Source organism: Sesamum indicum, linkage group LG4 (genome assembly GCF_026168435.1).
Source record: "Sesamum indicum cultivar Baizhima isolate 11 linkage group LG4, ASM2616843v1, whole genome shotgun sequence".
Classification (NCBI taxonomy): domain Eukaryota; kingdom Viridiplantae; phylum Streptophyta; class Magnoliopsida; order Lamiales; family Pedaliaceae; genus Sesamum; species Sesamum indicum.
Window position 1 is genome coordinate 7,411,287 of NC_142660.1, and position 72,089 is coordinate 7,483,375.

Sequence of the window (72,089 nt, forward strand, 5' to 3'; positions counted from 1 at the left end):
CGAACTTTCTAGAAGTCCTTAGACTTGTGAACCCTCTACTGATTTTTGTGTATTTAGTGACCTACAAATATTTAATTGGATTCAATCCAACAGATCATTTTGACAAGCATTCTTTGTCCCACAAAGTGCTTCACGGCTTTCTACCTTTTCAAGAAGGATTTGTAAGTTAGTAAAATCAAATCATCTATTGATAGACTCTTTGAATATACCAACCTACTTATCCCAACTAGACAGATATGGCATAGCTTATGCATGCCATTTTGTGTAAGTTATTGTCCTTGACTATCCCTTTAATGATTTATTTTGAGCGTGCATAGATCAATTATGACATGAAGTACCACAATTTAATAACTCAGCAGACATAAAAGAATCTTTCATTGATCAAGTTTGTAGTATATGTGTCCAACAATTGACTAACAAAAATTTGGTCATAATGGGTTACATAATCGTATGCTATCTTAACATGAATACTAATGGCTAAGTTTACTTAGTCTTGTAGATTTTGTAGTAATGGCCTAGCCGTCACCTAGTTTTAAGACTATATGTCTTAGCGTTCTATTCCTTTTCAATTCTACAAACCATTTGCCGAAATACGCTCCGAGAGCAAGTGTCCGACACTTGTGAACATAAATAGTAATCATGTTTGATCAACAAATGCCACAGCATGGGTAGGGAGGAGTTCATGGTACTCCCTCTTCCAATCCCCTTTTGTAATTTATGCAAACGTCATGTGTAAATGTTGACTGCCGAACCATTTTCCAATTTTCCTTTACCCTCGCCCATCGAGGTGATAGGAGCGCTCAAAGCACTTGCAGTGGCTAACTTTGCTCCATCTTTCTTCCTCATTTGGCATCCGACACCGTTCCTTTTGCTCTTGAGGTCGAAGCCTCCAAACCTAATACCGATGGCGCAGATTCTTTAATAGTTGTCTCGTATTGATCCAATTATTTTTATCAACTCATGAATAGTCCACTTAACCCCATCCAGAGTTCATGATAAATAGGTTGAAGGAGGGATGAAGGGACTCAAGGATTATGTTAATGTACATCTCCTTTTTCAAAATCAATATTGAGGTCATTGAGCTTCTCCACAAGGGATAGCATCTTTACCCATGTTTATGTACAAACAACCCTCACTCATCTTGGCTTCGAAGAATGCTTTCGTCTCGATATGCCGGTTTGGTGCCTCATAATATGTTTTATATGTAGCATTGTTGAGCCAACAATGTCCAGCCTGTCATACTACTCATGGTGCTGAAAGCAGGTATGACGCTGTAGACCTTGAGATTTTCCTCATGCCTTAATCCCGAGCATCAAACGTTCTTTAAGTAAGGACTCCTTTCGCAAGTCCAATGGAAGTAGTTTATCCATGACATAAGCTAGGTTCGAAAATCAAGGACAATCCTCCAATTTTCGCAGTCAATTTTAGTGATTATGATCCATTAAATGAAATAAATCTCAAAAAATAAAATTAAAAAATGGATCTTAGACCTGTATTCAAAACACAAAGCAGGAAAATAAGTAGATTATAGTAATGTTGTGTTTGAGTTAAGACTTGGTCTTTTAGTCGTTAACCCCTCCCACTATTTCTATAAAATCCCACCAATCCCAAGTGGGATTTTGGAAAACCCTTTAATAGTGGGCTTTGGATCCACAAGAACAGTTTACCATGCCCCACTTTTACGATTCACATAGAAAAAGCTTTGTGGGAGGCAACCAATGCCATTGTCATTCCATGAGATTCTGAAGATGTTTTGCTTCACCTGTTCATATGATCCCGAGGACTCCAAGCGAATCATGCTACTCAGTGTTAAGCTCGACCCATCAACCAAATCGCACCTTAATTGTCTCCCCCACGACTCATGAGACAGGGAAACAACGAGCATGTTCCTTTGTTCATAACAATATTGCAGCTTGCCTTCTATTCCAAATGTGCCACGACTGGTGAGACCATATTTGGATAGCTGTAGCTTCCTAATGATATTGTTATGGATGGGAGGCCTGAACAAATCGAAATACCATTTAGATCCAAGTCCATTATGGGATTAATATTTACTTAGTGTTAGGCTCAACCCATCAATCAAATCACACCTCAACTGTCGCCCCCCACGACTCGTGAGACAGGAAAACAATGAGCGTGTTCCTTTGTTCACAATAATGATGCAGCTTACCTCTATTCCAAGTGTACTGCGACTAGTGAGACTACACTTAGGTCGTGGCAGTTTCCTCACCACATTATTGTGGATAGAAATCTTGGACAGATCAAACCATTTTGATCCAAGTCCATTTTGGGCCCTAATACTTTAACTTGGTCCAACCAAGTGAGAGTTAAATTTGAGTGTTAACCGAAACCTCATTACATTATTGTTTACATGCATAAATATCAAATATTTAAGAATATTTAAATAAAAGCATTAAACGCATTGCATGTAACATAATAAGCATACCCTTGTGGATGATCACGAGCCCAACCTATGCGACCCACTGAGCCTGCAATGAGTCTATGATCAGTCTAAGGTAGCCCTATGCTATTACAAAAGTAATTTACCTATCAACATATAGATGGGCCTTGTAACTTTTTCGTGGGCCTCTATCTCCGTTGGGCCTTCTCCTCCATGGACCTTCTTCTCTATGAGCTTGCTTTAAAAAATAAAAAATCTCACAAAAAATTCTATACTACACTCATTACAATAGAAAGAAAACCCCGACCAGAAGTCCAGGGGAGTACATAAGGTGGGAGATAGAAAGCTTTATTATTCTAATGTTAAAAACGAGAGGGAGAGAAAAGAAAGCATTACAAGGCCATACGAGCCCAATCATAAACATAACCATACAAGAGGTCGTGGGCTTTGTGATCATCCATCCATACATCACATGTAATATCATAATCCATGATATCCAATATCACAAAAATTAATTATACAAAAAAAGTACAAGCTCGAAATTTGCAATCAAAAGGATGAACGAAAAATTATGTGCATCAACTGCACAAAATAGATTTAATTAACTATGCAATTTTAAATTTGAGAAAAAAATTAATTTTATCCAAAAATTAAAATAGCATAATTAATCATGAAGAAAAATTCCAGAAAATCAAATTTTCAGAAAACGGCAAAAAAACGGCCCAACCGTTAGCAGTCGACCTTGCAACGCGCGCTGTCCTCACTGCCTGTGTGTGCGCGCTGGCCCTCTATAGGCATGCACAACCTGCCTACTGTGTGCGCGCGCTTGGCTGTGCACACAGTGTGCGCCGGTAACGACAATGCTACAATGATTTTTCTTCTTTTTTGTTTGTGTTTAACATAAAACAGCAAAAACAAGCATAAATACAAAAAATTCCAAATTTTCACATGCTTGAATCATCCAATTAATTGCAAAAATCAAATGAGTTATTTTCAACATATAATTACTATACGAAAAGCGATAAAACATGCTTCAAAAGCCGTAAAAATACGTTAACATGCTAATATCACATAACCATCAGCTCCAACATCGAATCGGGCTCTGATACCACTTAAAGGATCACGTGGTACAACCCGAAAGTGCACTAGCTGAAGCAGCAATAAAAAATTCATAATAACAAAAATTAAGGGCTGAAAATAATAAATGCAAGGGTTGTACTCTTGGATTTCCCGGGCCTTTGATGTATAATAAAATAAAACATAAATGGGGCTGAGGTCGAATCACAAAAACCGAAAAAAATCAAAGCGATGAAAAATGATACCTTCGTTTTCCTAACGTTCGGTTGAGATGTTCTTCACTTAAGGCTCCAACACAGGAACCCTCTAATTCATCCACACCACACTAGAGTCGGGATCTCGACGTCCTTTTTGCTAGAAGAGACCAAGAGAAAGAAAATACATCAAGTGTGCAAAGAGAGGGCGGCCGAATGCTAGGTTGAAGGAGGGGGATTTTTTTTGTTGTGTAATAATGATGATAATTATTTCCCAAATAATTATGTATCATATATATACCTTGTATTGATAACAATGTGTTTAGATACATTCTAGTATCTAAAAGGTATATTTATCTTTATTCCAAATAAAGAGATCCAATAATTGCTAAAATTGCACTTTCCAAAATTACAATTTGATAGTCATTTATTTCCTTCCATAGAGTTTTCAATGGGCTCAAAATTAATTCATGTCTGCTGATTTTTTTAATCAAATAAAAGTACAAGCCCGATGAATTTTTAATCAAATTCAATTTAGTAAAAATTTATTTAATTGAGCCTAATTTGTATTTAATTCAATTAAATACATAAGCCCAAATTGTCTTTATTAATTAATAACATCCAACTTATTAAATAATAAGGACAAGACCAATATAAATTAATACCATTAATTTATTCTTAGGTCTTTTCCATCCAATGGATCTCTCTTTTTGTAAGTAATCTAATTACTTGTAGGATTAATTCCTTGTTTCTTTCCGGTGATTTGTGTGTGACTCTTTAAGTTCACCTTTCAACTAGACTTGGGCTACTTTCTAGCACTATTATTAATTAAATTTAATTAATAATTCTTTATTAATCTTTAATCAACAGAATTCGTCACCATGGGTAGCCGTCTAGCAACGGTCCATGGCACTAAAGACTAGGTGAATTTTCGTGTGGACATTTTTTTTGGTAAAGGTAAATTGCATAAATAAATAAAAAGATAAATACAACGACACAGTTCAAGCAGCCGAGGCCCCGTCAAACCAAGGGATCCTCTAATGTCGGTAAAGGGCATGTATACTAACTATTGAGGGGAGGGTGTGACTAAGTATGACATGTCTAATCTCCTCAACTACAATCTTAGCAAGAATGACATATGCACGGATAGTATGCTAAAGATCCATTGATTTCGTTATTGCCACAAGTGATACACTAACGCTGCCAACAATGCGCAGTATGAGGAGTTGATAATGTGCTTCCCCCTCCATTTAAGCGATATCCACTTTACGATAATATTTCACGATCGAATAGGCCATCAGCCCCATACAGTCCTTCGAATATCTGCAAGCACTAATAGACACAATGGCACTGAAAGAATAAATATTCATGTGTCTTAGAGATCCCGTCTTGGCAAAGGACACATGCCCCACCAGTGTGGTGTAGCTATGGTTGTTTGTCAAGAGTAGATAACTTCCCCAAAATGGCAAGTCATAAGATAAATTGGTTGCTGAGAATCTTGAAAGGACCCAAGAATAGTGAAGTCCAATCTATCTTATGTCCTTGAGGACAAAAGAGGTGGTATGTTGCCACCGTTGTAAAAGAACCACCATTCAAGCGCCAAATAATACGATCCTCCCCACCATGCATCACAGGCAGAAGGTGAATGATCGCCACGAATTCATTAATGAGTGGCGGCCAACTCCATTCTCCATTCACAATGATCTAGTATAGGAGTGTAGTTGGGGGGGATGTCTGTAACAGTCGGGCTAGTAGGAAAGTAATGAATCAATGGCCAAGAAACCTTGGGATAGCCCTTGCCTGTGGTGCCCTTCCAAAGAAAGGTACGCAAGAAGGTGTGAAACGATATCAGTACGAATTTGATAAGTTGCAGCTACCGACAAATGTAAACCGAATCCGTTCCTATCCTCGAATTCGATTATGAACTTTTTTCCAAGAGTGGAATGCAGTCCCTGATCGTATACAAGAGGAAATAAAGAGGAGGCAAGGTAATGAAGAGGTAGCTCTCCCTCTTGGAATGATAGGAGGGAGATTAACCTATCCCAGATTCCGTGTGTCGCCTTGGAGATAATAATGTGGCTCTTATGTGGGTTGACACATAACCCGGAAGGCATTGTGAACCTGTCCAGGTGATATGGTATCGACCATGGGTGGTTCGATCTTTACAGCGTAGGCTAGAAATGAATAAAGTGGTCCGTGACCTAAGGAATGTAAATAGCCAACCACGGTATATGAACTTGACCTACTACTTAGAACATTCAACCAACCACGAGCACGAGTAAACCAATCCACACAACGACACACTTGGGTCGAGCACGAATTGGAGGCTTTGTGAATTTGAATCACCAATCTAATAGACTAGATTGACAAAGCAAAGGTTTCATCAAAGCTAAAACAAGTATATAACTCTCCAAAGTAAGAGAACACTCAAGATTTTATAAACTAGATCAATTCTTGAATAATTCGATTGTTTCCCGCATGGATGGCTTGTATGTGCCTTTTATAGGCCTAAAACACTTCCAAATTAACCTTTCATATCCCCAAGTGACTCCTTGGTGGACGTACATTCAATACTTGGTCAAAAATGACTAAAAACTAAGCATTCTTGGTCAAAAACGAGTAAAACCCATGCATGACCATGTGAATCCGAAAATTGGTGTATAAATGCACTTTGAATGTATTTGAAAGGTCTCCTTTGACCACATGGCTGCACTTAGACGAGTTGGGCTCCTATTGTGGGCTTCCTCGGGCTTGAATTAATGAAATTAAGCTTACATGTTGGGCCTTCGATTGTGAATTGATCCCGTTAGCAAAGACTAAGTTGTATTGGATTTGAATTACTTCTTGCATTCTCTTCAACCTTTCTCTTGTCATTGGCCACTTCCAATGGTTAAATCTCGGTCCATCGGATCTTGAATTTCTTTTGCTTGTTGGACGCCCTCAATGTTCCTATCATCCTCCCCTTCTTGAAAAGGAGTCGTCCTCGACTCTTCATTATATGCATCATAAAAAGGAGAAAGATCAGAATCATTAAAAGTAGCACTTACTCCATACTGACTAGGTAAATCAAGTTTGTAAGAATTGTCATTAGTCCTTTCAAGGACTCGGAATGGTCCATCCCCTCTTGTCATGAGCTCAGACTTCTTTTTGTCCAAAAACCTCTCTTTTCTAAGATGCAACCATACTAAATCTCCCGATTGAAAGATAACTCGTTTCCTTCCCTTGTTCGCTCGGTTCATGTATTGTTGAGTCATCCTCTCAGTATTAGTTTTGACCTTTCATGGATTTTCTTGACGAATTCAGCACGTTTCTTTCCATCCATATTTACTCTCTCCTGCAAAGGCAAAGGCATTAAATAAATAGGTACAAGAGGATTAAAACCATAAACAATTTGAAAGGGTGAAAACTTAGTAGTGGAGTGGACAGCCCTATTATAAGCAAACTCGACATGTGGTAGACACTTTTCCCAACTCCTTAAGTTCTTCTTCACAATTGTTCTCAACAATGTCGAAAGTGTCCTATTGATCACCTCAATTTGCCCATCGGTTTGGGGATGGCAAGCGGTAGAGAAAAGCAACTTAGTTCCAAGCTTACCTCACAAAATTTTCCAAAATTAGCTAAGAACTTGGCATCTCGATCGGACATTATAGTCCTCGGCATACCATGAAGCCTCACAATTTTCTGAAAGAAAAGATTAGCAATATTAAAGGCATCATCAACTTTATGGCATGCTATAAAGTGTGCCACTTTGGAAAACCTATCTACAACAACAAAAATAGAATCTCTCCCCCTCTGACACCTAGGTAATCCCAAAACAAAGTCTATTGAAATATCTTCCCAAGGTACACTAGGAATAGGGAGGGGCATGTACAATCCATAGGGATTAAGCTTTTGACTTTGCCTTATGACAAACTTTGCATTTTCCCACAAACTTCTCAACATCTCTACGCATCTTTGGCAATTTAAAGTGTTCGCTCAAGACTCCCAAAGTCTTAGAAATACCAAAGTGACCCATCAAACCCCCAGAATGTGCTTCCTTGAACAATAATGAACGAACAGAACAATTAGGAATACAAAGTTGGTTGGCTCGAAATAAAAGTCCATGCAAATAGAATTTGTCCCATCCAATGCTTGGGCTGCAATTTTCAAACACTTACCAAAATCAACATTATTAGCATACAAATCTTTAATGAACTCAAAACCAAGAATTTTAGCATCCATTATTGAAAGTAAAACATACCTTCTTGAAAGTGCATCAGCAACAATGTTCTCCTTACCTTTCTTGCGCTTGATCACACATGGAAATGACTGAATAAACTCTACCCACTTTGCATGTAGATGGCTAAGCTTGCTTTGACTTTTAATATACTTGAATGCTTTATGATCAGAATGTATTACAAACTCTTTTGGCCACAAGTAATGTTGCCAAGTTTCCAATACGATAAACCAATGCATAAAGCTCCTTGTCATATGTAGGGTAGTTAAGTGTCGGCCCACTTAGTTTCTCACTGAAATATGCAATCGGTCTACCTCCTTGCATAAGAACTCCTCCTATGCCAATCCCACTTGTATCACATTCAATTTCAAAAGTCTTACCAAAGTTGGGAATGGCTAGCAAAGAAAGGTGCATGAGTAAGCTTCTCTTTTATAGCTTGAAAGGCTTTCTCTTATGTGTTTCCCCACTTGAATGGAACATTCTTCTTCGTTAACTCGTTCAATGGGGCTGTCATGGTGCTAATGTCCTTCACAAATCGCCTATAAAAGCTTGCAAGGCCGTGAAAGCTCTCACTTCTCCAATAGTGGTGGGGGTTAGCCAATCTCGAATAGCTTTGACCTTTTCTTCATCAATTGTGATTCTTTCACTACTCACAACAAAACCATGAAAACGACTTTGTTAGTGCAAAAGTCACACTTTTTCAAGTTCCCAAAGAACTTTTCCTTTCTTAGAACCTTTAGGACTTGTTTTAAACGTGTTACATGCTCTTCCAAAGTCCTACTATAAACAAGGATGTCATCAAAGTACACTACCATAAATTTGCCTATATGCATGCAAAACATGATTCGTCAATCTCATAAATGTAGGTGCATTACTAAGTCCAAATGGCATAACTAACCACTCATAAAGCCCATGCTTTATTTTGAAAGCGGTGTTCCACTCATCTCCTTCTTTTATTCTAATTTGATGATAACCACTTTTTAAATCAATTTTAGAAAAGATAGTTGAACCATTTAACTCATCAAGCATATCTTCTATCCTAGGAATAGGGTGGCGATATCTTATCGTTATGTTGTTAATGGCTCGGCAATCAACACACATCCTCCATGTGCCATCCTTCTTAGGCATGAGCAACACCGGAACTACACAAGGACTAAGGCTCTCCCTCATATAACCTTTGGCCATCAATTCTTGGATTTGCCTTTGAATCTCGTTGGTCTCTTCGGGATTAGTACGGTATTCTGGGCGATTTGGCAAGGATGCTCCCGGAATAAAGTCAATTGATGTTCTATCCCTCGAATGGGTGGCAAACCTCATGGCATCTCATCCGAAAAGACATCTTCATAGTCCTGCAAAATAGATGTAACAACACTAGTCAAAGAAGAGGTTAGGTCGTTAGAATTCAACATAGTCTCTTTGTACACAAGTACTATGAGGTTTTGTTGAGAAAACAAAGCTTTCTTGATTTCACTCTTGTTAGCAACTAATAAACTCTCTTTCTCTTATTTTTTCCTCTCCTTTTTCTTTCCTCTCGTAACTTTGCTTTCTTTTTCTCTCTTTTGAATCTTTCATTCTTTTTTCACTCTCATTTTCACTTTCTTCGTTTCCTTTCTCTTTCTTTTTCTCACACTCTCTTTTCTTTTCTCTCAAGATCTGATCTTGCAAAATCTATTTTGGTATCATCAGATTGAGAGTTATTGATTCTCCTCGAAGCACAAAAGAGTAACGATTTTGGAATCCATTATGTGTTACATGCCTATCAAACTGCCATGGTCTTCCCAACTGTATGTGACATGCTTTTATTGGTACAACATCACATAAAACCTCATCCTTATATCTTCCAATTGAAAACAATACCTTTACTTGCTTGGTCACCTTCAGCTCTCCACACTCATTCAACCATTGAAGCTTGTATGGGCGGTGGTGCTTGATAGTAGGTAGACTTAATTTTTGAACCAATTCAATACTTGCCACATTCCAACAACTACCACCATCAATAATCATACTACATACCTTTTCATGAATTTGACAGTGTGTATGGAACAAGTTTTCTTTTTGGCAATTATCTTCCTCCAGCATCTGGCACTAAGGGTTCTTCTAGTAACAAGAAATTCTCCTTCTTCGGCATACTCTCCATCACAATCTTCTTTTGATGATTCATCTTTATCGGTGATTTCTTCCTCAGATTCCAACTCTTCTTGATTGTTGAAGATCATTGTACGTCGGTTAGGACGCTCACTTGCTATGTGTCCTCTCCCTTGGCACTTGAAAGACTTTATATAACGATTTCTTGAAGAATTAGGTTTCGGTTGTACCTTTTTGGCAGCAACTTGGACACCATGTTTAGGATCTGCCTGCTTGAATCTTGATGTAGAAGGGGTGTCTTTCTTGGGGTTATTCTTCCATGGACCGAATGCCAACGAGTTAGAAGTCCTCCTCAAAAGTCCTCTTCGCTTGAGTTGTTGTTCCACCTTGATGGCTTGGCGTACCATCTCTTCAAGTTCTATATAGTGGTGCATCTCCACAACATCGGCGATATCCCGATTGAGCCCATGCAAGAAACGAGCCATAGTTGCTTCATTGTCCTCTATAATGTGAGTTCGAATAATGGCAATCTCCATCTCCTTGTAGTACTCATCAACACTTTTAGAACCATGAGTAAGACATTGGAGATGGTTGTGAAGCTCACGACGATAATAGGATGGAACAAACCTTCTCCTCATGATTGCTCTCATCTCTTCTCATGTTGTGATGGGACGTTCACCATTCCTAACCCGTTCCTTTTGCATCTGATCCCACCAAACAAGAGCATAATCAGTAAACTCAAGGGTGGCGAATTTTACCTTTTTACTCTCTAAGTAGTTGTGGCATGAAAAGATTTGCTCGACACGCATCTCCCACTCCAAATACACTTCAGGATCACTCTTTCCTTTAAATGAATGAATGGTGACTTTAACTCCTCCTAGGCCACCGTATTCTTCTCTAGGTCGTCTCAGTCTATCTCTTGGCCGATTCACTCTTTGCCAAATGTCCTCATATTCTTCTCCATCGCTTGGATCCTCCAAATACTCATTATAAATAGGGGGTTGAGGACGTGGATTTAGAGCATGTCTTTGATTTGTAACTCTTTGACCGGCTACTTGATTCTCCACTTGATCCAATCTTTCATGAAGTCCTTCTAGTTTACGGTCAAGCAACTTCTCAAAGTGGCTCACTAAGGCTTGCATATGGAATGCATCGACCCCACCTTGCATCGTTTGTCCCGAGTTGTTGTCATCACTTGTTTGAGCAACTCCTTTAGCTCGATTTTCTGCCATTTAGTAAAATATTTTTTTTTATTTTTATAGGAACCTCAGCAAATTCTTGCCACACTCTTCTTTTCTCTCTTTATTTTCTCCTCGTGTTTCACTCCTCACTTAATAGGCTCACACTTTTGGCCCTCAATGATAGTCTCACTTCACTCAACACTCTCTAATCTAAGCTCCTGTGAAACTCAATGCTTTATCTAGTGACTCAAACACAAATCTCAATTCTTTTCTCAACCAAGTATGTGTATGTGGACGCTTCACACTCACCCGTAGCTAGAGAATGGTCTTAAGAAGTTCGATATAACTGGAGAAATGAAGACCAATTGGCTTGCAAAGATAATAGCAAAATAAAATGATGAACCGATTTTTTTTTCTTCTTTTTTTTGCTGCTCTTCCTTTTTTTTTGAGCTTTTCCTTTCGTTTTTTTCTTTTTGATTTGTTTTTATATAACAACAGGGGGGGGAGGTACGGAAGATTGTGGTGGTAGATAAAAGATTCAAGGTAAATCAAACGACGAAAGCCTACTGTATAAACATAGGCTCTGATACCACATGATATGGTATTGACCATGGGTGGTTCGATCTTTACGTCGTAGGCTAAAAATGGATAAAGTGGTCCATGACCTGAGGAATGTAAATAGCCAACCACGATATATAAACGTGACCTATTAATTAGAACATTCAACCAACCACGAGCACGAATAAACTAATCCACACAACGACACACTTGGGTCGAGCATGAATTGGAGGCTTTGTGAATTTGAATCACCAATCTAATAGAATAGATTGACAAAGCAAAGGTTTCTCCAAAGCTAAAACAAGTATATAACTCTCCAAATTAAGAGAACACTCAATATTTTATAAACTAGATCAATTCTTGAATAATTCGATTGTATCCCGCATGCATGGCTTGTATGTGCCTTTTATCAGCCTAAAACACTTCCAAATTAACCTTTCATATCCCCAAGTGACTCCTTGGTGGACGTACATCCAATACTTGGTCAAAAATGACTAAAAACTAAGCATTCTTGGTCAAAAACGAGTAAAACCCATGCATGACCATGTGAATCCAAAAATTGTTGTATAAATGCACTTTGAATGTATTTGAAAGGTCTCCTTTGACCACATGGCTACACTTGGACGAGTTGGACTCCTATTGTGGGCTTCCTTGGGCTTGAATTAATGAAATTAAGCTTACATGTTGGGCTTATGATTGTGACTTGATCCCAGTAGCAAAAACTAAGTTGGATTGGGCTTGAATTACTTCTTGCATTCTCTTTAACCTTTGTCTTGTCATTGGCCCACTTTCAATGGTTAAATTTCAGTCCATTGGATCTTAAATTTCTTTTGCTTGTTGGACACCCTCGATGTTCCTATCACCAGACCCTTTTTAAATAGCTCGATAGACGATTGATCGGCCCTACAAAAGAGAATAGGTAATCAGCAAAGCCAAGTTGGAATAGGCCCATCACCTCACACTTCCAATGAAACGAGAACCCGCCATCCTGATCGATATGTTGTTGTACAATCATCCGTAGCACCTCAATAACAAGGAAAAATAAATAAGGGGAATAGGGTCCCCTTAGCGCAACCCTCGCACCCCCTTGAAGTAGCCGTTTGATGTGCCATTCAGACGGACTGAATAAGTAGGCATGGCGACACACTCCTCTATCCAACTGATAAAGGTCCCCAAAAATCCAAACAGATGCAGCACAGCCAGTAAGAAGTCCCATTCTACTTTATCATATGTCTTTCATAAGTCTAGCTTCAGTGTACATCTCGGTGGAAGGTGCTGTTACTTATGGCCAAACAAAAGCTCCTGGGCTAGCATAATATTGTCGCTTATCAACCTGCCTGGCACAAACGCGTTCTATGAGGGACTGATTAAATCATCCAGGATGACACACAAACGATGTACTATAATCTTTGTAATCACCTTATAGCACATTGCAACAAGAGATAGGCCAAAATTCAGCAACCGTGCTGGGATTGCGTACCCTAGGAATAAGTGCGAGCAACGTTGCATTCACTTGTTTGATAAGTTCGTCGGTGCGAAAGAACTCCATAACTGCACTGGTGATCTCTTGCCCCACTATCGGCCAAACCGCTTTAAAGAATCCAGAAGTGTAGCCATCCAAGCCGAGCGCTTTATCTTCAGCAATATCAAAAAGCGCCATTTTGACCTCATGCGGTGTGACTGGCCGCATTAAGTCATGGCCTTCCACATCCGACAACAGGTGTTGAGCCCACGGATGTATATGCTGTAAGTCAAAACCTCAGTTCTGTCTAGCCCCTCCCAGAAGCCGCTGGTAGAACTCAACAAATTCATTCGTAATTGTTATCTGGTCTGTCAATAATGTAGCCCCTGGCCTGTAATTTAGAGGATACGTTTGGCAGATCTACGTGTTGCCACCTTTTGAAAGAAAATCCGAGAGCATTGATCACCACCCATCTTTGCACGTTGTTGTAGCATATGTTGTTCAAGCCGAGTAGCCAACAGCATAATCAACTTGCAACAGTGCTCCAATTGAAGTAGCAGTGAATTACGACGATCTAACTACAAGAGAGATTGGGCTATATGGAGAAAAGCTTTTGCCGTATGGACGTTAGCTACTAGATCCCCCTTGTTCCTTCGTTGCTTCCGGAAGATAGGTTTAAAGGCCTTCAATTTTCGGATTACCGCATGCATAGCACTTCCCACAATATTGTGCCGCCACACATTTTGCACAAAAGGGGTGAATTCCGAAGATAGAGCTAGATAATTATCAAACCGGAACATACTTACAGTAGATTGAGCAGGAGTACCACGTATAATCAATAGAGAATGGTCAGATGTACGTGGTGTAAGACATTCATAGTGCGTAGATGGCCACTGCTCCAACCACCGATCATTGACTATAGACTGATCTAGTTTCTTCCAGAGACTGAAGAGACAACGACTATCACTACTACAGTTGTGCCATGTGAATCTCTCCCCCTGAATAGGAAGACTTAGAAGACCTGTGTCGTGAAGGCACTCAAGGAAATCTGCGACGGGTAACCTTATGTCACCTAAGTTGCCACACACTTCACTCATATCGGGGACAATGTTAAAGTGGCCACCAACCAGCCAGGGAGACTCATTAATTCCTTGAGCTAGGCGACCGAGATCCCGCCACAACTCTCGACGCACGCCTAAGTGTTTTTCACCATAAACAATGGTAAATAGCACATGTATATTCAACATACGGATAAGAATACGACAGTGTTGAGGCCCAACATCTAGTACCTTTTAAAATCAGCCTAATCATCATCCCAAGCTATCTAGATACGAGTACTCGAACCTGTATAATCAACAAACCATTTCCAACAAGGAAGCAACTGGATTTGAATGCGAGTACTATTCAGAGCAGTCACCATAGATTCCAATAAACCCACAAAAGCCAAACAGTAATCGGTAACAAGGTCATTAACGGATGCCTGATGGTCTCAGCGGTTCAGGCCCCCCACATTCCACACTACTGCATTAATCATCATCAACCGGGGTGGGGCTACGTTGATTAGGACCCCTTGAGGAATGTTCTGCAATAGTATCATCAAACAGAAATCAAATGTATTATGAAGGACTACCTCAGTACCTCGGCTATCCTGCTCCGATGGCTCCCGCTCCATCTCCTTCGATTGCATTGATGATTCAAGCGGAGTAGCAGGAGGCGGCTCAGCCTACAGCTTTGGAACATAGACATGCACCGATTTCGTTGCAGGTGGCTTAGCTATAGGGCAAGAGGTCTTAGAATGGCCAAAAGTGGCGAAATGAGTACACTTTTGGTGGTAACTATTCATACTCCACATCGATCTTACACAGGATTTCGACCCCCTTCTCATCTGGTGCCATAATAATGAGATGTTTAGGCAACTTAGAGGAGATATCAAGCATGACACAAACACGAGCAAAGTCCAGTCTCGTTCATGCCATGGTGATGCTATCCGGATAGAGGGGTTTTCCAAAACCACTGGCGACCGTATCAAGCCCTCTATGGTCCACAATTCCACTGGTAAGTGTCGGACCATAATCCACAACAAAAATTGAGTATGGGTATGTTTACGAAGTGCCATGCCCGGTTCCCATCGTTGTAGAACTGTCGATTGTCCATGGAACAACCATGGCCCACCTTCGATAACCTCTTCCATAGCCGCCTCCATTTTGAATTGAAAGAAGTAAAATCCCGTGGTCGTAGCAGTAACATTCTTAATGCACGGCCAAGTTGTATAAACAAATTTATGAAGATGATAAAAATAAGGACGTTTACCAAGGAAATAACCCACGGCCGTGGCCTGCCAACAACGTAAACCTGCCTGGATATTTCAATACTTGGCCAAACAACAACTTCACTATTTTGCACATTCTGAGATATAAGATAAAGTTTCCAACATGAATTATGAAAACCGACAGCGGTTTCATCAGGTTTATCCATCACAAATGAAGTAGGTTGCAACTGGATCTTACCAATGTACAAACCCATCGTAGCCGCAGTGGTGGAAGCGTCGGGAATCAGTGTTTGGAACGGCAAGATCGTGGGAGTGGTCAAGGCCCGACTACGTGACTCCAATGGGGAACTAGTTGCAGTGAAAACCCTAGACTACATGGGCACAAGTAGCGTAGTGGCAGAGACCCTAACTGCGAATTGGGGAAAGACTGACGGCGCCCTCTCTTCAAGAGTCATCGTCGCTTGCTCCGATACTATGGTGAGGAAGGCGAACGGAAGGGTGGCCGAGGGTTCACCAAACTTCTCCTTCCAACGAGCATGGAGATCGTGGAGTGCTCGCATCGAAACCTCATCTCCTTTATCACTGACACGATTGGCCAGGAATAAGAATTCGAAAAAGTTAAGTTCAGATCGAATTCGTTCATCAAAACCCTCCTACCTTGAGGGTTCGTGCGCCGTTCGTCGTCGCCGATGGCAGGCTCCTTCCCGTCAACGCCATCATCATCGTCTACTAGACCCTTTGCCATGGGATCCGCCTCATCCTCTTCGTCGGCGGTAGGACTAGGGGAGGAGCCATGTGGTTGTGTGTGTGAAGTAGGTGTAGGAGTGTGTGTGAGAGAACATAGAGAATTAGAGTCCATATTTTTTCAATTGCCTCATAAGTAGAGTAGGTGGTATTTCTACTGTAATTTTCGTGTGAACATTTAAGCTCTCGAGTCCATATGGGTATGGTCTTTTCCTCTACCGTCTCCCCGCCTTAGTCTAGGACATCGAATCAGGTGTTGATTACCATCTTTGACTAGCGTCTATACTTCATACTTGAGATCGCGTCACGCCAAGTTTCTCAATATAAGAACCTCTTTTTCCCATTCGATCAACGACCATGGTCACAGATGCATAGAGCGTGAACGCATCTCCAAGAACATAGGAGATATCTCTATCACATACTGACAGGGGACGGATCCTCTTCTTGGAACTCACCGTTCTCGCTACATCGCACTAGATAAAACTTATGATGATCATGTCTGTGACACAATCACCTCTTGCACAGATCCAAGATACAGTCATCGTATGCACATGACTGCTGTGATTCCTCAAATCTGATGACTACTCTCGTACTAACAGAGCCAGCAATTCAAGTCATACCAACCAAGCTTCCAAAACTTCCATATAACGATCTCAGCGAGTCAGTTCAGTCAGTTGACCACCTTGTCAACTAACCTACTGAAATTGCATAGACGTCCAACCAACGTCTGTCGCCAATGAAATGCAACACTCATCTAATGAATATGATACTCAGTGCAAGTCTCAGTAGGACTCTCGATGTTCAGTCTCGAGGTTATTAAGTGCTCTGTGGGAATCTGTTGTAACGTCAAAGAAGTGCTTAACGTAATTGATAAATTCAACAGACACATGTACCAAAGACGAATACTTACTATATTCGTCTGGACAATATTACTTATATAAAGATTACTTAAATGATTTCCACAAATCGTGGATCCAATTGACTTTTGGTCACCTATTTCAATAATTTATGTGAAGTGTTATACCTTTCTTTTTACTACCATATCCTGATGTCTTTTATTTTTGTAGTTTATTGGTATGAAATAAGTTTAAACTATTCATTTATTAACTATTGTTTGTATAAAAAATATCAAAAAGTAATCTAATTAGATGTATCCATAGTATCAGTTTTAATTTGTATTGCCATGTTCTATATCTATACTAATTATATTTACTATCAATTATTAAATTTTATCAAAACATTCTATACATTCTTCATTAACTTCTAATTTAAAATATTATTACAACATGTTATTATTTGAAACTTTTAACTTCATAGTTTTAGTATGATTTTTTTATCTATCAATTTATATAAATTTAATTGGTATTATTTGTTTCTTATTTAACAATATCTTACCTATTATGTGCATACACGATTAACTAATATTGAAAAATCAAATACTATGAGATTCACTTGATAATTAAATTTTCATATGCAATTTTAAGTTAATAGAAATGATTGGTTTTATTTGGGAATATTTTTGGTTCATTTTAGAATGGGAACAAATACATTATTATTTTATACAATATTTCAATGCTATTCATTTTAATTCTATTGTGCCATAATAAATTATTTTTTTAAAATTATTTAAGAATATATTCTATCAAATTAAATGCACAGAAATATTATTTTCCTATTTATTTTTTTTAGTTGGATATATTTATCATTGTCAAAATAGTTTACCGGTATTGGACTCTTAAATAGAATCTTACTCTTTTATAATTAGTTTCAATTTATTATTGAAAAGATTACTTAAGCATGGATATGAATGTCTATTATTTATATATTATTCCGACGCTATTTTAATTTTAACTTTGCCCTAGTAAATTAATACTTTTAAACATAGAAATATTATTTGTCTATTTATAATTTTTTTAGTTGAATGTTTATCGTTGTCCAAGTAATTTAAATATATATTATGACTCTCAAATAGTGTTCTTTTGATAGAATTTTATTCTTTTATAACTACTTTTTATTTATTATTAAAATGATAACTTAGTTAAGGTGTATAGATGTCTTTTCATAATAAAAATAAACAAATGAAATATTCATACTTTTATATATAGTATAGATATAGATAGATCTGAAAATAACTTCCAACAAATTAATAACGTATATTATGTGCCTATTTATTTATTTTAGTGAAATATATTTATCGTTGCCCAATTATTTTAGATGTATTGGGATTTAGAAGTCTTAAATAGTTTTCTTCTGATAGAATTTATTCTTTTATAATTAATTTTTATTTATTATTAAAAAGATTACTTAAGGTGTAGATTTCTTTTCACAATGGAAAGAAAACATAAAATTTCATACTTTGATATACAGTATAAATATAGATATAGATATAGATTTATTAAATCAAAATGGTAACTCATACAATAATTAAATCCTGTATTTCATTGATTGTATATATGTGAAAAACGATTACGGTGAATTTGGGTAAATTACATAGACATCCTTTGAGATTAGATTTAGTTACAAAGACAACTATACTTTTATAAATTAAATGTCTTTTCTGAAAAACAAATACACTAACATTTTAAAATCAGCAAACATACAATTACACCATTCAATACCCATTAAATATGTCTTTAAAATACCCCCATTATGATAAATTGGTAAAGATCTTTAACGGCGTCAGTACTAAATATTTTTAGAATAACCAAGTTTGGTCTCAACTTGACAATCATATGCTTTATAAGGAGTATTTAAGTAATTAAATCTAAGTTCAGGAGAGTTCGTAATTATTATACAATGAGGTTTTGAATATGATTTGCTTTTGCTTTAAAATTTTAATGTGACATCTATTAATTAATTTCTAAGCAATTCTAATTATTTTCTTATAAAATTAGCATTTGCTTTACTGTAAGCCAGTTTACATAAAATGTGAAACACCTCAAAAAACAAGATTCAAATGTAACTTTGTAATATGCAATTTTCCAACAAGAGTAAAATGTATTTCATAATTTAAAATCAGTCATTATCTTTTTACACTCTCCCCATAACTGGAGGGACCTCCTTAATGCACCTCCAATCGTTAAAGAAAAGATTCATGCAATTTTTATGATCTACCACTCTTTCAGCGAATAAGGATACATTATGAATTACAAACCCAAAGCCCAACCCCGCCACAATTCATGTTATTTTTAAGTTACATAATGAATACTTTTATCTATTTTAGAAATAATTTTATGATGCTCTAGTATTCGAAATACTCGTGGAACAGGTCCCCTACTTTTAATTGTCAAAGTGAGCCCTTTATTCTGAATTCTTAATTGAGAATGAATCGAATCTCATCCTACAACCCGAGATGTTCAAAGGTGCAACTACACAAGCTGAGCAGAGAAGCTTGCGCAGGAGGGAGGCAAGTATTTTTGCGAACTTCGGTTGATTGTATGGATGATTTTGTTGCAGATAAGCCTTTCTGTCCACTTCCTATGCATGTCAACCAATCTACCTTTACCTAACTGCATCGGATCGGGATCTATTTCTCAAAATCTACTCAGAGAAACTCCTCGCAGATGATAGTCCCACCACCGAACCTTTTTTATACACTTGCGTAAACGATTCCTCGCTATCACAAATGACTGTTTTCTTGCTATCTAGCCAGTCTTTACAGCACTTGGGAAAAGATTGACCATCAAACTACAATATTAATGCATATTTCATGTAGTCAAACTTCTAACTGGATTGTAAAACTAGTAAAACCTATATTGCAAATATATTATTTACTTTAAGAGGTGTATTTATGACTCAACTATTGATATAAATTGTATATGTTCGTATTTTTAAATTTCATGCATTATCTATGAATTGAAGGACCGACAAATAAAGGTCATCGTTGTTTGTGTCGTTATTTGTTATACCCATTACAAAGAACCTTTACGAATAATTCTCAAGCGAAGCTCAGGTTGAACTATTTATAGATTACTATAAATTTATGTGTTTAACGTTGAGTAGTAAGACTGAACATATTACCCCGTACACCCTTTTTTACTATCTTAAACTAACGTTGACACCCTATTATAAACACGCTAAAGATAAAAGCAAGGGCATTTGATAAGCGGTGTGAGAGTAATTCTACATACATAGTGTTTCTGCAATCTACAGTGTCAATATAATTTACTCTAAAATTTAAAATGCGGGTATGAATTTTGTCAAAGTAAATATTTAAACAATAATAACAATATTTATTGAGACCATACAAAACAATATTCCAAACTCGAACTTGTATAGCAAACCCTCTTTCGTGCAAACAGTGGGTATGCCTAACTCTAGGCGTATGCCAAAGAGAAACTGATGAATAGCTTTCCGAATAAATAAGAGAGGAGAAACAATAGCAATATTTAAACAAAAGTCACGAAATTAAACAAATTGCAGAGAAGAAAGGAGAGAGAGAACATTAAATAAGAGAAGAAAATTTCAGATCATACCAAGCACGAGAATATATTAGAGAGCAAATAACTGCCTCCAAAACTACATACCTTACCACAATCTATTGATACACCGTACACAGAACATGCTCGTATCTGTCTCACAAGTTGTTACTAATTTCTAATCAAAATCCAGAAGACACAGCTACATCTGAGACGCATTTTGGGTACTAGGGACCAGGTTAAACGGTTCACATACACAAAAAAGTTCATTCTTGACTGGTCATGCCCCTTTAATTCCACACTTGTTCAAAATTTTGCTGAATAATTAGCATTGAATACTTAAAAATTGACGGTGCAATCTGATTCTTGGGTTGAGTATGGGTCTGGGTCGGAGTCAAGATCAATCAGGTTCAGTCAATCCCAGAATGTGGACCAGTACTACTTACTTTAGCTAGATAAATAAAAGCAAAGGTCAATCTGTCGTAACACTACACTTCCCCAAAGGGTTAGAAGTTAGCGGCATAGTCTAGGCAATTTGTGAGCTAAAAAATTCACTATGTCAAAAGTTATCACGGAACTCAGTCTACGTGTAAAAATTGCGTACAAGTAGGCATCAAAATTTCTCCTCCACCAAGATAAAGATAACACTACGTGATCAGCAATTTAATTTCCCAAAAGCATAAATTATCCAGGAGAGTGCATTTGCTACGTGTATTATGTGCAACGTTTTACTGTTGATAATGGTAGACGCTTAGACAGAGTAGATACGATAAAGTGTTTAGAAAAGAAAAAACAGAAAGGAATATTTTCTAAATTTATTTCAACGGACTGCATGCAATTATTTAGTAATATTATAGATATGACCTGAATTTGAATGCACCGTCGAGACAAGTACACAGTACATTTATGCAAAAACAAATAACTCACAGCCTTCACGAATCAAGCGTACAGCATTCAGAAGAAATGGAGATCAGAAACAAAATGATGCACTTAGTGCCGCTGGAGAGCATGAGTCAAGTACTAATCTCAGTAAAGCAAAATTTATAACATATCTCGTAACTGTATGTTATAACTAACAGGGACAAAATTTACATAGTAAATGTTTCAACATGCTCTTTACTTGGCAGCACGAGTACACTAAAAAGGTAAACATGTACTATCGAGGCGGCTTGAAGAATTAAAAATGCAGTAGTCAAAAAGAAAGCTAGTATTAGCAATGCTTTAAACTGTAGTCCTCACTAATTCTGGTTTATGAGATATACGGTATAATTACAAGCATTGGTATAATAAGCAAAGAGGGCTTACACTTAGTATGCGCCCAGGAAGGCATTTGTCAGGGCAATTTCTAATATACAATCCTGCAAAGCGTCTGCAGAACTTCCCACCAATTTAATTCCATTCTGATCTAAAACAATATTTCTCTTGGAGCACTATTTGCACCCAACTCCTCGCACACCTACAACCATAAACACTTGAAAGATGAGCAAGAATTAACCATCCAGCATGAGAAACAAGAACGCCAACAGTCTGTCTAACAGTAAAACATTAACCTGGTTATCTATGCTGAAGTAGAATAAGAAACCTAAAAGCAGATGAAAAATAATTGTATATGTGCATGTATATAACTATAGGTTTTTTATCATAAAAAGTGGTGTGAAATTGTTCGAAAACAATAAGGTAATTGTTGTTTGAAAAGGGCGTTGCTTCCTGAGCAGGTTTCATTGGCATACAAATAAGGCGGAAAAAACTCGACCGCATTCCAGTTTATCTTCCAGCCTTCATAGAAAGATATTTGTGACTTTGGGGATAGTTACAAGAAAAAGCAACTCTGTTTAAACAAATCATAATTTCAAAAATTATTCCCCACAGATTGCATCCAAACTGGATGTAGCTAACAAGTAGATGACAATTGGATGGTAAGTGCTAATCCCTATGAAGTTCATGCCAAAATCCAACTGTCTTTTTCCTGCTCATTAGACCCAAATCTTTCCACGAGACTCAAACTTTTCCCTTGATAAACGAATAACATAACTCTCCTGATCATTCACTACAAGTTGATGAGCATATAAGCACCCTGATTCATCTCTGTGTTTTCTACAATTCAATCAAATTTGATTATCACTTTCTTTATTTTCTACAGATCCCACCTATGAAAGAATATATGAAGTTCGGCATAATCGGTTTCAAATAAGAGCTTGTTTATGCAACGGACAGCATATTGTCACTCTCCCAGTGTTTTTTGCACCAGATCTTTTTGTCAAACAAGTAATCTAGTTACTATCTTACAAAAAGAAATTTCAATTACATTATGAATTATTTTTTTCACAAAAGCAGAGATGACGAGTTTGCCCACATAGATAGTGTAAAAGAAAGATAGAATAAAAGAAACCGACCATGGACCTCTCATAATAACTCTATGCTGGTCTCCAATTGCCAGAAGGCATGTCTGGTCTGCAGGGAATCATAGGAACACCATGAACTGTAACAGACAGAATACCAAGTTGAATTAACATGAGTTGCAGCACTAGTGGTAATGGAACTCACGCTATAACAAGCATTCTATACCAGAAAGATTACCTGGGATTTGAGCAGCAGAAGGCAGATTATTTGGGGCAGAGGGCTGCAAATTAACAACACTTGCAGGAGGTCTTTCACGAGGAGGTCCAAAATAACCTTCAAATAGATAACACTATAAATACTCATGAAAATACGTTGACTCACTAAAGTTCCAGTTGTTGTAGGGTCAGCTTCAAGATCAAAGGCAATGATCACCAATTGAGTTAGAACACCAGGAAAAGTATGAACAGAAAAATATATTCATTCAGATGTCTACAATAAGGAGAATACTGAAATTTCCATAGAATAAAAGAGAAAGAGAAGTGTTAAACCCACAGGAAAACCCGAAATGCCAGGAGGGCAAAAAACAAAAAGAGAAGGAAAGAAAAAAATCCATCATCATCACTCTCTTTTCGGGTATTGTAATTCTAATTTTTAAAACCGCTTCTTCGAGACCATTTTAAAATACATATCAACAACTCATTCACTTGTAGTTAAATATTACTATTACTTTGACCCGCATCCTAGGAAAAATTCTCAGATAGCCTCGTGTATTGCCGAGAAAATGCACAACTGGTAGAGCAGGGAAATCACTAGGTACATTTTTGCAGGAAATAAAATTTATAGGAAAGGTAAATCTTAGAGTCCATTTTCTTCAAAACAATGTTTCCAAGCAAATATATATTTTTTCCCTTTTGCAAAATATAGCATCACATACACTCAGAATGTGTGTTCAAAGTGCGTCTAAAAGCTTAAAGTTTCAATCCTACAAAGGCAAGACAACAGTCAACCCTGAATCAAGTTTTCAGACCTGGTGTGAATTTTCTGGTACTTACCATCAAAAATTACAAAGAAAAACTAAACTGAAATACAATCTTCAAGCATTATAGTTACAAATCAATTTGGTCCTCGGGAAAGACGAGCACCAACTATCCACTATATTTCCGCATCAGTTTGGCACTCAAAAACAGAGTTTCAGTTCTCCTGGTACTAACCAATCTAAAATAATAGACAGAAGCCAAATTGAAATACATTCTTCAGGCATTGTAATTTGTATTAACAATCTGCTATCTAAGGGTGTGTTTTCACTCTTAAGGTTGATGCTACGCATACCAAGCATGAGCAAATTGGCACAAATTAAGCGGAAACAGCACAACTATGCAACAGGCAATAAAATGCAGGGAAGTTTATGGAAAAACAAAACCTCAAACTGCTTCATCCTACTTCACGACATATATATTTAAGTCGGCAATTCCTATACAAATGTTAACAACTAAACCAGGAAATATATCAGAAGTTGGACACTGCATGTACAGCGGTAGCTCACACGTGAATATACTTCCACGTATCAAAGGTATCGTAAAGAAGCAAAAGCCCTCGGTAAATGTTAGAATACTTGCCTAAAAGTCGTGGCTATTACTGCACTAATTCATATATTCTCTATGTCCTATGATTCACTGGGTAAGTTATTATACTAAAAGCATGTCAATGTCAGCCATCTGAATACATAAAGTACTTTGAAATTCATTAACTATAGCATACAAACTAATATAAGGCTGGTAACAACTCTTCAGCATGAATATCTACCTGGATTAAAAAAAAGAACAATGGTACACACCTTCATTCGAATAAGGTGGACCGGAACATGATCTCCCTCCTGGTATCCACCCACCACGCGGACAATCCGCATTAAACTCATTTACTTGCATTTGCGTTTGTTCATTAGCAGCATATCGCCGGGGACCATCCGAAAAGTTTTGCAATGAGTAAGGGGGATATTGATGTTGCTGGACGGAGTTTGGATAGGAGAAATGACTAGGTGCACGTTGAGGTAGGTGTTCGGGATGCACAGGCCTTTGTGCAAAAGGTGCATGACCAGGTACAAATGGTGGCCTGTGTTGTGTAGCTTGTGGATTCATATATGCCTCACCTTGTCTATAGTCTCCATGCCTTGATGAATTATAGCCAACATGTTCTCGTGCAATACCAACCCCAGAAGGGGGAAAGCAAGATGATTGCTGCGTCAACACTTCATTTCTGGCAGATGCATCTATATGGGACCCACGAGCATTGGAAACCACATGGGAACACTGATTTCCCTGGAAATATAAGAGCTTACAATTATATGAATCAATGCTGTATCAACATAAACTGATAAGCACAGACCAGAAAAGCCAGAAGACTTACAGAGGCCGTCGCGCCGATCTCATGCTGTAAAGAAGGTAGAGGATAAGTTGATCGTGGGGAATGTGATATCGCAGATGGAAGTGGATGCATATGTTGAGACATCAATGGAGGCTGAGCCGGAAATGATTGCTGGGAAGGCAATGGTGGAGGAGGCCCAACTGGCGGCGTAGAACCAAAAGGTGGTGGGTTAGGTCCAACAGGTGGTGGTGGAGGACCAACAGATTGGGGATTAGGTCCAGTGGGTGGTGGAGCAGCAGGTTGTGGCGGAGGTCCAACAGGTTGCGGAGGAGGACCAGTAGGCGGTGGAGGAGGACAGACAGCTGGTCGAGAAAATAGATGATGCTGTGATGGGGGCGGTGGCGGTGGTGGTGGCGGTGGTGGTGGAGATGAAGGAGGTGGGGGTGGTGGTGGGAGTGGTGGTGACAATGGAGGTGGCGAAGTGGGTAGAGGCGGAGTTACAGGCGGAGATCCAGGTGGCAATGGTGGAGAGCCCTCCGGCGAAGGCATCCACTCAGCAGACATGTTATTAGGGGCTGATTCAAGTATCCCATCTGAATTTGGCTCAAGCACACCAAGCCCAAAAGAACCATTGGTAAACAGTGGTTTCTCGTCCCTTTGGTGCCCAGAAACATCTTCCATTTCAAGTTCACCATCAACATCCTCCAAAATGCAATGTCGTCTGTCACTTGGAGTAACACTGTGATTCTCAGGATCTCTGCTTGTAGCAGGGGCAAGTTCAGAAGGTGATGTATCATTATCTTCCTTGCATAACTTTGTGGGAAAACTATCCTCATATTCCTCTTCTTCATCAAACACGTGAGCTGACAGCAATCCAGGTAACTGGAACGTAGCATTACTGTAACCAATTCGGAACAGGAAAATATATGAACATTAGATCAAGGACAGCATGGTGGAATTAAGATGGTCTAGCAAAGATGATTATGAAGCCATCAAGAAAAAAGTACCTAGATGCACACTGACTCATTACGATACACTTCACTCCTAGAAACTTAGAGATATATGTGATATAAATTATTATGTCTTGAGAAATTTTAATTTCAATGTAGAAGCAGAGTCAACACAATGGATGAATAAGCTCGGATAAAGGGATAGGAAATTGTACTTAAACAATGAAGAATTATATATTGTAATCACATGGCAGCATCGCAAATATAAAACGCAATCCATTATTCTTTAAGTAAATGAAGTACAGCACTCACCAGAGAGCAACTCAAAAGCACAATAAACAACCAAATTCAGCAAAATATTCTAACATTTGTAGCTACACAGCCAAACAAAAAGGAGATAACATCACTAGCGATTGAACTGTAGATCAACAATCATACCATCCAACTTGATCCAAACCACATAATATAGGGTTTGTTGAACAACGCACATAGTATTTGATTGCACTCTTAGTTATACGGGCATCCAAGCAGAAAATATGAGAGTAATCAAGCTATAAATTTACTTCACTTCTCACTCGAGTACCCAAGTCATAGATAAATGAAATAAATACCAAGATCTACTTCCCAAAGTCCAGGGCAACAGTTGAGTTCCAAGTTCTACCCATAAAGGACGATCGAACTTCTTATTGAATTTTTTGTTTGAAGTCACAGTCTCTGTTAGTGTTATGGAAACTCTGGTGGTTTGTTCCTGGGAGGAGCCCATAATCTCTAAAACCATAGAAAGTTGTGAAAATTCTGTTATAAATCATCTCGTAACTGAGTTACTGAAGGCAGTTTAGCCGTTAAAATAATATGGAACAGGCCCAGCAACCACAAAACTTTCACCAACCACATATTTCTATTAGTTTGCTGGTCACCTGGTGCTATTGCAAGTGAAATGGAGAGAGCTAGAAAGACCAAATTCTGCTAAAAGAATGATGAAAGGCGGAATAGAAAACAGAAAATTACTGAAGGAGAACAAATAGTAAGCTCTAGACCTTCCATATTCGTCAACAACCATTCCCTCCATTTCTCTGATAGGATCATCAATAGCCCGCTCAGCTCTAGAAGGACGTCTCAGCGACAACCCAACAGATGCATCATCATTTACAACTCCTATATCACCCATGTAACGGCGAAGAACAGATTCTGGCAAGATTTTCCTCTCAAGCCACAGGCGCAAGACCTAAGAAAAGTAAGTGAGTAATTCTGCACCAATTCTAAAGACTCATATTTACATACATTATAGTCACCTTATGACACTGACGGCGATTCTCTTGAGCACCTGCACCAGCAGGAGCAGCAGCTCCAATGAGACGGGGCAATGCTGCTTGAACAATAGGAATGTAAGAGGCTCCTGCGATTCCTGAGGAAGATTAAAAAAAGCAACAATATGAGAAAAAATCTCCATTGGATGGGAACAGTAAAAAGGAGAAGGTGGGCCAGATTTTTATCTCATGTTTTTTTGCGGGAAAAAGAAAGATGACAGCAACAGAAGAATTAAGTTGGCGTATATATTTTAGAATGATCAGACAGCATTACCAGAACTCATTAATGATCTAGATTTCAAGCATTCACATCTATCAATAAAGAGGAAAGAGAGTTGAGGGGTGCAGCGGGCAACAGTGTGTAAATGTGAGAGAGGTTATTTTATTGTGGCAATACAATATCAAACTTTCTGTACCTCTCTGACTATGTGAGCACTGGGTTATCGAGTCAACTAGAAAAAAAAGGTCCACTCTGCGATGTAAACTTGGCTCATTTTCCAACTTCTGGATGAGAAGCTCCACAACCTGCATAAATGGAGCGTTTTAGATTTTAATTTTCCAAGAAAACATACAGCATATTAGATGCCTTACTCAACAAAGAAAATGATGCGGATACAAAAGCTATAACATAGATAATATCAACTGCAAAGCACCTTGGCCCAGTGTAAGCTGTATCATACTAACCAATGGTTGCATAGACTAAGCAAGTGAGCAAACCACTCATGTTCCTTAAGGTCTGCTAATAGTTTGTGCTAATGCTAAATTTGGAACAAAGATAAAGGTTAAACCGGACAAATTGAAATTTTAGAAAAGGTCTTCTGTAAGAAGGCCTTCCTTTGCAATTGGATGCTCTTAAGAATCCTAAGAATCTTATTCAATGGGAATTACTTTTATCAAACTCTCCTGTTATTTCTTATTTGTTTCAGCAACAGCACTTACTTCATCCTCTTGAGTTCACATCCAGGCAGCTAATATTACACAAAAACTCTTCTTAGAGAGCTTGCTTTGCAACGGAGTATGTTTTCTAAATCTTTTGAAGCCATAACATCTCCCTGTTCCAGTCAAATGATATAAGGTTTGAGCCCTTTTCCATCTCCAGCAAGCATTTCAGAAACCCCAGTACTGCAAAGTGCAACTGCATTGCTTTGTACATGAAGCCAGCATTTCTATTTACTTCCCGCGACATATTAGACAAAGCTACAATTTTGTCATCTTCTTAGCTCTTCATATATGAACTAACCCCCAATTTGATCTACCTTTTCATGCAATAGTAGAATTTCGTGCAGCATCTAAATTCATCACTTTTTTTGGCTTTTGGCAAAACCTTTAAAATCGGAAAAGATGGTATTAACCAAATCTTTACACAAGTGTTCAGCCTCCCTTGAAAATACACTCATCAAACAAGTGTAATGATGATCCAACATAATAAACCTCACAACAAGTGTAATGATGATCCAACATAATAAACCTCACAAAGTTGATAAAGGCTAAATGCACAAGGGTTTGCCATCTATTCAACATCTGTGAACAATATCCATTATGACAGGACTAATCAAACTGGGAGAGCTATAGAAGGAAGATATTACACACTTATTACCTACCTCATTGGCGATACCATACTTTGCACAATCAATTGCAAGACGAGTTGCGCGACCAATACTCTCTTTCGTCCTTGACAGTGTCTCTATCATCCCTTCAAAAGCATCCCGAGCAACAGCGGCCTCAGTACCCCCACTTAGGGAACTTCCAGTACCCAGATTGCCTGAACTCACCCTCCTCTCCTCAAGTTCTTCATTCTCATGTTGATTAATAGATGAAAATTGGTGAACATCAGCGCATGGAGAAGTTGAATGTATTCCTTGTACACCAGGTTGGACTGTGTTGCTTGATTCATATGCTAGTGTAGCAGGGGGCGGGCTCGGGCTCCGTGCAGACATGTCAGCATCAGGAAATGAAAGAAGCAGAGGATTTCCATGAGAGTTCTGCAAGTGTGCTTGTCTTTTTTTTGCCTGAGCAGCAGCAATAAGATGTTTCATGGACATGACCGAGTCAGGAATTTTCGAATTAACCAGAAAACTTGTTTTGCCATCTTTACCACCATCCAGCCTGGGCAATGGCAAATTCAAACATAAGCAACAGTAACAAAAATAATCATAATTACTAATCTTTAGTACACCAAGAACTTCTTATTACCTTTCACCAAACGATGTGTGGTTTTCATTTGGAGGCCCGACTACAACAACAGAGTCATTGATCCGTAAATCTGACTTTGGAGTAGCTTTACTTTTATCTCCAGAAGAAGCTGGCTTGCTTCGGTCACCTAGTGATTGAGCGAGAAATGAAGTTGATCTATCAGAAGCTGAAGCACTTCTGCTGTCTCCCGCTGGAGTTTTCTTCTGAGAAATATTAGCAGGTGCCTTGCTGGAGTGCTTGCTGTGCACTTCTGCTGACAGCCTGGTACCACCAATAGAATAAGGGGACCTTTTAGGAGAAATTTGAACTGGTTTAGCCTCCATAGAGGGCAATTTCTCAGTGTCCTGCAGTGGACTAGGAATTACATGTGCAGCTGATAATTCTCTAGTCCTCTTCTCTGTATCTTGCTGAGTTGCTGGGGATAACACTTTATTGGACATATGACCAGATTGTACCTGTTCTTTTATCCCATCATCAACTGGTCCTGAATTTTTTGAGACCCCTTGATCATAGACACAACTTTCACTATGCATTACAGGCTTCTTTCTTGAATCTGACACCTGTGGAATAACAGAAACCTTATTTGTAAATCCTCCATGAATTGGGGTTTTAGGTGATTCATCATCCTCATCATCAAATAGGCGGACAGCTCTCCTCTTTGTTGGTAACTGCATAACTGGGGACCGGACTTTGTTAGGAAGTACCATATCACTTTGCCGAGATGCGGAACCTCCCAATCTATTTTCAGAAATTGAAGCAGAACTAGACATTGCTTCTGATACTCGGCGCCGGCGCTTTATTGGGGGTAGATCATCTTCATCACTGGAAAACTTGGGGTCATTTGTACTCATCTGCAGCCTGAGGAGTCGGCTATTCTCAGCCTTCCCACCTGATGTTAGCCTTTTAGACTCTATACCAGTAATTTTGTCATCAAGAACATCAGGGCTAGTAGAATCCCTTTTCTTGCTTATTCGTGCTCTTATCATGCTAGCGCCATCTCCAGTATCAGCACATTTTGACATTTTGCCTGGAGGTGAGGCTTCATTTGTCTGAAACCTTTGTTTTTCACGGCCATGCTGGGCCTTTATCTTTTTCCTGGAGATAGCTTTATTATGCTCCTCAAAACTTACTTCAGCATCCTCTCGACCATTATCTTCTGTCTCAGAACGCCTTTTAACTTTCAGCAACTTTTTTTCCTTCCTTTCACTGCCAATATCTAAACCTGATCTTGAATTACCAGCAGATGAGACCTTCATGCTGCCACCAGAAACACATTTTCTTTGAATCATTTCTCCAGTACGATCATGAGGAACAGCTAAGCCACTATTCCTACGTATTGCACCCGCAGGTTTCTTCTTAGATCCAATTGCCAGCTTAGTTTTAAGGCCATTTGTCAATTTATTATGGTCATCATCAGAAGACCTACCCGCCACTTTGATATCATGAGAATCATCCTCATTAACAAGGGAATCATGCGATGGGCTAGATAATGGTACTGAATCCATTACTAGATCACTAGTATTTGTATAGGGCTTGCTCCTCTTTTCTGAAGATACATGTGGAGACAAACTATGATTCACGTCATCTGACAAGCAAGGCTTTACATCTTGACATTCCACCTCACCCTGTCTTTGTGAACACCGCTCTAAAGCAGCGCCCACGTCCGTAGACCCCTTGATCTCCAACTTACAGTTTGATACTTTCCTGTCACTTCCATCATTTCCATTAATCCCTGAGGCCTCATCTACCACAGGATCAAGAGAATGTGCCTCAGACGCAAGAGACAGTGCACTTTTATCTCTCACCCCATTTAAATTTCTGAGCTGCAACTCTTCAAATTCTTCACAAATTTCCTTCACCGCTTGAGCAAAATATTTGACTGTCTTACCCTGGCATCTAGCGGACAATTTATTTTTTGCTTCAATGGTGAATGCCTGAATATCCGCAGGAGCAACAAAAGCTCTGTAAGGGAAGAAAAGTCAAAGAAAATATTAAAAACTCTTCTGTCACATCCAAGCCAATATGGAAATAAATACAAATAAAGCACATCAAGAACAAGATAAGAGGAAGTAGCTTTATATCAATTCCTTTTACAAAAACAGGTAATGTTTCCAAGGGAATTGCTCAAATATGCAGCTCACATCCTATCAACGGAACATCTTCATATATGAAATTACTAATCAAGGAAACCACATGTAATTACATCATATTAGCAAGAACTAGGAAAAGTTGCCCCACATTTAGATGATTCACCACCAGCACCCACCTTCTGATTGTCATATCCTGATGCTAGTTACTGAAATGGTGGTAAAAGTGGTAGGTGGGAATTACACTTCAACATATCAAGAGTTGTATATAACTAGATATAAATTTTAAAATATGCTTTCAAAAAATCCAAGGAAAAACAGTTCTTATACGGCTAATAAGAAAATCAAGCAAAAGTAAAGAAGCGCCCCCATTTTCAGAAGCAAGGTAAAGGCAAAAGATCAAGGACCAAATATTCTAAATAAAAAGTTAATGGAACATGACAAAAGGTCCAAAACCTTAAAAATAAAGCATAAGAATTCTCTAAATAAATGTACAGTATAACTTGTAGATACATCCAAGAAAAGGCACAACACTACAGAACACATAAATGCCAATGGATCAAGTACTTGGCTAACAAGAAGATTGCAGCACAAATTTGATTCAGTTTTACCTGTCAGCAAGAGAAAACTTAACAAAATCTTAATGACTATAGCAAACATTAGCTGTTTTACCATTTCCTTATTGGATTACTTATAAGTAAATTAAAATAATATGACGCTTCACCATTAGGATTGTTTCTAAACTCTAAAGGGTCCAAATATCCAGCAATAGTTAAACACAAAGATCAGTGGCTAAATGACGCATCCAAAACATTCATATATCACAGAATTGCATCCATTTCCCGCTCTTAAGCATTCATTAATACAATTTATCACAGAAGAGTGACGGTTTACAAAATAATCATATCTATTAATATAAAATTCACAAAGTTCTCATCCCTACTTTTCCAATTGCACTGAATCTCCTCTCAGCATCTTCCATCTCATCTCACCATTTTATTGACAACCGTAAAAAGTTAACTTGTTAAGTTTCTTTTCCATCTCCAATCCCAATTCATTCTATTTCGTTTTGTCTATCATAACCCATTTAATTTTTATTTGGCAAGTATTTATAGTATTTATATGATCATTCATCAAAAGCCAAATGATGACGGAATTGACAGATTATCATATTTCCTAAAACATATATATACATATTTATATGTGTATATAAATGTATATACTTCAGTTACGGTCCTGAACAAGATAAGCCTTCAGCAGAATTATACCAAGAATATATGAACATAAACCATTTGTAGTTGCAAATCAAATTATCCCATCATCTTCAAGATTAATGAACATTTGTCTCATTTATTAAGGCATCCTCATGCAGAATTGAAAATCTGAAGCAAATGTAGTGCAAAAAGGGAAACTTCTATGACCTTCCATTTTCTTCCATCAGACATAACGTAGAAGACTACTAACCGGCCTCAGATCATCATTAATTGAACGAGCATCCCAAGTTTTCATTTCTAACTTGGTATATATAATTTCCTATGGATCTTTAAAGAATCAGGATATTCAGTAATCTTATGAGACATTTTATTTCCAAAAGAATCTTTAGAAGGCAAGTCATATAGGCTTCCAATGTTACAAAAAAAAAATATAATGTAACATACAAATCGATAACATAGAATGTGTTATTTCCTCATCAATATCCAGTATCCACAACACGAATGTCAGGAGCTTTTTTTACCATACAAGGTAGTCAGATTCTAATTATGCTTCCTTGTTAATAATGGTGGGACACCACAGTCACGTGTAAAAATCATTTTAATACCTGACTTTGCCAGTTTGCCATGATCGAACTTATACATGAGTTTCTCTAAATGCTCTAATATTTCGACACAAGTTATTAGAAATGCTCCAATTGATACCCGAGTTTGTTGTAAACATCAAACTGGTACTTATTGGACAGGCTCCATCCAATCCTCCATCTAGAATCTTTTATAGTGGGAGAGAAGTTAAACACTGATTTAGTCTGTTTAACTTTCATATATTAAATCTTATCACCACCATTACATAAATAAAAAGAAAAGGCAGAGAGAATAACAATGCAAGTCAAAGTTTAGAACAGCATGGATACAAAAGTCTCACAGAAAATCCTTAGAAGAAATAGAAGCCCCAAAAAGGTAAAGGAAGCCACAGTCACAACCTGCAGCTTATTTAAAGGTCCCTTCTTGTATAGTTGTTAAGGACGCACCGCGCACCAAGGAGCAAAGGTGCCCTGGAGCCATGGCGCAGCGCGCGCATTTTTAAATTACGGCGCAAATTTGCATAAATAAATTATATAATCATATATAAATATATCTTTTAACTTCAATATTACACAAACAATTAAATATAAATATTAGAAATTATATTAATCATTATATTATAAAATAAATGTGTAAAACAACTAGTAAGGCTTTTTCTCTTCTTTTCGGTTTCTTTTTTTTATTTTTCTTTTACATTATTCTGTAACTTTTTTAGAAAAAATAAGTTAAAAGGTTTAAAGAAACCCTACATTCTCTGTAACTTTCTTTTAAATATTTATTCCCTTTTTCTTTTTTTTTTTCTTTTCACCTTGTGTGAAACCCTAGTTTTGCGCAGTAGCCGCCACCAAAGCCCCAGATCGGCATTGTCGCCGGAACCCTAGAGCGGCGCAGCCTTCGCAAGCGTACCCCGCCCCTGTAGCTGCCCTCTGCCACTACCGCGTCTTTGAAAAAAACTGGTGTTCGCCCAGACGCTTGCAGAAGGCGCGCCTCGCAGAAAGCGCCTTTCCGCCGCCATGACAAAGCCCAACGCCATTTTCTGAAAATGGCACTGGGCTTGCGCCTCACGCGCCTTGCGCCATGGCGCACCATTAATAACTATGCCCTCTTGCTATACTTCTGAAATGTTCAAGAATAATGGAGATGCAAAGAACACAAGTTTGTCATTTAGAAGCTAAGAATAGTTAGTTGGTCTTCAGCAGTTCATTTTACTGTCACTAACTAACCCAATGAACAATTGCTGCCAGCACAGAGAAAGTTCACTTACAAACATCAAAAGAACCTTATCTTCATAGTCACCCAGGGAGTCGAGTCCTTTCAGCATTTGAACAACTAAAAGGAAAGACATAAGAAAGTTGCTTACATCTCTGATGTCCCAAAGAACTGGACGAAGTACTTTTTAGGGTCAGGCGCACGCTCCCAGTCTTCTGGTCTGCTAATCTGGAGGTTAAAGCCATAAGGTTACACAATGAACAAACAACTGACATGTGATCATGACAGACAAAACAAAACCACGACAGAATAACCCATTAGCCAATTTTAGTAAATTAATGTACAACTAAACAAACACCAGAAAAATAAAACACGTGGCACGGGATTCTAATAACCCAACAGATAAGATCAAGAGAAAAATAAGTTCGTTTAGTTTCAACGAATAGGCAGATATTTGGCAGTGTGTCATCATAGTGGCAGCACAGTGAGACTAACAAAAACCCTGAAGAGAAGCAAGATCAACAATTGGAGACATGCAGATACATGGACCATACACGATAATTATGCTATGGCATTCATGTCTGCCAAAGACGTACACGTGCCTGCGGGAGTGGATGCAAATGCATAGAGATAACACATTTATAACTAGCTTAGTTTCTTCTTTAACCCTATACTTGCCTCCACTGCCGCAGGACCTTAAACCAGACAGTTTAGAAAATAATGTTTTACCCGAAGCACCAACACCTGGTACGGAAAACACCAATAAATCTGTTTGGCCCCTCTTATGATTATAGTCGATGGTACAAGTGCAAGATTATCAGAATTATAATCTGCCTTGAGGGAGTACTTCCCAATCAAAGTTAGCAACTCAACTGAACTCCATGAAGTGATAAGCTCAAGCAAAAGCGAACCAAGTAATTCACATTCCACACAAAGAAACTAAAATTCTCAAGAGCAGGAAATCTACATAGAAAAATCAATTGAAAGCGGGCGATGAAAGAATGTAAAGGAAATCAGAAAAGAATTGAAGTGATTAAGAATGTACCTTGGCAGGCCAAGCAGGAAAACCCTTGACCTTGGCCAAAACGAGATCGCCCAAACTCAACTCGCTCTTCGTCTTAACCCCTTTCGCTCCACGCTTGCGCCCTGGAGCCATGCCCCTCCAATTCCCGTCCCCGTTTCCCTATGATTAGCAAAAAATACCAATGGAACAATAACAAAGAACCCTAGACACGAAACTAGATATCCGGGGCAGCCCCCGAGAAACGGTGCAGGTATCCGGCACTCGCCCTTGTCTTTTCTCCTTTAGGCGCTCCGCCGATCACATAGAGAAGGCAAAAGAGAACACCTTTTCCATGCAAAAGATGAGGCGGTGGTGGTGGCGGTGGCGGTGGATGAGAGAAGACAAATACTGTGTGTAAGCATGTATGTAATATCTGTTGTGAAAATCATATAATTGGGAGGAAAAGGTTAAACGGGGAAATACACAACCGGAGCAGGGGTACAATAGTACTTCTAAACCTATTTATTCGTCATGTTTTCCCATAACCAATATTTTCAGAGTCAAATGAAAAATTCAACCGAGTAAATTACACTAATCTAATCGATTGGATCGAATTCAAAAACTAGTTGGCCCGAACTATTTTACATATATACATATATATAGCATATTAATAAATGTTTCTAAATAAAAAAACATTCAAAAGTTTCAACATATATTTCATTCAATTAACAACAATAATAATTTTCATTTAACAAAGAAACAAACAATAATAAATTTAATAATTTATAACAACAAAATATAAATTATTATTAATTTATTTCCCATAATTAAAATAATAACTGAGGCCCCCTAAAAAAGATTTACCTTCAGCCCAAGAGCAAGGAGATGGGACTCCAACCCTAGCCAGACCAGCCCATAGGTCGGGCCCTTTACATCACAAACTCGTAGTATCTCTCTAATTTGGGAAGCCTAAGGATAAAGTCAGTTTCAGCAAACCTAGTTATCATACACGTGGTTGGCATGTCAAGACATGTCGCAGTAAAAAATCTTCAGAAAATTCTAAAAGGCTCGGCTAGAATTGACTCTTTAGTCAACAGGTAACTACATCCCTATATACCCAGATAGATTAGGCAATGTTTGGTCAAACGATCATATCTTCATCTAGATAAGTCAAAATACAATGATTCTTTTTTTGTTACAAAGCTAACACATGCAGCCTAACGACACCGGATTTGCCAAAACGAACCCTCGAACCTTGCTTTACGATTTGTAAATGAAGGTATGATGCAGTCATTTTTGTAACATAAGCTATCACACTCAAACTCACATTTTTCAAGCTATTTTCAACATACTTTGGCAGTCCATACAATTTTCTTCACTGTCACACTATTTTTAAACATTATCCTCACTTTAATTCAAGTTTTTCATTTATTTTTTTCAATTATAATGTTGCTGACTTGAGCAACAGTGTGCTAACTTTTGTTTTGCAAGGCTAGTCCTTCGATAATCTCAAAATTTTCGTGAAAGTCCTTCAACCATTGTGGTGCTGCAGAAATTCGGTACGCATCATTGGTGTCATTTGTGGGAACCACTTGAGCTTGGATGTGAGAAATGATGAGTTCTGACAATGGAGGTGACAACGGATCCTTTAAGGGGAACACTTCCATCCCTACTGCAGCAGGTTCCACTATTCCCCCTCCGGAGCAGGTCTTAAAGGGTCTCATTGCCTCCGATCTAGGAACAGTTCTTGCTGTCATCAACCCATTGCTAGGTGAGCAGCTTCGAAAAATGATAGTAATGACTATCAATGCAGCACTTAGAGACTCCCAAGCTAGTGGAGCAGAACAACCTTCCCAATAAGAGATGAGCAAGATACCTAATGAGCAAAGAACCAATGACCAAGTCCTTGCTGGCCTCCAGCAGGATGGTCCTGCACATGCTGAGCATACTAGATAGGAGGTGGTTCCCCTAGGGCCCCCCTAGAGCTGCCACTCTCTCATGAAAAGAATGACATAATTCCGTCAAAGGGTAAGGAAAAAGTTCCTACTCTTGGAGTATGGTATTCCGCTCAATACTGATATCATGCAATAAGAGCTCCCTGCTAATTTTGGGACACCCACGCAGCTTCTCGCCTATAATAGCACTACCTATCCTACTGAACACATCTGTAAGTTTCAAAACACAGCATTACTGCACAAGTATACTAATGGTATCAAATATCATATTTTTCTTATTACACTAACCGATTCTGCTCACAATGGTTCAACCAGCTTCCAGTTGGATCAGTTAGATCTTTTGCAAAATTTAGTGCCCTTTTCTTATACCAATTTGCTGGCAGCAAGAAGTGCCGAAAATCGATCATCAGCCTCTTCATCGTGAAACAGGAGGAAAAGGAGACACTAAGGGCGTACATTCAACAAGGCCATTCTCGAGGTCCCAACTACACATCCATATGTCCTCATTACTGCCATCATGCAAGGGCTCCACACCAGACCTTTCATCAAAACCCTAGCCAAGAAACCTGTCTCTGAATTCTATAACTTGCTAGCTCGGACAGACAGGTGCGTAAAACTAGAGGACGCCCAGCTGAGAAAGAAGGACAATCCGCATGATCGAAGAAAGCATAAAGAAGGACTTTCCCCCGGTAGGAGTTGGGGAGGACCTAGAGGATGATTTAATCCCCATGTCCCGAGAAGAGCATTACACCCCGCTCATAACCAGTCGGCATGAATGCTCATGGCCATAGACCGACTCCCTATCCTGCAGTGGCCTAAGGGGTTTGAGGAGGGACCCCAGCTTCCTAAATCTGAACATTATGTTTGGATTTGTATTTTGGCCGATCTTTAAGATGGGCCAAAACAGAAAATCTTGTTTGGTTTTGTGTTTCTGCACACCTTCACTAGGTGTGCAGAAATTAATTTTAAATTTTTTTTATTACTCTTCTTTTTTTTATTATTATTTTTTTCTTCTCTCTTTTTTCTTGTTTTTATCGGTGGCTTTCTTTTCTTTCTCTGTTCTTTCTTTTCTCTCTCCGCTATTTTCTTCTCTTTCTTCCCTTTCTTCTTTCTTCTCTCTTTCCTTTTTTCTTCTTTCATTTTTAGTTCTTCTTGCCTTCTCTTTTATATGTATTATATATTATTTAATATGTATTATATGTCAAATGTAATAAATAATTATTAACTTATGAAACCATTGATATCAAAGATATGTACTATTAATGCTACTTAGTTAAAATATTTATAGCTTTTCTATCTAACGAAAATACTGTAGCAATTGCCTAAACTACTGACAATATATCAGTACTATATACCTAATTTGTATTTTTATTACTTTAATTATCTATTAAAATTTATCAGTTTACATATAAAAGTCTAATGAATGTATTTTCAACATGTTAGTATAGTGGATTTAACTCTTGATTACAATTTTTTTCAACTTAAACCATTTAAATCTTTTCTACTCAAAATTTTTCCTATTTCAATGAAATATTTGAGAAATTTGAAATTTGAGGACAATATATCAATAATACATACTTAATTCTAAATTTTTTATTTAAATTTTGTATATTATGTTTTTTTATTCCAAAGATAAAGTCTAACAAAATCATTTTGGAGACAATACTACAATGTATTTAATTATGCATTAAAATTGTAATTATTATTTAAAATGTAAAAAGAATTCCTCAATAAAAACAATTACTTAATATAAATAGGGAAAAGTATTATTTTAGTCCACTAAGTATGCCTAATTTTAATTTTAGTCCGATAACTATGTTCATTTTTTTTAGACTCAGTAACTTACAAAATTGCTTACTTTTAGTCATCTGATAGATTTTCAGATAATTTTACCCCTATGAGTGCATATGGACTAAAACTGTCTTTCAAAAGTTGCATAAAGGTAAAATTATCCAAAACTCTGCCAGATGACTAAAAGTAAGCAATTTCATAAGTTATTGGACCTAAAAAAAAATGGACATAGTTATCAGACTAAAATTAAAATTAGGCATACTTAGCGGACTAAATAATACTTTTTCCATATAAATATATATACTATATTTCACTAACAAACAAAATACTATATACATACACATATATATTAATAAATATATATATTCAAAGACATGATTTGACAATGAACAGTAACTCCTGTCTCCCAAATCCCACATCAAACCTACACCACTTATTTTACACTATTTTATATTATATCAAAACACAAATTCAAACATACCATCTATCTCAAAACACATACTTATATCTATTTTTATCTCTCTATCTCCAAAACACCAAAACAAAATCATTCAAAATATTAATCCAAATATAGTGAAATATTTTTGCAGTTATTGCTGGGAGTATGGACATGACACCAACCGGTGTCGCCAGTTGAGCCAAAAGATAGAAATGCTATACAAGCTACGTGGATAGGGAAAACAAGCGTGAGCAGAAGGAAGAATGCTCCCACCATCATAGTTCATGAAGGAGCGAGGAACTAGCATAGGGGTCCTCTAAGAGAAAACACGAAAAGGAAAAGCTCTTAGTTGAGGAGCGAAGCCCAGAGAACGCCCTCTCCAAGGATGTGATTCACGAGATAATAGGAGAACCTATCGATAGGGACTCCGAAAAAGCTAGAGGTGCCTACGCTCGGGCCACCCAAGCTAACATGAAGATCAATTACAAAACGCCAGCAGGGGATCCTAAGATCCACTCCAGTCCTGCTGATTCACAAGGAGTTCATTGCCCTCATAATGATACACTTGTTATTTCTATTACTTTAGCTAACTACATTATTGGATGCATTTTTGTGGATTCTAGTAGTTCTGCAAACGTCCTCTTCTACAAGGTTTACCAGCAAATGGAGCTAGGCGATGTCCCTCTAGAACTGATGGAAACCTCGTTGTACGGCTTCTTAGGAGAGGTGGTAGACCTTTTAGGCCAAATCCTTCTTCCTTTTTTCTTAGGAGCAGAACCCACCAAAAAGACCAAGGTAGTCTATTTCTTGTGGTGGACATGCCTTTGGCCTACAACTTTATCCTTGCTCGACCTAGCTTGAACGCTTTCTAGGTGGCCGCTGAAGAAAGTGGATCAACTTGGGAAGCATGGGGAAAGCGCAAAAAATAAAAAAAAATCAACGATTAAGCATGCATAAACCCGATCAAGAGGTGTACCCTTGATCTATTTCTCAGCCGTTCGGTGTACAATATAATAAAAGCCATAAAATAGCAAGGAAAACTTAGAAAGGCGAAAAACATAAAAAGAGTTTTACCCTCGTTGTTTTTCTCGTATGGATACAAGCGTTGATTCCTATGTTCCAGATCCGTTCATGTTTAGATCTGGGTGATGAGACCCTCTAACACCCTCCCACTAATAGGACGTGAGCTTCTCGTGCTAGCAAGAACAATTATAGAAGAGTAGAAATTAAAACAACGCTATTAACGTGTTTTGATTTCCCTTTCGTTTTTCGTTGATCTTTAAGATCAAAAGAAGAACATGGAAATAGAGAGAAGAAAGAAAGATAGAGGAAATGAATTTGAGAGGCTAGTGTGTGTTGTGTGTGTGGCTAGGGTTTATTGTATGTATATCTATAACCTAGTCAAGTATATAAATGAGTCCTAACTTAGTTAGACTCCAAACATCAAACCCTAATCCAAGTACACAAGTGTAGCCGAAAACAAATTCAGCCATCCCTCCAAAAATTAGAGACCTCCTTGGCCTAGTCAAGGTCTTGAAAGAATTGGTATGGCCTGGGACTTCGTAAGAACGTAATGGAAGTATGAAGATAAGCATTTTAAAATTTTAAACCGAAATGGAACTAGTTCCTTAATCGTGAGCATTCTGCATTCTACAAGCATAAAACAAATTTGAAATAAAACAAATGGCTATTGTAACATAGAGTGATGGAAATATAATCATGAAATTTTACCTTTCCAATTTGAAGACTTTCTTCAAGCTTTTCTCCTCCAACCCTGTGCTCACGTAACGACCAACAAGATCTCCTCTACGTTGAATGCATACTACACCACAAAGTGGTGTCCACCAAACCTTGCTAGAGGTAAAGTGTATGTAGTATAAGAGATTTGATTATACTATTAACTTTGGATATCAAACTCAAGAGGGCCTTGCTCTAGTTTGAAACTAGTTCAAGAAGAACAAGAATAGAGAGAAAAAGAGGGAGAAGAACGTTGTCAAGATGATCAGTGTGAGAGAGACGGTGTTGTCTTTTGTACAATATATAAAATAACTTATACACAAGCCTATACACTATACAGACATAAGAGACATCTCATGTACTTGTTGTATGTATACATCTATATATTGCATATCAAGTAAAAAATGGGTACAATGCGTGTCCCTATAATATACTACCTATTAGTACCATAAGTACTCAAGCAATAACTCCTCATCTTTAAAACCTCATATATATGTGTATCACATATATATATATATTTTCAAGCTATGGCTATATATATATCCTATTGGCTTAATTAGAAAAATAAATTAAACCCATAGGCTTGGACCTCCATAGCATTAATCTAATCAATTCTTAAAAGCCCAAAAGGAAGTTATTTGATCTTATCAAATAATTTCTAACCCATAGCCCAATTAATTAATCCATCAAATAGTTGGGCCTAACCTAGTATATTTAATCTCATCAAATTACCAAGTCAAAAGCTAATTAATAGATCCTATTAATTAATTCATCCAGTTCAATTAAAATTAATCTTATCAACTTAATCAAATCGAACCCAAGTTTAATTAAACTCATTACTTAAATGTTGGGCTTCCCATCACATGGGTTCTACCATTTAAATGATCATATCATTTAATGTCTCGAATTAATTTAAACTCTTTAAATTAATTCCCTCCTTCTAGAATTAATTCCTAATTAATTTTACTACTTCCCTGAGTGATGTTTTGTGTGACTATAGATTCACCTTCAGCTAGACTTAGGTTTGTGTCAACACACAATTTAATTGGCAAATATCTTTTGCTAGATTAGTTAAATCACATTTAATTAATCGCTTCCGATTAATACTTAATTCGAAAGCACCTGTCACCATGGGTGGTCGTCTAGCAATGGTGCATAGCACTAGAGAATAGGTGAAAATGACATGAAACTTAACACTACCGAGTGCCATACGGGTACCATCCTTCAATCAATCATCTCCCAGTCTTGGTCTAGGGCATGGAGTTGGTCATCAGTTCCCATCTTAGACTAGACATTTATGCTTAATATTTTGATTACGTTTCTCCACTTGATCAACATAGGAAAGCACTTTCCTATTTGATCACCCGCTGTGGCCATAGACTCCCGGGTGCACAACATGAAGGATCGTGTGATACGGTCCGAAAACGCACTAGCGGAAGCGGCGAATAAAAACGCATAGTGACAAAAGTAAAGCTAGAAAATAAAGAATTCAAGGGGTGTACCCTTGGAGTTCTCGAGCGTTTGATGTATAATAAAATAAAACATAAATGGAGCTGATGTGGAATCAAAAAAACCAAAAAATAAAAGGAGTGAAAAATGATACCTTCGTTTTGTAACGTTCTGTTGAAATGTTCTTCACTTGAGGCTCCAACGCAGGAACCCTCTAATTTGTTCACACCAAAATGGAGTTGGGATCTCAATGTCCTATTTGCTAGAAGAGAACAAGAGAAAAAACTCACCAAGTGCACAAAGAGAGGGGGTGAACGAGAGCTTCTTGGAAGGGGGGATTTTTTTTTTTGTTGTGTAATAATAATGATAATTATTTCTCAAATAATTATTTATCATATATATCTTGTATTGATAATTAAGAATATTTCTAGATACATTCTTTTATCTAGAAGGTATATTTCGCTTTATTCCAAATAAAGAGATCTCCAATAATGGTTAAATTGTACTTTCCAAAATTGCAATTTGCTAGCCATTTATTTCCTTCAATGGACTTTTTTATGTGCTCAAAATAATTAATGTTGGCCGATTTTTATCAAATAAAACTACAAGCTCAATGAATTTTTATTTAAATCTAATTTTAATAGAAATCCATTTAATTGAGCCCAGCTTGTATTTAATCTAATTCAATACATAAGATCCAGTTTATTAAATAATAAGGACAAACTCAATATAAATTAATACCTTTAATTTATTCTTGGGTATTTCCATCCAATTGATCTCTCTTTTTATAAGTAATCCAATTACTTGTTCAATTAATTCTAAATTAATTCCTTGTTCCTTTTCGGTGATTTGTGTGTGACTCTTTAGGTTCACCTTTAAGTTATACTTGGACTAGTGTCTAACACTATTATTAGTTAAATTTAATTTAATTAATAATTCTTAATTATTCCTTAATCAAGAAAGCCCGTCACCATGGGTGGCCGTCTAGCAACGGTCTGTGGCAGTAGAGATTAGGTGAATTTTCGTGTAAAGTTTTAAACTACGGGTACGGTCCTTCCATCTACCGTCTCCCGGCATTAGTCTAGGGCATAGAATTAGGTGTCGGTTCTCATCCTGGACTAGACATCTATGCTTTATACTTGAGATCACGTTAAGACAAGTTTCTAGACATAGGAACCTGTTTTTCCTATTCGATCAATGACTGCGGCCATAGGTTTGTAGAGCGTGAACGCATCTCCAAGTGCATAGGAGATACCTCTATCACATACTGACAGGGGATGAATCCTATTCTAGGAACTCACCGTCCTCGCTACATACTCCGACTGCATTAGACAAGGCTATGATAATCATGTCTGCGACACAATCACCTCTTGCGCAGATTCAAGATACAATGATCATATGCACGTGACTGCCGTGATTCCTCAAGTATGAGGACTACTCCTTTACTATCGAAGTCGGGGATTCTAGTCATACCGACCAAGCCTCCAAGGCTTTCATATGACGACCCCCTCGAGTCAGTCCAGTTGATACGACACCTAGTCAATCAACCCATCAAGATCACATAGACGCCCCGCGTCTATCACTAATGAAACACGGTACTCACCAATTGAATGCGATTCTTAGTGCAAGTTTCTGTAGGACTCTCGAGGCCCATTCTTGAAGTCCTCGACTTGGAATGTTTCAGATCCAGGCAGTTGGTTTCATGACCGGCATCCAATGCACGACCCAGCTGCACAGTCGTCAATTGGTTTGTGGGCTTCGTTGTGATGTTCGCGTAAATGCAAATATACAAAAATGAGCAAAACAAAGTAAATGCCAGAACAAGTGAATACTCATTTTATTCACTTAAAAGTATATTATGTAATATCGATTAATTGTTAGAATAAAATACATCTAGGCCAATCTAATTGGCTTTCTGGTAATTTATTCTAACAATCTCCTACTTGACCTAAAGATCACCCATCGACCTCAAACCCATCTTATCAAGATGTTGGGTATGAGCAATTTGCGACATCAGTTAGTCAGTGGATTTGCTCATTTTCTGCTGAGTTGACTCAGTCTATCTGCATGTCACCACTGCTCACCATCTCTCTAAGTAGATGGTAGTCCCGTTGTTGTCACAAAAGATAACTACCGGTTCCGCAATGCTAGGCACTACACCCAACTCTTGGATGTAGTTTTTCATCAAAACCGCTTCCTTAGCTGCTTTTGAAGCTGCTATGTATTCATCTTCCATGGTGGAATCTGCTGTGGTAGCTTGCGTGGAACTTTTCCAAGTCACCACACTACTATTTAGCTTAAATACAGAACCTAATTGAGGTTTGACATCATTATTGTTTGACTAGAAGCTAGCGTTGCTGTAGCCTTCCAGTATCAATTCTCCACCACTGTAGATCAAGAACACATCCTTAGTCCTTTTTAGATACTTAAGTATGGTCTTGACCGCACTCCAATGTGCTTCACTAGCTCAAGCCTGATATCTACTCGTTATGCTCAAAGCGTATGCGACATTGGGCCTAGTGCATTTGACAGTATATTGAATACTACCCATGGCTGAAGCATAAAGGATGTCCGACATTCGTTTAAGTTCCTCATCAGTCTTGGGAGACTATTTCATAGACATCTTAATCCCGAGCCTCATTGGAAGGAGTTCTCATTCTGAGTTATCCATCTTGAATCTCTTCAAGACTTTCTCAATGCACGAGGATTGGGTTAATCCCAATATCCTTTTGGATTTATCCCTATAAATCTTGATACCAAGGACGTAGGAACACTCACCTATATCCTTCATGAAAAATTGAGTTGACAATCGCGCCTTTGTGTTTCCCAATATCTTGACAGCATTCCCAATGAGTAAGATATCGTCAACATAAAGTACAAGAAACGTAACTGAGCTCCCACTGATCTTCTTGTATATACAAGGATCATTTTCATTTTTGATGAAATCATATCCCCGTATGACTTCATCAAAACGTGTATTCCAGCTTCGGGAAGCTTATTTCAGGCTATAGATGGACCTTTGGAGATGACAGACTTTCTGTTCTTCTCCAGTGCAGGTGAAACCTTCCGGCTGATCCATATATATCTCTCCCTCAATGAAATCATTTCGGAAGGCCGTTTTCACATCCATCTGCCATAACTTATAGTCATACCATGCTGCTATGGCGAGCAGTATTTGAATAGACTTGGCCGTTACCACGGGTGAATAGGTTTCCTCAAAGTTGACCCTGGGTCGTTAAGTGTATCCTTTCACCACGAATCTAGCCTTGAAGGCGATAACCTCCCGTTAGCTCCAAGCTTACGTTTGTAGACCAATTTGCAACCAATTGGCTTAACGCCTTTACGTGGGTCCACGGGGGTCCAAACTTGATTTGAACCCATTGAGTCCATTTCAGATTTCATGGCCTCAAGCCACTTATCCGAGTCGATGTCAGACATCGGTTCTCCATACGTTCTTTGATCACCGTCCAATTGGTCAGTCAAACCTAAGAATCCATACCTATCAAAAGATTGAGATATTCTGGTTTACCTACGGAGAACTGGAGCACTAACGCCAGGACCGTAGGCATAGATGGTGTTGCATTAAGTTGACAAGGTATGTCATTTGACTCTTCAAGTAGTTCCTCATCACGTCGGCCGTAGGAAAACCCTTTTCCAAGAATTTGTTCCTTGAGAAAAAAAACCTTTTGTTCTGATGGGTCATAAAAATAATACCTCGCAGTTTCTTTTGGATAACCAACAAACCTGCACAGACTAAATCTGGATTCTAGTTTATCTCACACTAGTCTCTTGACGTATGCGGGGCTACCCCACACTCTCAAATACTTGTAGGAGGCAAGCTTGCCGTTCCATATCTCATATGAGGTTTGGGGCATGGCTTCGGACGGCACCATGTTGAGCAACTTGGCCGCTGTCTCAAGAGCGTATCCCCAGAAGGATAGGGGCAATTCGGTAAAACTCATCATGGATCGAACTATGTCCAACAGTGTTCGATTTCTCCTTTCTGTCATGCCGTTAAGCTGTGGAATTCCACGAGAAGTCCGTTAAGAGAGAATTTCATTCTCTTTTAGGTAATCCATGAATTTACCACTTAAATATTCCCTACCTAAGTTTGACTGAAGGGCTTTGATCTTACTGCTAGTTTCATTCTCTATTTCAAGTCTTAACTCCTTCAACATTCCAAAGGCCTCAGACTTGTACCTCATAAGGTAAACATAACCGTACTGTGAGTGAACATCAGTAAAGGTTATGAAGGAAGGACAATCCTTCGATTTTTGTAGTCAATTTTATTGATTGTGTTCTATTAAATGAAATAAATCTCAAAACAAAAAAAATGGAAAGCGGATCTTAGACATGCATTGAAAACGCAAAGTTGAAAATAAGTAGATTATCGTAATATTGTGTTTGAGTCAAGACTTGGTCTTTTAGTCGTTAACCCCTCCCACTATTTCTACAAAATCCTACCACTCTCAAGTGGGGTTTCGAAAAACTCTTTCCTAGTGGGCTTGGGATCCACAAGAATAGTTTACCATGCCCCACTTTTACGATTCACATGAAAAAAGCCTTGTGGGAGGCAACCAATACCATTCTTATTCAATGAGATTCCTAAGATGTTTTGCTTCACCTCTTCATATGATCCCGAGGATTCCAAACGAATCACGTTACTCAGTGTTAAGCCCGACCCATTAACCAAAACATACCTCAATTATCATCCCCTACGACTTGTGAGATAGGGAAACAACGAGCATGTTCCTTTGTTCATAACAATAATACAGCTTGCCTTCTATTCCAAATGTGCCACGACTCATGAGATCACATTTGGATAGCAGTAGCTTCCTCATTATATTGTTATAGATGGAAGGCTTGAACAGATCAAAATGCCACTTAGATTCAAGTCCATTATGGGCTTAGTATTTACTTAGTGTCGGGCTCAACCCATCCACCAAATCACACCTCAACTTTCTCCCCCCACGACTCGTGAGACAAGAAAACAGTGATCGTGTTCCTTTGTTCACGATAATGGTGCAACTTGTCTCTATTTCAAATGTGCCACGATTTTGTGAGACCACACTTGGGTAGTGGTAGCTTCCTTACCACAGTATTGTGGATGAAAACCTTGGACAAATCAAGCCATTTGATCCAAGTCCATTTTGGGCCCTAACACTTTAACTTGGTCCAATCAAGTGAGAGTTAAATTTGTAAGTTGACCAAGACCTTATCACATTATTGTTTCGCATGCATAAATATCAAATATTTAAAACCATTTAATTAAAAGCATTAAATGCATCGCATGCAAAATAGCCTAGCATACCCCTGTGGGATGATCACGAGCCCACTGATCCTGCAATGAGTCTATGGTCAGTCTAAAGTTGCCCTATGCTATTACAAAAGTAATTTACCCATCAAGATATAGATGGACCTTGTAACTCCTTCGTGGGTCTCCTTCCCGTGGGCCTGTGGACCTATTTCTCCATGGGCTTGCTTTATTACAAAAATAAAAACCTCACCAAAAAATCCTATACTACTCTCATTAAAATTTAAAAGAAACCCCAATTAGCAGTCGGGGGGAGTATATGGTGGGGAACGAGAGAAGGAGAGAGATAATAAAAGGACACACGGGCCCACCCAACATAAATAGAATAAATAAGTACATTCAAACTGTCAAGGGCTCCATGATCATCTATTTTCATCCAACTAGCATAATAATCCAATTAAAACATGCTAGAAAAAAAATACATCCCATGTATAATAAAAACCATGATATCCAATATCATAAGAAAAATTATATGCAGAAAACAAAAGTTTAAAATTGTATTTAAAAGGATGATCAAAATATGTGCATCCACTGCACAAAAATAAATAATACTAATAAAGCAATTTAATTTTAGAAAAAATCTAATCCATTCCAAAATTAAACCAGCAAAAATTAATAATTCTAAAAAAATGTGCAGAAAATAAAAAAAAATCCAATTTTTCGGAGAAATGGCAAAAAATGGTCCAGCCAACTCTCACCATCCTGCAGTCGCGCGTAGACGGCCATGAGCCTGTGTTGGCTCCCATGCCATAATGGGCAGGCGCGCCCTGCCCGTCTGCTCACGCAGTTTGGGTACTGGATGGGCTGCGTGCTCCCTGCTGCGTGCACATTGTGATGCGGCAGCGGCAGTGCTGCTGTAGTTTTTTTTTCTAACACATTAAACTGAAAATAAAAACTAAGTATTTACAAAACAAATCTAATTCCTTATTTCATTTTTAGCCTTGAAATAATAAGGCTTGCTTTCTCCCTCTTTTTGGTCCCCCCTAGCTTTTGATTGGGGTTTCTAATTTTAGTTGTAATAAGTGTAGTTAGGTTTTATTTATTTTGAATAAATGTAAGCTTCCAAGGAGATGAAGGCTTAGGCCTATTGGACGAAGTTCACAACGGAAGAAGAACAAAGAAGGCCCATTAGACTGATAATAGGTTACTATTTTGTAATAATTAGGCCACCCCTAGATTGACCATAGACTCACTGAGGGCTCAGTGAGTTACTTAGTATTAGGCTTGTGATCATCAAATAGGGGCGTGCTAGGTTTGTTTTTGCATGTGGTATATGTTTTATTATTTGAAGTATGATGTGTTTGGAATTCATCTATTTATATTTAATGATTAAAATTGATACATGCAAAAATCTTTTAATGATTACAACAATCTTAACTCTCAGTTGGATGGTCCAAGTTAAATATTAGGCCCACAATGGATTAAAACTCAAAGGTTTGGTTAAATCCAAGCCTTTCGTCCATAACAATGTAGTGTGTATGCTACTTTCACCCATTCGTAGTCTAACGAGTCGTGCATGTTTGGAGTGGAAGAAAGCTACACTATTGTTGTGAACGAATGGAATAGACTCTTGTTTCCCTGTCTCACGAGTCGTGGCGGGCGATAGTTGAGATATTCTTTTGCTAGATGGGTCTGGCCTAACACTGAGTAGCGTGATTCATTTGGAGTCCTCGGGATTACATGAAGAAGTGAGACAAAATAACTTGGGGATATCATTGGATGAGAATGGTATTTTACCTCCCATAAAGCATTTTTCAATGTGATTCGTAAAAAATCCGACTTGAGAGGTGGGTTTTTTGAAGAAATAGTGGGACAGGTTAACGACTGGAGATCAAGTCTTAAACTTGATATTTAATATTACAATAATCTATTAATTTTTTGTTTACATTTGATGTAGATGTCTAAGAATCCACTCACTGCAATTCTTGAGGCTAATAAATTTAATGGAATAAACTACAATGATTGGCTGTGAAATCATAGGATAGTCATAGATTTTGAGAACCAGACCTGTGTTCTGGATAGGTCTCTTCTTTGACAAAGAATGGTTATTCTTGTCTGTTAGGTTGTTTACGTAATTATTTCAACACTATCTAGTAATTGGATTATGAGTGCTGAAAACAAGTGATAAAGAAATGGATAGTCAAGATAAACTCACAGATATAGCATGCGAAGCTAGGTCACATTCCTCTAATTAGGATAAGGAAGTTGGTGCATACAACAAGTCTTGAAATAGACAAGTTGAGTCTATAAGCTTGCAAGTCCTTCCTGAGCAAGATGAGGACTGAGAAGCACTTTGTAGGACTACGTGTGCTTGCCAATAGTATATTAGATTGGGTCCAATGTCATTGAATACATTAAGTCAGAAGGGGGTTCACAAGTCTAAGGACCTTTGGAAAGTTCGGAGAATTAGACTTTAAGTGGAGAACCAAACTGGTTGCAAAATTAAATCCTTCAATTGGATCGAGGTAGTGTGTATTTAGTGGGGGGTCTTGAAGTATCTGATGAGAATGAAATTCTCATTCAGTGGAGTTCTTCTTTGGAAAGCCACAATTGAACGGTGCCTATGATAAAGGTGGGATCGAACCATGGTCTTAGTTCAATTGTTCTTTCACTGAACTGCCTTGGTCCATGTGCATGGCAAGCCTGTTTCCATAACGTACTCTAGTATATGGGATAATCCTGCATACGTTAAGGGACTAGTGGGAGGCAAATTAGGCTTGTACAGCTTCATTTGTTATCCTAAGAAAAATTGAATATCATTGGATAACTAATGTGAGAAGTAGCTCTTTGCGAAATCAAGTGGAGAGATACCTCAATCAAATATAGCAAACATCATTTATAATTGAATTGTTCCACTAACTCACTATATTCTAGCCTCTTGATGGATGACTAGAACACCTAAGTTACCTAATAGGTACATGTTTCTGAGTCTAACTAGTTAATTAGATTATGTTCCAAAGAATGAGCAGAAGTGATGTAGGACATCGACAACGATTGAAGAATCTGAGCCGTCGGTATTGGATTTGAAGGCTTCGACCTCATGAGCGAAAGGCAAGGGTGCCGGACGCCGAATGAGAAAGAAGGAATAAGGAAAGTCAGCCACTGCAAGCGCCTTGAGCACTCCTGTCGCCTTGATGGGCGAAGGTAAAAATGGAAAATGGAATAATGGTTCGGCAGCCAAAATTTACATATGATGTTTGCATAAAATTGTCAAAGGGCATTGGAAGAGGGAGTGTCATGAACTCTCCTTCACCCAAGCTATGGCATTTGTTGAACAAACATGATTCCTATTCCCAAGTGCTGGACACTTGCTCTCGAAGCGCATTTCTGTAGATGGCTTGCAGAAATAAAAAGGAATAGAACGCTAAGACATATAGCCTTAAAGCTAAGGAATGGCTAGGCCATTACAACAAAGCAATTAGACTAAATAAAATTAACTACTAGTATTCATGTTGAAACAGTACAATTATATAACCCAACATGATCAAGCTGTTAGTCAATTGTTTGACAAATTAAACTACAAACTTGATCAATAAAAGATTCTTTTGAGTCTGCTGAGTAATTAAATTATCGTACCACAAATTGGATTATGCGTGCTCAAAACAAATTAATAAAATGGATGGTCAAGAATATAACTTATAGAGAATGGGATGCAAGTGCTAGGCCATATCCCTATAGTTAGGATGAGTAGGTAGGTAGATTCAAAGAGTCTAGCAATAGATTATTTGAGTTCACTAACTTATAAATCCTTTTTTAGAAGGAAGAAAGCCATGAAAGCACATTGTAGGACAAAGAATACTTGTAAAAAACGATCTATGGGATTATGATCCTAGATAGACATCTATAAGTCACTAAATACACAAATACCAATAGAGGGTTCACAAGTCTAAGGACCTCTGGAAAGCTTGGAGAAAATAGACTTGAGGTGGAGAACCAAACTGGTTACAGAGACAAACCTTTTGATGGGATCGAGGTGATACCTATTTAGTGGGAGTTCTTAAAATATCCAAATGAGAATGGAATTCTCATTCAGTGAAATTCCTCCGAAAGAGACGATGTTGAACTGTCTCTAGTGAGGAAGAAATTGAACTTTGATTAGGACCTACTTTGGTCGGTGCTTCATTTCATTAGCTGGCCCATCTGGATGTGACTTTCGAAAAATGTCAAATTGAGAAATATGGTGTTTTCTTAAAGTCATAATCCAGACACCATATTCGATATGGATTGGTAAACATGTGTCCCACAAAAGTCTTGAGTATGAGGCATGGTCCTACATACGTGGAAGGACTAGTAGGAGGTTAATTAGACTCAAGAGTCTGATTTATGCAGGTTTGTTATGGAATAATGCAAACATCATTTGTAATCAAAACTTAACTGACCATGTCTATGTTCTTTAAAGGACGACCAGAAAACTCTGGTTACTTGTAAAGTACGAGTTTCTAAAACCGGACAAGGAGAAGCGATGTAGGACAGCGATCAAGGTAAGTGGCTTGGAGCCATAAAATCTGCTATAGAGTTCAAACAAGGTTTGAACGTCTTGCATACTTATTTTGACATGTTCATGAGGTACATGACTCGGTCAAGAACAAGGTGGAAGGTTAGTGGGAGCTCAATTGTGTTTTCAAGTATTTTAGATGTTAAAAATGTCATCATTTGGAATGATAGAAAGACGTCTTGAAAGTCTAAAACACGAAAATTGTTCATAAAGTTATCCATAATAGGAATTGGATTCCTATCTAGGGATAAGTTGTCCAAGATTCAGTTATGGTAGACTGATGAGGAACTTAGATATTTGATATCCCCTACGTCTTTGCTGTAAGTAGTATGGGAATGCTGGCCGTTGCGCTGAACTCGATGTTGCTCATGTCTTTTAAGTATAACAATGGATATCAAGTGTGCACTGAAGAGGCAATAGATAACTGTTGAATGACTATCTTTAATACTTGAATAAGGATTAAAGAAGAGCTCTTGACGCACATCAATGGAGAATTAATTTTGGAAGGCCATAGAAATAGTAGCTTCCAGCATCATATGAATAATATTTAATCTCAAAGCGGACGTACATTTGATTTTTATGATAATGTGGTAATGTTGGAAAGGTTCCAAGTGGAATACCACAAGGAACTTCATCAGGGAGAAATTGAATGTATGGCAATTTTAAAAGTCATATTGGAAAACGATTAGGATTGAAAAACATCGCCCCTTTTTTGGATATGCTACCTAGCGTAGCCACCAATAATGACCTTGGAGGATGAAAACTAAGCTATGGCACAAGGTAAAAAGCCTAAGATCTCATCACAGGTCCAAGAAAAAAATCTAAGACACCATCATTTGCTTGGAGTGATGATAGAAAGATGTAACGTGCGGTTGGACCACAGGACATCGGCAGAAACTAAAGTAGACCCATAAGACCTACTTGGTATTGTAGATTGCTCATAATCAAATTAATCTAAAAACATGAGTAATTGACTTTAAGGTCAAGTGAGAGATTGTTGGAATAGGTGACCAAAAGCTAATTAGATTGGCGATTTTGAGAACCATTCAAGCAATCTTTATTTTAAGAATATTGTCCCGAAGAATATGGTAAATATTTGTCTTTGACACATGTATCTGTTGTGCTTACCAAATTACGTCAAACACTACTTTGACATCACAATAGATGTCTACAGACCACTTAATAATCTATGTAGTTGCGCAGCTCATTGGATGGCGGTATAAAACCAAATTCTGAGGGTTGGTTTGAAATGTTCCAAGTTGAGGATCTCGAGGTTGGGCATCGAGAGTCCTATTGAGACTTGCACTGGGTATTGCATTCATTAGATGAGTGTCATATTTCAACAGCGACAGACATTGGACATCTATGCAATTTCAGTAATTAGTTGACAAGGTGGTCAACTGACTGAACTGACTCGCAGGGATTGTCATATGGAAGCCTTAGAGGCTTGGTCGGATGATATGAGTCCCCGGCTTCAATAGTACATGAGTAGTCCTCAAACTTGAGAATCATGGCAGTCACGTGCATACGATGACTGTATCTTGGATCTGTGTGAGAGGTGATCGTGTCACATAACATGATCATCAGAAGTCTTGTGTAGTGCAGTCGGAGTATGTAATGAGGATGGTGAGTTCCAAGAAGAGGATACGTCTCCTGTCAGTATGTGATAGAGGTATCTCCTATGCACTTGAAGATGCGTTCACGCTCTATGAATCTTTGGCCATAGTCGTTGATCGAATAGGAAAAGGAGGTTCCTATATTCAAAAACTTGACGTAACACGATTTCAAGTATTAAGCATGGATGCTTAGTCTAGGATGGGAACCGACATCTAATTCCATGCCCTAGACTAAGGGTTTGGAGATGGTAGACGAAAGACTGTACCCTTATGGACTCGAGAGCCTAAATGTTCACACAATAATTCACCTAGTCTCTTGTGCCATGAACCGTTGCTAGACGGCCACCCATGGTGACAGACTTTCTTGATTAAAGGTTAATCAAGAATTATTAATTAAATTGAATTTAATTAATAATAATATTAGACAGTAGCCCAAGTTTAGCTGAAAGGTGAACCTAAAGAGTCACACACAAATCATTGAAAAGGAACATGAAATTAATTCAGAATTAATTCCACAAGTAATTAGATTACTTAAAAAGAGAGAGAGATCCATGGATGGAAAAGGGCCCAAGAATAAATTAGTAGCATTAATTTATATCGAGCTTGTCTTTATAATTTAATAAATTGGATCTTATTAAGTAAGGACAATTTGGGCTTATGTATATAATTAGATTAAATACAAATTTTGGGCTCAATTAAAAGAATTTTTATTAAATTGGGTTTAAATACAAATTCATTGGGCTTGTGATTTTTAAAGGTAAAGATCGGCCAAGCTCACTAATTTTGAGCCCATGGAAAATCCATGAAGGAAATAAATGGCGAGCAAATTGTATTTTTGGAAAGTGCAATCCTAGCCATTCTGGTGAACTCTTTATTTGGAATAAAGAGAAATACACCTTTTAGATAATAGAATGTATTTAGAAACATTCTTAATTATCAAACAAGGTATATATATGTGTAATATAATTATTTGGGAAATAATTATAAACACAATTACACAACAAAAAAAATTCCCCCTCCTCTTCCTCTAGCAATCACCCCCCCTCTCTTTCTTGCACAACGTGAAATTTTTTCTCTCATTCTCTTCTAGCAAAGAGGATGTAGCCCGACTTAGTGTGGTGTGGACAAATTAGAGGCCTGCTATGTTGGAGACTCAAGTAAAGGACATTTCAAGCGACCGTAAAAATAAACGAAAGGTATCGTTTTTCACCCTTATATTTTTTGGGTTTAGTACATCAGCCCTATGTTCGTATTTATTTTAGTACATCGAACACCCAGGATCTCCAAGTTTCCGCTAGCGCGTTCTCAGGTCGTACCACGCGATCCTTCAGGTAGGGTTGTCGCTACTGCGGTTAAAGGACTAAATAGGCTTAGCTATTAGTGATCATGTTAGGAAAAAGTTGATAAGATATAATTATCTAACCTAGCATGATCTAATTATGTTCTTCATTGTTGGAAAATTTGGATTACATGTGTACCACCCCCTACTCACTATATTTAATTATCACTATTTCATCCTTTCTTTAATTACAACTCATTCTATAAGTAATTTCTTTTCAAACCCCTAAAATAAATTCTATTTTATCAATATAATATATTGATATCACAAGAGAAAATAGATATTCCCAAAAACTTATATTTACCCTCACCAGATGTGCTCATATATATAATCTCAAAGGAAAATAACGTAACAACCAATAGTACAAAAATTTTTAAATACAAACCCGACAAAATACTAGAATATTTAACAACCAAACAACTAAAAATCTCGGCTTCAGATGTAACAACTGACCCACCTAATAAGAACAATGGCACGAATGAACGTCCAATGTGGCTAGTCAGTGTGACATATCTTTTGAAAAGTACGTGGCAAGGAATGAGCTGCTTACTCAGTAAATACAGCTAACCAATCTATGCATATACACACAGGCAGCAAGTCACATACAATGCAATGACACCAGCTAACAAATATTCGTCAAATAACAACAACAGATGTAAGGAATAATACATACCCACAGCTGTAAATCAATCCACTCTATAATATTTGACGTTATCGTTTATTATCTAAGGGAGCTACTTACTCTAATTAGAGTACATCAATCAATGGTTTTTTCGGCCACCATCATCTCAGTTAATGTCATGTCATATACAACACAAATTACCCATTGTATGTGATATCCCCACACTCTCTATCCCAGTGTGTAGCAATATCAGCACAAGACATCATAACAAACATGGCATCCCCACACCACCCCGATGTGTAGATAACAACACAAGATACTCGCTACCTGGAATATTTTGGTACCCTACGCGCCATGGTACCTAGTTTAATTTATTTATTTTTCATATCACATCATCAATCATATCACCATTAATCACATTTTCGTAAACTAGTGAGTATGTTCCCAACTAGGTAAGAACCATCTTTTATTTCAATTCACAACAACAATATCACTAACTTTATCATTTAATTCTCTCTATAATAATTATTTTCTTAGTAATAACTTCCCAATTCGATTTCATGCAACAATCAATTATACGATTACGTAATCATACCTCTCACGTCCATACATTACAATTACATATATCAGATAGTAATAATTCCATCGATATTAAGGTAATCCAACAAATAGTCCACAACTAAATATATAAACAACCGATATACAAATCCACATATATAAATATAAATCCACGTTCACGATCAAATATAAGAAACCAATATATAATATATATAATACTGGGTGAATAGCAATTTATCCCCCTGTGATATTGAAAATGAGCACATTACTCCCCTATGAAAAAAATACAACAATTTACCCCCGTATACTTTTTAAAATGAAGCAATTTACCTCCTTATGCAGAGAGGTAAATTGCTTCATTTAAAAAAACATAAGGGGGGTATTTGTTGTATTTTAAAAAATACATGGAGGTAAATCGCTATTTATTTTTTCATAAGGGGGTAATTTTCTCATTTACGATATCACAAGGGGGTTGCTTGCATTTTTTCCTATATAATACTACACATATAAATATATATATATAAATCCAATTAGCTATACTTACATCAAATCTTAAAGTGCTTTGGTTAACACAAGGAACTGCTCAACCCTCTATTTTTGTCGTCCCGTCCTATAATAAAGTTGTTAGAATAGGTGACCAGAAAGCAAATTTGATTGGGAGTTTTTGAAATCATTTAGCAATCTTTATAAATGTGATATCATCTTGATGAATGTAGTAAGCATTCATCTGTGGCACCATGTGTTTGTTGTACTCATATTTATGTTGAACGGTGTTTTAACGTCACAACAAATAATAGGCCAATTGAATAACCCATGTAGTTGGGCTGCGCATTGGATGACAGCTATGAAACCAACTTCTGAGGGTTGGTCTAAAACGTTCCAAGTCGAGAACCTCGAGATTGGGCATCGAGAGTCCTATAGAGACTTGCACTAAGCATTGTATTCATTGGATGAGTGTCGTGTTTCATCGATGACAGACATGGGACAATTTTAGTGGATTAATTGACAAGGTTATTAACTGATTGAACTAACTTGCAGGAATTGTCATATGGAAGCATTGGAGGCTTGGTGGGTATGACTTAAATTCCCGACTCTGATAATACAGTATTAGTCCTTGTACTTCAGGAATTATGGCAGTCGAATGCATATGATGGCTATATCTTGGATCTGGCGAGAGATGATCGTGCCTTCTATGTGGTCGTTATAAGCCTTGTCCAGTGTAGTTGGAGTATGTAGTGAAGGCGGTGGATTTCAATATAGAATCCGTCCCCCATTAGTATATGATGGATATTTTTCCTATGCGCTTTGAGATGGTTTAAACTCTTAAGTCTATGGCCATAACAATTGGTCGAATAGGAAATGATCTCCTTTGTTGATCAATAGATTAAACTTATCTTTGAATTTTGTTGGGCTAAAATTAATTTAGTTAATTATTGTCCAGTGGACTTTGGTTGGGCTTGATTTAATTTGATTAAATCAAGCCCAGTGCACACTTGATGTCCAAGCTCATTTGAGGGAGGTTGGAGCAAGTTAAGAAGGAGTTGAAACTCCTCAGTGAACATTATGGAGTGGTTATTTCATCATGGTTGAAGGTTATATGCGTCTGTGTATATAGGTTGCCTTGGAGGCAAACTTGGTATTATTAAATTTTGAATTCAATTGTATGTGATATACAAAACTACACTCATATCCAACATAACAAATAGTCCTAAGCCAAATATATATATATATATATATATATATTTGGTGGAGTGGTGAGGTTTAATTCTCCACAATAAGGGTGCGGGTTCAATTCCCTTTGTACCTGTTTACGTTCAATTTTACTTCATCTTATCTCATCATGGCTCACTATTTCGAATTGCCGACCCTTACTGTTAAAGCTGGATCAGCGCAACAAAGGATTGGAGGCATGACTTTATCTTATGCAGGACGAGTACAGATTATTACATCTGTTCTTACTGCCCTTAGTATCTATTGGGCGTCCACTTTTATTCTACCCAAAGGTATCATTCGAGAGATAGAAGAATGGTTGAGGACCTTTTTATGGAAGGGATCATCTGCTCGAGGGTATGCAAAGGTGGCATGGGATTGTGTATATCGTCCTATTGATGAAGGTGGTCAAGGGATTCAAGATATTGCTATTCTTAACCGCGCACTTATGGAACTCAAATTGTGGCAGATTATTCGTGGCAACCGAGCTTCTATTTAGGTTGATTGGATCTATCATACTCGCCTAAGAAATATTACTATCTGGATGGCCCCTGAGCGAGGGGGTTTTTGGGTTGGAGGAAACTCCTTCGCTTACGGCACTTCTCCGAGCTTTTATTCATTATTATATAGGGGATGGAACTACTTTTTTGCTATGGCACGATCCTTGGCATGATCTTGGTCCACTCATCCAGTAGTTCCCGCAGGGCCCTCTACTTACAAACACTATGGAGATGACAAGGTTGCAATTTTCCTTCTAGATAGGCAATGGTGTTGGCCCTCTTTCATTGACATTTACTCCCTACAGCTCTTGCATTCCCTTCCACCCATCCATGGAGGGACTGATCGTATCCTTTGGCGGGCAAGAGATACACAAATAACAATTGCTAGAATGATTCGTTCACTATGGGGCGAAGGGCCCAAGGTAGGCTGGTCTTCACTATTGTTGGGCCGCTTTAAAACCCCTAAACTTGCTTTTGTGTTATGGCTGGCGATCTTTGGTAGACTCTCTACTATGGATAAGCCTTGGTTTGCTCATCTTAATAATTCCTGCGTATTATGTACTGGTGGTGTTGATGAGACCCATGATCATCTTTTTTTTTTTCACTGCACTTATTCGCGTGGCTGCTTGAGGGTGATTCGACGCACACTTCGGTTCGATTGGCCAAACCGAGCTTGTGCTACTGACGTCTTATGGGCTGCTCGCAGATGGAGAGGCAAACACTATGTTTCTATGGCCTACCACGCTCTTTTGGCCTCGTGTGTGTATCATATCTGGCATGAGCGCAACATTAGGCGATTTGATAGTGTACATAGAGATACACGCATTGTGGGTGCACTGATGGTTCGAGATGTTCCGCATAGGATTCTTAGTGTAGAATTACCTACTGCTCTTAGCACTTGTGCGCTTTACCGCTTATGGCAGATTCCTTGGCCTGTCGAGGAAATCGCTTAGATTAAGCAAGTTGTATTGTACTATTGTACTTCTTTTTACTTAATGAAAATTACCTTTATCGAAAAAAAAAGTAACCTAAGCCATGAATTTTGCTCTCTTTTCTCTCTAAAAAATATTCTCCTTTTGTCATATATTGAATTTGATTGAAGTTAGAACATAAAACAATCCAAAAGCACTAAACAATAGTGTTTATTCGGAGTTGTTTTTCCTTCTTGTTCTTTGTTCTATCTAGCAATAGAAAAAGAACTATAAATATTTCATAGTGTGGTGTGGATAAATTAGGAGGGTTCTAATTTGGATCCTAAAGTGAATAAAAGAGGAACAAAAAGGGAAAAACACACGTTGTTGCTCATCTAAAGAAACAAAAGGTAAAGTTTCATTTTATATTTCTGTGCCGTTTGTTTTATCTTTTAGCCACATGTCTAGCATGTTCCTATGATTGTCATTATGCTTTTGACAAACACCGAATGCTAAAAATTTTCAAAGGGAACGCCCCTTTAAACCATACCGATTCCTTCATTGGTATTAGAACCCAGTTTCGTGTTGTGGCTTTATGATTAACATGTTATTATGTTTTAAGCATGAAACAACGTGTTTAATTTGCGTCTCAAAAGCATATTTTATGTCTTTGAATCATGGTTATATGTTTAGAAAATATGTGTCAATTTCTCTTTTGAATTATGGACATCTATGCATTTTTTGAAAATTGGATTTTCTGTAAATGCATAATTTTATTTCATTTTTGTAATTGCAAAAATTCAAAAAATAAAAATTTGAAAAAACCGTCGTTGCTGCCCTGCTGGCCGGCCACTAGCCAGCAGGGCACGTCATCTATTGTTTTAACTGTTGGGTTGGTTTGTACCGTTTTTTCTAAAAAATTGAATTTTTCTGATTTCTGTAATTTTTCTGAAATTATTAATTTTGGCTAATTTTATTTTACTAAAAAAAAATTATGCCATAAATTAATTTGTAAATGGTTTCCAAACAAAAAAAAAAAAATCGTACATTGGATGTATGGTTGGTATCCCTTTTTTTTAATTGCATTATTAGTATGTTATTTTCTACATTTAATTATGTTCTTGGTATTTGATATTGGACATTTATTGTAAAATACATAGATTATATTTATTTGATTAGCATTTATATATTGGATATAAATGTGTTAATTGTTGTTTATTGGATAAACAATGGGGATGATCACAAAACTCATTGGTCGAATCCATGGTTTACTTTTATGTTGTGTGAGGGCTGTGTGTCTCTTTGTTTTAATTTCTTCAAACGTTTTTACCCTTGAAATAATAACGCTTGCTTTCTCCCTCTTTTTGTACTCCCCCCATCTTTTGATTGGGTTTCCCAATTTCAGTTGTAATGAGTGTAGTTATGAATATGATGTTTCATTTATTTTAAATAAATGTAAGCTTCCAAGGAGATGAAGGCCTAGGCCTGTTGGAAAGAGCTCATGACGGAAGAAGGATAAAGAGGAAGGCCCATTAGAATAATAATGGTTTACTATTTTGTAATAGTTAGGCCACACCCTAATTGACTATAGAATTTGGGGCTCAATAGGTCACCTAGGATTGGGCTTGTTATCATCCAATAGGGGCGTGTTGGGTTTGTTTTTGCATATGGTGTATGTTTTAATATTTGAAGTATGATGTGTATGGAATGCATCTATTTATACTCAATGATTAAAACTAATACATGGAAAATCCTAAATAATGATGAGATCTCGGTTACAACAATCTTAACCCTCAGTTGGATGCTCCAAGTTAAAAACTATTAGGCCCATAATGGATTAAAATTCAAATGGTTTGATTAAATCCAAGCCTTCCATCCACAAAAATGTGGTGTGGATGCTACTTTCACCTATTTGTGATCTCACGAGTTGTGGGCTTTTTGAAGAAATAGTTGGATGGGTTAATGACTTAAGACCTAGTCTTAAACTTGATATTTAATATTACAATAATCTACTAAATTTATGTTTACATTTGATGTAGATGTCTAAGAATCCACTCACTGCAATTCTTGAGACTAATAAATTTAACGGAACAAACTACAATGATTGGTTGTGAAATCTTAAGATTGTCTTAGATTTTGAGAACCGAACCTATGTTCTGGATAGGTTTCTTCCTCGGGCTTTGCCGGAAGGGTCCACATGTGAAAAACGTTTGACGTTCGAAAAGTGGCATGAGGACAACCGGAAGGTCGCAGTATCTTACTGGTGTCAATGGCTAATGACATCAAGAAATAGTATGATAGGCATGATGATGTCCAATCGATAATGCTCTGCATGAGCGACGATTATGTGGTTCCGGGCCGACATATTAGATATACTATGACAAAAGCATTTTTCGGTGCCAAGATGATTGAAAGGTCTTTTGTACAGGAGCATGGGGTTAAGATGTTTTCCCTTGTGGAGAAGCTTAAGGACCTCAAGGCTGATTTTGAAAAAGAGACGTACATTGATGTGATCCTTCAGTCTTTTCCTCCATCCTTTGACTCGTATATCGTCAACTATAACATGAATGGTCTTGACAAAGGCCTTCATGAGTTGATAAATATGTTTGTCCAATATGAGGCAATGTTTGAAAAGTCTGCGCCGTCAGTAATGCTAGGAGAGGCTTCGACCTTAGAAGCGAAAGGAAAAGGGGCCGGACGCTGGAGGAGATAGAAGGGTAAGATAGAAACAGCTACTGCAAGCGCTTGGAGTGCTCCTGTTGCCTAGCTGGGCATGGAAAAGGAGAAGAGGAAGGCGATTCGACAGTCATGGATGCCGAAAGATATTTGTATTAAATGCAATGAAAATGGACAATAGAAGAGAGAGTGTCCGTCCTCTATAAACAAAGTATAATTTGTTATTGAGCCTTAACATAAATACTTTATACTTCTTTGGTATTGGATACGAGCTAAAGCTTAAAACTGAAAATGGTTTGTAGGTGGTGGAAAGGAGTAGTAGGCTTAGACAAACGATCCTGAAACTTAGCAATGGTAAGACTGTTGCTACTGTGGTTATGGAACTAGATAGACTTGGATAGTGATCATGTTAGGATAAAGTTGATAGGATATAATTATGCAACCTAGCATAATCAAATTATATTTTTTCATTGCTGGACAATTTGGATTACATGATTTTGATCAATGATGGTTATTTCATTTGACAAAGAATGGTTATTCTTGTTTGCTAGGTTGTTTACGTAATTATTTGAACACTATCTCATAATTGGATTATGAGTGCTCAAAACAAATGGTAAAAATGGATAATAAGATAAACTCACAGATCTGGCATGCGAAGCTAGGTCAGATTTCTCTAGTTAGGATAAGGAAGTTGGTGAATTCAATGAGTCTAGATATAGACAAGTTGAGTCTACAAGCTTGCAAGTCCTTCCTAAGCAAGATGAGGACCGAGAAACACTTTGTAGGACAAAGTGTGCTTGCCAATGGTATATTGGATTGGATCCAATTAGACATCTATGAGTCATTGAATACACAGAGCCAAAGGGGGTTCACAAGTCTAAGGACCTTCGGAAGGTTCCAAAAATTAGACTTGAAACGGAGAACCAAACTGGCTGCAAAATTAAATCCTTCAATTGGATTGAGGTAGTGTGTATTTAGTGTGTATCTAATGAGAATGGAATTCTCACTCAGTGGAGTTCTCTTTGAAGTACCATTAATTGAATGGTGTCTCTGATAAAGGAGGGATTGAACATTGTTGGACTTGGTTCAGTTGTTCTTTCACTGAACTATCTTAGGCCATGTGGCATGGCAAGTCTGTTTCCACAACGTACTTTAGTATATGGGATGATCCTGCATACATTAAGGGACTAGTGGGAGACAAACTAGATTTGTACAGGTTCATTTATTATCTCCTTGGGAGTAGCTCCTTGAGGAATCAAGTGGAGAGACACCTTAGTCAAATGTAACAATCATCATTTGTAATCGAATTCTTCCAATAACTCACTATATTCCAGCCTCCTGAGGGATGACTAGAACACCTGAGTTACCTAATAGGTACATGTTTTTTAGTCTGACCAGTTAATTAGATTATGATCCAAAGACATAAGGAGAAGCGAATGTAGGACATCGAGTTAGATGAATGGCTTGGAGCTATGAGATTCGACATGGAGTACAAATTAGGTTTGAAACTTCTTGTATCTAGAATATTCATTTAGACAAGGTCATGAAGGGTAAGACTCAGGTTGAGAATGAGTTGGAAGGTCAGTGGGAGCTTAGTTGTGTTCCTAGTGTTTTAGGTGTGAACATCTTATTATTTCAAATAATGTGAAGATGTTGGAAAACACTAAAGCACAAACATTATTCATGTGATTCTCCGTGAAGGAATTGGATTCCTTCCCTAATTATAGGGTTAAGCTATCCAAAACTTAGTCTTTGTGGATTGATGAGGAGCTCAGAAAGATGTTTAACATCCCTTTTGACTTTTGCCATTGACAACGTGGGTATGTGGTCTGATGCGCTAGGCCAAATGTTGTGTGTGCTTTGAGCATAATAATGGATATCGGGAGTGTATCGAGAAGGTACTGCATAGCAGTCAAGATTACTCTTTAGTCCTGAATAAGGATTAGAAAAGTGTTCTTGATGCATGTAAATGGAGAGTTGATTCTGAAAGGCTTTGGCGATACTAGCTTCCTGTTATATGAGAATGGTGAATAGTCTCAATTTGAATATATATTTAGGCTTAATAGTGATGTGGTGGCTTGGAATGGTTACAATCGGGATGCCACAATGATTTTCACCATGAAAGTCAAATGTATAGTAACTTTAATAGTTGCTCAGGAGTTTTGGATGAAAATCACATCTAATGGTTGAATATGGAACCTAGCATGGCCAAACCAGTAGTTACTTGGAGGATAACAACTAGGCAACGACATAAGCAAAAGGGCCGAGATCTCATCACAGATCCAAGAAATATTCTTAGACGCCAGCATCAGTTTGGAACGATGGTTGGAAGAGGTGACATGCGGTTGGACCGCGTCATTTTGATAGAAAATATGGTAGACCCGTGAGAATGACCTGGTATCGCAGATTGCTTACTTAGGTAGGTTTGAGGGATATAGGTGATTGGCTTTAGGTCAAGTGGGAGATTGTTAGAATAGATGACCAGAAAGCCAATTGGATTGGAGGTTTTGGGAACCATTTAGCAATCTTTATGAATGTGGTATTATTATCTTGGTGAATATAGTAAGCATTCATCTATAGCACCATGTACTTATTGTGCTTATTGTTTACGTTGAATGTGTTTTAACGTCACAATAAATGTCCATAGACTAATTGAATAATCCATGTAGTTGGGCTGCCCATTGGATGACAGCTATGAAACTGACTTCTGAGGGTTGGTCTGAAGCGTTTCAAGTTGAGGACCTCGAGACTAAGCATCGAGAGTCCTATGGGATGTCTATGCAATTATAAACATTAGATGAGTATAATGTTTCATCGGAGAGACATGGGATGTCTATGCAATTTTAGTGGATCAGTTGACAAGGTTGTTAACTGATTGAGCTGACTCATGGGAATGGTTCTATGGAAGCCCTGGAGGCTTGGTTGGTATGGCTTGAATTTCCGGCTCCAATAATACAGGATTAGTCCTTGGACTTGAGGAATCATGATAGTCGCATGCATATAATGACTATATCTTGGATCTGGCGAGATATGACTGTGCTTCGACGTGGTCGTTATAAGCCTTGTCCAATATACTTTGAGTATGTAGTGAGGACGGTGGATTTCAAGATAGAATCCGTCCTTGATCAGTATATGATGGATATATCTCTTATAAATTTGTCAATTCTAGAATAGAAGTGGGACTGTATCATTATGGATTTTATCGTAGGGTTGCCGTGTACACTCAGGAAGCATGATGATATTTAACTAATTGTAGATAGACTGATGAAGCTGCTTATTTCTTGCAAATACAAATAAGAGGTTCTCTGGAAAAGTTGGCAAGGTTATACATTTATGAGATAATGAGATTACATGGAGTGCCTGTGTCGATTGTGTCAGATAGAGATCCTCGATTCACCTCACGTTTTGGGAGAAGTTGACAAAGGACATTAGACATAAATTACATTTCAGTACTGCATTTCATCCTCAAACAGACGGGCAGTTAGAAAGAACTATTCAAACCCTTAAAGATATGATGGGAGCTTGTACAATAGAGTTTAAAGGCAACTGAGATGATCATCTACCGTTAATGGAGTTTTCATATAGTAAAAGTTTTCACTCTAGTATCGGTACGACCCCATATGAAGCTTTATAGGGAAGAAGGTCGCAATCCAATCTGATGGGATATAGAGAGATTAAGACAACTGGACGGTCCTGAATTGGTGCAGAAAACAATAGAGAAGATACAAGTAGTTAATAAGTATTTGAAGGTAGCACAAGATCGACAAAAAAGTTACATTGATAAACACCGAAGGGAGATGGAGTATGAAGTACGTGATAAGGTTTTCCAGAAGGTATCTCCATGGAGGGGAATCTTGAGATTTGACAGGCAAGGAAAGCTGAGTCCAAGATATATTGGGCTGTATGAAATTATTGAAAGAACCAGACCACTAGTTTATCGACTAGTGTTACCTACAGAATCGTCACAAATACATAGTGTTTACCATGTTTCGATGCTACGATGATATCGGTCTGATCCTAGTCACGTTATTCGTCAACTGGAGACAGAGATTTCTAAGAAGTTGACATATGCTGAAGAACCAATAGAGATTTTGGATAGAAGCATAAGAAAATTGAGAAATAAGGAGATACCAATGGTAAAAGTGAGATAGAGTCACCATTCTCCGAGAGAGGCGACTTGGGAGATTGATGAGGATATGAGAGAGAAGTATCCCTATTTATTCCATTGGACATGTAAGTTAGTTAAATTTTGGGGACAAAATTTTTATTAGGAGGGAGAATTGTGACGTCCGTAGGATTTTACACATAATTGAGAGACTAATTGATCACTATTAAAAAAATTTAAATTTAATTATAAATAAATTATAGGTCATAGTTGAAATATAATAAAATTTGAACGCACTAAATTGGAGTTCATTATAATATTTGGGAGCAAATTATATTAATTAGAAAATTAAGTAGGACGTAATGATAATTGTTAAAAAAATTAAATAAAATAAAAAAAGAGGGGTGAGCAGCATCACACCACCTACCGCTCACCCACCCATACATCATTATATATTTATATATATGTACATCGGTTTGCAATTTGCCTAACAAATACACGCGCTCAATTACACACATATTTGAAGATGAAATAGGTACGAAAAGTTTTATATTTTAAATTATGTTAATTTGTATAATTATGATATTTAATTATATCATTTATTAATTGTTGTTTATATTGACCGATTTACTATTTAACTCGAATATTTTACGAGTTTGGCTATTTAAATTGGTGTTGAATTAATTATCACATTTGATATAAAAATAATATAGTTGGGTAATTAAATGATTAGATTTTGTTAGATTTAATTATTATTATAGTTAATTTATGCAATTTCATCAAGCCTATTAACCAAATATGCGATTCTATGTATTTGTGTTTAATTAAATTATATAGTAATGATAAATTGATAGAAAATTATAGAAATGTTCTGAAAAATATATTTAAGAAATGTTATGTTATTAAAAAGAGAAAATGAGATTTTTAATGATAATCTAATTTAGGAAAGTTATTAAAAACGATAGTTGTAAATATATAAGGGGTTTGATTAAATGAATTCTTATGAGTTAGTTGATAAATTAAATATATACTTGAGAAGCTTAGAAAGTATAGTTATTTAAAAGAAAATGAAATAAAGGTTTAGATTTCAATATAAATGAAATGTTAAAAGATTGGTGGATAATGTACGAACATTATATAATATTTTATTTAGAGTTTATAATATTCTATATATATTGATTGTACGTATAATACTCTATTATAAGATATGACGAGAAAATATAGGGTTGAGCAGTCCCTTGTATTAATTGAAGCACTTTGAGATTTGAGGTAAGTATAGCTAATTGACTTTATATACATATATATATATATATATATTTACGTGTACTATTATATTTATAGGTTGCTTACGTATTTGACCATGGATTGGAATTTATATTTACATACGTGGATATAGTACATTGATTGATTATATATATACAATCGTGGACTATTTGTTGGGTTACTTTAATATCGATGAAATTGTTATTACGTGTTATATATATTTGTATTGTACTAACGTGAGATAAATAGTTATGCAGCCGTATAGATGATTGTTTAATGAAATTGAATGGAAATGTTATCAATGAGAAAATAATTATTATAGAGAATTGAATGAGTTGGTGATATTGCTGTTGTGAGTTGAAATAAAAGATGGTGGTTACCTAATTGGGAACGTAGCCAATGGTTTATAATAATGTCATTAATGGTGATGTGATATGAAAAATAAATGAGTTAAGCTAGGTATCATGGCACGTAGGGTACCGGGATCTTTCAGATTGCGAAAAATATCCTGTGCTGTTAGCTACACACTAGAATGGTGTGGGGATGCCATGTTTGTTGTGAAGTCCTGTGCTGATATTGCTACACATTGGGATAGATAGTGTGGGAATATCACATACAACGGGTATCCTATGTTGTACATGACATGACATTAACGGAGATGATGATGGCTGGAAAAATCATTGAGTAATGTACTCCAATTAGAGTAAATAGGGTCCTAGGATAATAAACGATAACATTAAATACTATGTCGTGGACTGATTTACAGTTGTGGGTATGTATTATTCCTTACCTTTGTTGCTATTATATGACGAATATTTATTAGTTGATATGATTGCATTGTACATGACTTGTAGCCTGTGTGTATATATATAGACTCGTTAGCTATACTTACTCAGTAGGCAACTCTGTAACGCTCCAAAGATTATAACATAGTTGTAGGATTAATTGGCAAATCTTTATGAAACTTAGTGACTAGTAAATAAATTATAGGTCATAATTGAAATATAATAAAATTTGAACAAATTAAATTGGAGTTCGTTATAATATTTGGGGTAACTTATATTAATCAAGAAATTTAAAAAAAGGACGTAATGGGTATTTTGAAAAAGTTTAATTAAATAAATAAATAAAAATAATAATACTATATATATATGAGAACATAATATATACATATATATAAATGTAATTAGAGAGAGAGAGATGAGAGTGAGATGGTGGGCCACCACCCCCACGGCCTCACTCTCTTCCCCTTTTCTTATACACACACACATAACACATATCACATACAACACAAAATTGTGAAAATTTCAATTTTTCGACGAATAAAGAAAAAAAATAGAGGTACGAAAATTGCAATTCTTCAGCGAATGCCCTTGCAGCTTTTATGTGTCTAATGAACAGGACGTTACAACCATTCCTCGATCAATTTGTGATTGTGTATATTGATGATATTTTGATATATTCGAGTAGTCACGAGGAACATGAACAACATTTACGGACAATTTTACAGATTTTGAGAGAGAAACAATTGTATACTAAATTCAGCAAATGTGAGTTTTGGATGAAGGAAATTGCTTTTTTAGGGCATGTTGTTTCAAAAGAAGGGGTGCAACCTGATTCGACAAAAGTTAAGGCTATTTTAGAATGGGAGCCACCTAAAAATGTGTCTGAGATCCGGAGTTTTCTGGGATTAGTTGATTATTACAGAAAATTTATAAAGGGTTTCTCTATAATCGCAAAACCTCTGACGAACTTGTTGAAGAAGAATGCATCATTCAACTGGAATGAAAAATGTGCTCAGAGTTTTGAGGAGTTGAAGAAGAGACTCACCTCAGCACCTATCCTTGCTTTGCCGTCTGGGGATGGAGGATATGTGGTATTTACTGACGCTTCACGACAAGGACTTGGGTGTGTTTTAATGCAGCATGGGAGAGTTATAAATTATGCTTCGAGGTAGTTGAGGCCACATGAGATGAACTATCTGACCCATGATCTGGAGTTAGCAGCCATAGTACATGCATTGAAGATCTGGAGGCATTACAGACATTTCAAATATTTACAGATCACAAAAGTTTGAAGTATATCCCAACACAGAAAGAGTTGGATTTGAGGCAAAGAAGGTGGATGGAGCTTTTGAAGGACTATGACTGCACCATTGACTATCATATTGGAAAGGCAAACATTGTAGCAGATGCTTTGAGTCGAAAGACGGTGGACCAACTTGCAAGTATGATTTGCTATAACATAGAGTATTTGACTGCCCTCAGAGCTATGGACGTACATTTTAGCAATGGTGGTGATATTTTACTGGCTACTATACAAGTGAAGCCCTCTGTCAAGGATAAGATTAAAGATGCACAGGATCGAGATCAATAACTGCAGAGGATGAAGGCTAAGGTGCAAAAAGGAAAGAGAAATCAGTTTATAATCCAAGAAGATGGTATATTACACAATGGAAAACGTATTTGTGTGAAGAATGTAGAGGAGTTGAGAATGAAAATTATGCACGAGGGGCACTATGCACCATATGCTATGCATCCTGATAGTACCAAGGTGTATCGGGATTTGAGACCCTATTACTGGTGGCCAACAATGAAGAAAAATGTGGCATAGTTTGTAGCGAAATGTTTAACTTGTGAGCAAGTAAAAGCAAAACACCAAGCACCGGCTGGTAAGCTTCGACCCTTGTCTATACCTGAATGGAAGTGGAAAAAGTTTACTATGGATTTTGTCATTAGGTTACCACGTATGTTCAGAAGACATGGTGCTATTTGGGTGATTGTTGACAGATGGACAAAATCTGCACATTTCTTGCCAATCCATTAAAATGATTCCTTGGATAAGCGAGTCGTATTATATGTTTCAGAAATTGCGAGATTACATGGCATTCCTACCTCTATAGTTTCTGATAGAGATCATTGATTTACTTCTTGTTTCTGGGGAAGCTTGCAAACGGCTCTAGGTGCAAAATTGAATTTCAGTACAGCGTTTAATCCTCAGACCGATGGTCAGTCAGAAAGAACGATTCAGACATTAGAGGATATGTTGAGAGCCTGCGTAATTGAATTCAGAGGAAATTGGGATGATCATCTACCACTGATGCAATTTGCTTATAATAGTTTTCATTCTAGTATTGGTGTGGCTCCATATGAAGCTTTGTATGGAAGGAAATGCTGAAGTCCGATCTGTTGGGATATTGAGGGATTGAGACAGCTTGAAGGGCTGGAGTTAGTTCAAGAAACAGTGGACAAGATAAAAATAATTTAAAAAGTGTTTGTAGGCAGCACAGGATCGGAGAAGAGTTACGTCGATAAGCATCGGAGAGAGATGAAATACGAGGTAGGAAAAAGAGTTTTTTTAAAAGCATCACCATGGAGAGGAATCTTGAGATTCAGGAAGCAGGAAAAGTTGAGTCTAAGATATATTGGGCATATGAAATTCTGGAGCGAGTTGGATCACTAGCCTATCGGTTAGCATTACCGATAGAATTATCACAGACACACGACGTGTTTCACGTTTCTATGCTACCGCGATATCGATCCGATCCTAGTCATATTTTACATGAGCCAGAGATGGAGATATCAAAGGGATTGACATATGTGGAAGAGCCAATGAAAATTCTAGAACGAGTATAAAGAAATTGAGAAATAAAGAAATACCTATGGTAAAGGTCAAATGGAGTCATCACTCTTCAAGGGAAGCCACCTAGGAAGTTTGAGGAGAACATGAGAGAAAAATCCCGTATTTATTCCCTGGGC

At 37.5% G+C, this 72,089-nt stretch overlaps 2 protein-coding genes and 1 pseudogene across 3 annotated transcripts; 1 reads left to right on the forward strand and 2 right to left on the reverse strand.

Moving 5' to 3' along the window:
- Positions 1 to 6,154: 6,154 nt before the first annotated feature.
- Positions 6,155 to 10,611, reverse strand: LOC148788372 (uncharacterized; annotated as a pseudogene).
- Positions 10,612 to 21,626: 11,015 nt separating this feature from the next.
- LOC105159790 (ENHANCER OF AG-4 protein 2) lies at positions 21,627 to 36,296 on the reverse strand. 2 transcript variants are annotated; one of them, XM_011076979.3, is made up of 12 exons: positions 35,894 to 36,296; positions 35,000 to 35,076; positions 29,757 to 31,718; positions 29,165 to 29,669; positions 27,980 to 28,088; positions 27,549 to 27,661; positions 27,294 to 27,481; positions 25,349 to 26,204; positions 24,780 to 25,260; positions 23,183 to 23,278; positions 23,006 to 23,084; positions 21,627 to 22,061 (listed from the first exon to the last, which is right to left on the reverse strand). In XM_011076979.3, the coding sequence occupies exons 1-11, from the start codon at positions 36,002 to 36,004 to the stop codon at positions 23,020 to 23,022; spliced, it is 4,563 nt and encodes a 1,520-aa protein (XP_011075281.2). In that variant the 5' UTR covers positions 36,005 to 36,296; the 3' UTR covers positions 21,627 to 22,061; positions 23,006 to 23,019. The 2 variants fall into 2 exon arrangements, with proteins under 2 accessions (XP_011075281.2, XP_011075280.2); XM_011076978.3 differs by having other exon boundaries at positions 22,999 to 23,084.
- A 26,314-nt stretch (positions 36,297 to 62,610) lies between these two features.
- On the forward strand, positions 62,611 to 63,000 carry LOC148788373 (uncharacterized). Its single transcript, XM_088880041.1, has one exon. The coding sequence runs from the start codon at positions 62,611 to 62,613 to the stop codon at positions 62,998 to 63,000; it is 390 nt and encodes a 129-aa protein (XP_088736167.1).
- Positions 63,001 to 72,089: the final 9,089 nt, after the last annotated feature.

Bases quoted from the DNA above. Each gene is read 5' to 3' on its own strand.
- LOC105159790 (XM_011076979.3), bottom strand. From the start codon at position 36,004: ATGGCTCCAGGGCGCAAGCGTGGAGCGAAAGGGGTTAAGACGAAGAGC. The intron at 26,205-27,293 runs GTCTAGAGCTTA...AATTGGTTACAG, and splicing joins GTTGTTGACGAATATGGAAG to TAATGCTACGTTCCAGTTAC. The intron at 23,279-24,779 runs GTGTGTACCATT...ATCTATTTGAAG, and splicing joins TCCACCTTATTCGAATGAAG to GTTATTTTGGACCTCCTCGT.
- LOC148788373 (XM_088880041.1), top strand. From the start codon at position 62,611: ATGCTCTGCATGAGCGACGATTATGTGGTTCCGGGCCGACATATTAGA.